The 55,814-nt window shown below is 47.4% G+C and overlaps 3 protein-coding genes across 7 annotated transcripts; 2 read left to right on the top strand and 1 right to left on the bottom strand.

The window, feature by feature from the left end:
* The first annotated feature begins 566 nt into the window (after positions 1-566).
* Positions 567-14,605, top strand: RNF185 (ring finger protein 185). The gene is made up of 7 exons (XM_065646114.1): positions 567-642; positions 5,971-6,202; positions 7,856-7,874; positions 8,532-8,644; positions 9,177-9,231; positions 10,979-11,096; positions 12,100-14,605. The coding sequence occupies exons 2-7, from the start codon at positions 6,021-6,023 to the stop codon at positions 12,195-12,197; spliced, it is 585 nt and encodes a 194-aa protein (XP_065502186.1). The 5' UTR covers positions 567-642; positions 5,971-6,020; the 3' UTR covers positions 12,198-14,605.
* Positions 14,606-15,143: 538 nt separating this feature from the next.
* On the top strand, positions 15,144-46,896 carry LIMK2 (LIM domain kinase 2). Of its 2 annotated transcripts, XM_065646067.1 has the most exons (16): positions 15,144-15,268; positions 17,706-17,805; positions 32,081-32,216; positions 33,446-33,555; positions 33,790-33,978; positions 34,438-34,543; positions 35,630-35,826; positions 36,528-36,714; positions 39,156-39,242; positions 39,954-40,085; positions 40,366-40,422; positions 40,600-40,665; positions 41,503-41,677; positions 43,088-43,143; positions 45,001-45,158; positions 45,616-46,896. In XM_065646067.1, exons 1-16 carry the CDS (start codon positions 15,253-15,255, stop codon positions 45,770-45,772), a joined length of 1,929 nt encoding a protein of 642 aa, XP_065502139.1. In that variant the 5' UTR covers positions 15,144-15,252; the 3' UTR covers positions 45,773-46,896. The 2 variants fall into 2 exon arrangements, with proteins under 2 accessions (XP_065502139.1, XP_065502142.1); XM_065646070.1 differs by lacking the exons at positions 15,144-15,268; positions 17,706-17,805 and adding an exon at positions 26,455-26,525.
* Positions 46,897-46,931: 35 nt separating this feature from the next.
* Positions 46,932-55,236, bottom strand: PIK3IP1 (phosphoinositide-3-kinase interacting protein 1). Of its 4 annotated transcripts, XM_065646072.1 has the most exons (8): positions 55,069-55,236; positions 54,774-54,890; positions 54,542-54,658; positions 52,327-52,512; positions 52,120-52,198; positions 48,328-50,072; positions 47,824-47,975; positions 46,932-47,005 (listed from the first exon to the last, which is right to left on the bottom strand). In XM_065646072.1, exons 1-6 carry the CDS (start codon positions 55,154-55,156, stop codon positions 49,865-49,867), a joined length of 795 nt encoding a protein of 264 aa, XP_065502144.1. In that variant the 5' UTR covers positions 55,157-55,236; the 3' UTR covers positions 46,932-47,005; positions 47,824-47,975; positions 48,328-49,864. The 4 variants fall into 4 exon arrangements, with proteins under 4 accessions (XP_065502144.1, XP_065502143.1, XP_065502145.1 ...); XM_065646071.1 differs by having other exon boundaries at positions 47,824-50,072; XM_065646073.1 differs by having other exon boundaries at positions 46,932-47,002; positions 47,824-50,072.
* Between the last annotated feature and the right edge of the window lie 578 nt (positions 55,237-55,814).

The following is a 55,814-nucleotide window of genomic DNA, read 5'->3' as shown; positions in this document are numbered from 1 at the left end:
GGTTTCTCACAGCTGTGTAAATACTTCTGTTCCCATCCTGGAGATGCTCTTCTGACCAGATCCTAGTGCTCTGCACGCACACTTGAACAATTTATTTCCCTCAAAGCTGCCGCCTTCCTTCCCTGCTTGGGCCCAGCATTTGCTGCCGTTGACAATATGTAGTTTTTGCTTTTTTCAGAGGCAGGCGTTGGGACACGGACCCCCAACACCTCACCGTGAGCAGGCAGCAAAAACGCAACAGAAACAGCGCTAAAAACCCCAAGGAACGCGCAGTCGGGGTTGCGGTGCTGGTGACTGAGCCGGGGCCGAACGCACCGCCAGCCCGGGCGGGTCGCACCGAACCGGTTCCCTCGCTGCGGTAACAACCGGCCGGGGGTTCTGGTTCGGGGGCCCGGCGGAAGGACGGGCAGCGCCCGGGGAGCCCCGCCGCCCCACACAGGGCTCCCGTTTCCAAGCAGCCGCCCCGCGGGGCAGCCCCGGGCGCGGGGAGCGCCGAGCGGGCGGAACGCGGCCCCGCGGCCCGGCGCGGCGGCGGGGGGCCGGTCCCTTCCGTCAGCAGCGCGCTTCCGGGCGGTCAGGTGACGGCGGCCGCTGCCAGGGGAGCGGCTCGGGGCGGCTGCGGGGGAGCGGCGAGACCCGCCGGTGAGCCGAGCGCGGCGGATCCCGGCTGCTGCCGGAGGGCGGGGGGAGCCGAAGGCGGCGGCTTTGGGAAGCGAAAGGAGCGGCCGGGGCCGCGGGAAGGCCGGAGCCGCCTGCGCCCGTGTGAAGCCGGAGAGGCGGGGGCGGGCGGGGCGGGGGAGCCACGGGAGCACCGGCCTCGGCCAGCGGGCTCCGGCCCCAGGGCCCCGGCGGGTGCCGCCCTCGCTGCCGGAGCTCCGGGCCGGGGTCGCCGCGGCGCGCAGGGCCCGCTGCCCCCGCCGGGGTTCTCCCGAACCCCCGTGTTCAGCGGGGCCCGGGGCCCGGACCCTCCGCGGGGCAGCGCCGGGCCCGCCCTGGAGCAGGTCGGGCTCTGGGGACGGTCGCAAAGCGTTAGCAAAGCGTTGGCTGCTGCTGCGGGCCTTTTTTTTTATCCTTGTTGGGAATTGCTTATTACTTCTTAAACCACATCGTAGATATTTTATTTTATTTTTACACTTCGGTGCTAACCCGGTTAGCCCACTGGGAGGGCATTTCCAAACCAGGAAAACGCTCAGGCAGTATTACAGTATTACCCAACTGGTTCTATCAGTTTTTTTTTTTTTTTCCCTTTGGACTTTATGAGGCAAGAGGATAAAATCTTTGTCTAAAGATTTGTGCAACATTTTCTTAGAGCCTATATTATACTTTTATGGAATGGTTAAAAAAATAATTACTTTAATCACTCAGTATTTGATAGTTTGTAACAACGTCTTGCATTTTTGAGTATCTGGAATCCTTAGAGTTGCCGAAACAGCCTTTCAGCAGAGCTCTTACCCTGGAAGCAGCCACTGTAACGCAGGCAGACTTGCAGAATCCCAATTAATGAAATTAGGCCAAACGAGGGCACGTTGGGCTGTGCAGTCAGTGGCGGATTTTGCAAGGCTGAGTGGTCAGGCGGACTCGTTTGTTGGGACCACTTCGTGGTCCTACCAAAGAGCAGGTGCACGGCACTGAACAGGTTACAGGAAGTGAAAAGATGAACCCAGAAAATGTTTCTGAGGTGTTAAAATGTAACATGTTTTCAGGATAGAATGGAGTTAAAAGGTAGTGACAGATAAATGTGTAGTTAATGATTAACAGTAGGACTTGAGTCAAGCTAAGAATATCTAAAAATGACTGTCATGAAATAAATGTACTTTCTTCTAAGCACTGTCAACAATTATCAGCTGAGGTTATCTGTTAGTTTTACTTCAAGTCCAGGCAATTGCAATATGTTAAGAATCAGATTTTTGTTAAACTTGTGAGTGGGTGTATTGATATAAACTCTGAGTAATGTTTTCAGATTTAGATAAAATTTCTAATGTTTATAAATTTGTCATTTGTGTCTGAAGATGACATTGTCACTGTAGCGATAAGAAAAAGAACCTGACAAGTTTTCATTTTGATTTAAACAGCAAGAAGTTCAGAAATTAAGTTAGAACTTCTTTCAGAAGCAAACTAGATTTGGATTGTTTCAATTTCAGTAATCCTAGATAAAATAAAATTCATTAGGAAAGAAATATGGTAGAGTGTTTTTCTAGTAGAATTTTACATCCAGCAATGCTCTTCTTTTTATTTCCTTGTTATATATTAGATATCTTAAATAATAATAAACTTTGAGTTTTATTAATAAACTAGCCAGAGTCCTGTATCCTCACCAGAAATTTTTTTCATTGCTCATGAAAGAAGATGAAGAAGTAAATACTTCAAACATGCTAATGTTGTAGTGTTGTGAACGTGTGTTCTATAACTGTTCCATACAGGTGACATTAGTTTCTAATATTCCCTCTCTGTCTTTCTCAGGTTGAATTATTATTCACCTACTATGTTTCCAATGGATTTTTTTGTATGGTTTAACTTATGGTGGAAGCTCTCCCAGTCTGCCTCAAAGTGTTTTTCTTGTATTTTTAGAGTTAGGTCTTTGGCAAATGCAGTCGGTTTTCATTTGCTGAGTTCAGAAATGTGATCTTTTACAGTGGCCATTGGGCTTGCATTTTCCTGCTGTGCAGTTTCTCCCACTAGATTTACAGATTTAGTTTCTAAAGTATTTGAGTAAAATTTCTTTCTTATTGCCTGTTAGTGAGATTTGTACACAGTACATAGACCTTACCAGTTTCCTGTTCTTCTTTCACGGACCTCCCATGCTCTCAGTTGTCATGAAACTTTCCGGTCCTGGTGCGTTCCTCCAAGGTCCAGTTTCACCAGCTCTTTCAGCCATCCTGATTCTATAAGCAGCCCCGTGGGATTTGTGCTGGGTCCCTACACATGTATCTTCACTTTCATGTCTTCTTCACGCTCCACCAAACTTTTTTTATTAATTTAGGCAGACTATTTGAAAATGGGTTCTTTGTTTCTTAACCATTCATCTGTTGCCACTCTTGATTCCTCAATGTAGTAAATGTCAGTGATTCAGTCAGTTTCAGAACAACCTGTTGGGATACCATAAGGATCATGAGTTAAAGGAAATAAACAGCTAATGTAGATGACTTTCAAGGAATAAAGATACTGTTTTCCTGTAAATATCTAGATAGCAAAGAAGCAAGAAAGAAAAAAAGAGAAATCTTTGAATGCTTGCAGTTAGATCACAGCTTTTATATCCTTTCACTTGTTTTGTTTGCTACTCGTCATGTGTCTACGGTTGATCTGGAGACCTGATCTAAAGGACAAGGGTTTAGCAAACCTGGATGGCATCTCTAAATTCTGTTTACTTAACCCCAAAAGTCGCGTTATATCCCAGTGTACTCACAGTCTTCCTTCTGAACTCTAAATCAAAATGAAAATGGGGTTGGTTTGCACTGTTGTGTTGGTTGGGGTTTTTTTGTAGTCTGTAGTTTGCTTGTGGTTTGGTTTTATTATCCCCCTAAAAAGTTTTTCCTCAGAGTTTAAGTAGTTCAAGTGACATTTCAACAATTTTCAGCTTGTTCTACACTCAGAACAAGTTGAATTTGCAGTTGAACTTTAGGATTCACAGACTACGCTGACAAGTGACACAATATGTCATTATCAAATGTAAGTTTAGTCACTGGATGCTGTTTCACGTTTGCTTCTTTGCATGTGTGCAGCGTGACTTGCAGATGAACAGACCCCAACAGCACTTGTTACAGACCTGGTTATGTTAAACATTATTCCACCGACAAGAGCAAATGTTTGAGAAGCCTTTTCAGAATAAGATTGATTCTTTTTATTGTTGTAGTTTGATATATTTCTGGTATTTTCAATTGGTTGTATCCTAATGGGTCATCAGGCCCAATCAGCCTGTGGAGAAATAATGAGGAGAGGATCCCAGCACAGACTAAGGAATGACCTTCTTCTAGGAGAGGAGATTCAGTGCCTGTGGCATTATATCATTTTTGATCTTCTGTCTCAGCTGTCTTTATTCCATTATATTACTGATATTCCTATGGATTTCTCTATCATCCGTCTTCATAACTTAAAGGTTTGTTTTTTGTAGTTACTAAAAGCTAAGGGTTTTTTAAGTAGGTGTTTGTGAAGATGTTTCCACGTTGGTTTTAGGGACACTGAAATTCATTTGTTTGTCTCTTCTACATGTTTTCCTTGGGTTATATGCCAAGCTACAAAAGCCAGACATTTCTTGTGCCCGTTTCATAAAATGCTGGTGTTTTTTACAATGTGTTGAACTCCTTAGTTTCAAGGAGGTTTTCTTGGTGTTGATATTAATCTCCAGCAAATATATATAGGTCCAAGTTGGTAAGTTTTCAAGTTTTAAACTACTGAGCAAGATAGGCTGAAGATTCTGGTAGTAAGGATGTGTGAAAAATCCAAGCGTATAGTTTGTGGGCTGGCAGCATTTCCATCTGCCTTGAACTAACATAAATTTTAATTTTGTACAATGAACTGTGTCGCTGCTGAATGTAAATGAAGTCATGGTGTGAAATGCTGCGAGTCAGCAGCGCTGAGCACAGTGTATGTTAGAGTACAGCATCTGTGAATACAAAGCTGCCCTTCTGGGACACTGTGCAAAATGATGTAACCGAGTGAAAAAGCTCTGCAAAAATATATTTCATTTGCTGTAACTGAGTGTCTTCATTGCAATACCTTCATGAGGCTGGAGTATGGTACTTCTTGACTGTGCAGTGGGATTATATTATATGAAAAAAGCTGTTGACAATAAGAGCTAGAGATACTGAGTTTTATTTTGCTGCTCTACACCTGTGCTTCAGCACTGCTACAAAGCAGGGACACTAAGGAAAGCCTTTGATGCTTGTCGGGTAAGTTTGCAAAGAAATTTGCTTCTGAAAAATTCAGGTTGTCCTTTTAAAATGCTTTACTGTTTGTACACTTGCAAAAAGTTCAGATAATCACCTGTTTCTTTCTCACAACCTTATCTAAGTATTTATATCCCTGCAGCAGCAACATGATGTCAGAGTTTCATGAAAAGCACAGTGGAATATTTAAAACATTTTTGTTTTGGTGAATTAATTTCTGTAACTGCTGAAAATCTCTTAGTTCTCGGATTAAAAATCTTGTGCTGGTAAAAGCATTTGTTTCTCAACATGTAAATGCCTTGCGCTGAGTCACAAAGTTTAGGTATTGTGGAATTTGCATATCAAGGAATTAGACTGTAGATGCTGTTATTACAGAAATAAAATAAATGGTGTTCTTTGATAAATATGATGATGTTAATGAGAGGCGAAAGCATGTAAGAAAGATTAAAGCATGTTCAAGTAAAATTTTTAGCACTTTTGCTTTATTACTAGATTAGAAATGTTTGATAGTTTGAAAGTACTAGAAATGTTTGATAGCCACATCAGCACACTGCTGTGGGAGCAGCAATAGACTGCTGATGACACAAATCAAGTATTAACCCACCTTTGTTTGCCGTTATGATCATTAATATTCCAAACTAATGAACACTGAATCTAAAACTATGCATTAAGTCAGTCTGTGCAAACTATGAATTCCTTCATGATTAAATCCTATTTCAGACTGCACTCACAGTTATAACTTACACTGCAGTTTTGGAAGAGCATGTGTGACTAGGTGAGCTCATTCTTCTCACAGCAGATGTCATTTATTAGAAAATATGACAGGTTTGGCATGCCTGTAGATCTCAGTTGCTTATCAGTTACTTTAAAATACAGGTCACATATCAGCCAGGTCATACTACAGGAGTTTAAAGTAGCTTAGTTTCTAAAAAAAGATCTCTCTTGGCTGTGTTAAACTAAAACCATCAACAATAGGATTCAAGTGCTTCTTATGTAAATCAATACCAGTTTGGAACAGGACAAGAATGCAGTGTTATAATGCCAATAAGTTATTTCTATTTTTTTTCTTTCCCTTTCTCACTGCTAGGATTCCAACAGGAAGATCTCTGTGACCTTGTGTCTGGGTAGCTCTTGAGGATGGCAAGCAAAGGACCCACGACTTCTGCGTCAACAAAGAACTCCAGTACTGGAGGGACCAGCGGCAGCAGTAGCAGTAATGGTGCTGGGGATAATACTAATCAGGACAACACTTTCGAATGTAACATCTGTTTAGACACTGCCAAGGATGCAGTTATCAGCTTGTGTGGACATCTCTTTTGGTAAGTACTCGAGCCCCCGCAGATAAACTGGATATCTCTGGTTTATCGCAGGTAAACTGTGTATCTCTGATCTCATAAAAGCCTATGATTTTTATAGTTCTAGATGTCAAATAAAATGTCTTGTATACAATGAGTAAGGACCATGGTTTTGGTTTAGGAGCAGTTTGCTTTTATTCCTTGACTGTTTTTCTTTGCTCATGTTCCAAGGAGTGGGTTTCTTGGTTGTAAACTTCCTGTACTCTTGGATTATTTTGTAAAAGCAAACAAACAAGCAACCCCACATGGACAGATTGGTATCCATTGATACTGCTTGCTTACATGTGCTGGTTTATTTGTGCTGTCTGGTCTAGCACAGGTATCTTGTTCAGACTTAAATTCCTGTCTAACCTGTGCATACCTAAACCTGCATCTGAAACTAGGTTCTGGAGGCCAAATTGTAGTTTTCATACATACTACAAGCTTGCTCTTTTTTTCCTTTGAAACCATTAAAAAATAGATAACAAGCTTTTACATGTGAGCTATTTCTCTTTTGCCATGGTATTGCAGTTGTAATAGTAACTTTTCAGTTCTTTGATCTGACTTGGGAATGTATCGCACAAATACAATAAGCATGCAGCATTTCTTATTTGGGTGACTTGGTCTAGACTATACTAATTCTTGAATGTTAAGAAGTTATTAAGGGTTCACATGGCCAAGTGTGCTGGGGTTTTTTTGTTTATTTTGCACGATAGGCTAAATTATGCTCTTTAATAAAAAGAGGCCTAAAAGAGCATTTCTTTTTTGTGTAAATGTGTGTCGCATCTGAAAATCCAGGTTTTTATTCTAGGTGGAGATGGAAAATCTCTTGCTGATGGCATGTTAAGATAAAATTAGATTAAACTATTGCACAAAAGATTTCGAAGAATGGAACCTTAAAAAGTAGCACATATCTTTTCTGAATAATTTTGTCAAGACCACTTTGAAAGCAGATGGCAACTTAGCAGTTCTGTATCGTAGCTTGCTTGTTTGTCTTTGACCTTTTTTAAGTTGCCATATTAATTTACTCTTAAGACTAGTTCAGTATAATGGGAATTTCTCTGCCCTGAGCAACTGGTTCTGATCTCAGAAGATGACCCTGCACTGAGCATTAGGTTGGACTAGAGGCCACCTGAGGTACCATCCAGCTTGAATTGTTCCATGATTCTGTGAATGTGGCCAATGTTTTAGCTAAATGTCCTGTGTGTGGCTTATTTTAAGATGTCGAAGCCTCATTACTGACATCTTCCTCATGTGCATCTTAGCTCAAGGGTATCTTTGCATGGTATCAGAAGAAAAAAATACGTACAGTAAACATGAAGATTAGTTAAGCCTCTGTATGGGCCTTTAGCATGGATGAGGACCCAAAACTCCAAAGCGATATGCAGAGAATCACAGTAGCAACTTAGATTGCATAACCTGAAAAGACCAGTGGAGATTTGTCTTGCGCTGTGCTTTCAAAAATATTTTAATGGGAGCTTATGGAACTGGCCAAGCCGGATTCCAGGATTCTGTTGACTCCAAACTGTGCTATCCATGGTACGCTTTGTATATTTGTTGGATTGAGTTGTCAGTAACTAATTCTATTTTCCCCTCTTTTTCTGCTCTGTGAACAAATTGTCCTGGGAATGCTCACAGTTGGCCTTGTTTACACCAGGTAAGACAGGTTTCCTTTTACTTTGTCTTTCGTCAGCTTATATTACTCAATAAAGCCCTTGGTTCTCTGGGGTATCCCCCTCCTTTCGAATGTGCTCCTTTCTCTCCAGGGCAATCGCAACCCACTAATACAACTTCATGTGCAACACCTTGCAATCTGCTCTTTCAGCAAAAGGAAAACGTAGATTCTGTTCCACTTGCCTCCTGCTTTTTAGTTTCTTAAGCACTGAGTATTCCTAGAATTGGTAGGAGAATCACTGTAGGCGGTTTACAGGGGTTTAGTTTGCAGGCTTAAGTGCTGAGTGTACCTCTCTTTCCATATGTGGTATTTTACATTCTGATACCATTATAGAAAAGATAGGTGAAAGAAGGGTATCTACACTAGCCCTTGGCCTATGCAGGGGTCTTGGTACTGTTTATTTCTTCACGTTTTACTCCAGTGCAGTTCTGAAAGTGTACACGTGGGCGAATGGATCGTACCGGAACAACAGGCAGAACGCCAACTCCACTTTGGAGAATACTCGGCGCTTATTAAAATGTTTTGCTCCATGGCTTTCTGAGAAATTGCTAAAGTCTCTCTGCCTGGCTGCAAATGAGGTTTGCATGGTGGTGGTTTCATGATCTTTTACTAGTTTTCTTACAATTTCCTTTCTTTTAGTGGCTAGAAACCAGGCCAAACAGACAAGTGTGTCCTGTCTGCAAAGCAGGAATCAGCCGAGATAAAGTTATTCCTCTGTATGGAAGAGGTAGCACTGGGCAACAGGACCCCAGGTAAGAAACCTAAATACAGGTATTTTTCTGTGAAAACTAAAGATGAAACTTTAGTTTAAGGTCTTAAGATGAAACCATCAAAGTGCTGAATTTACAACTTGAAATACTTTGTCAAAAGACAGAACTGATGTTTTTGCAGAATATTTCTGTCTTTGTCAGTGCCTGGGTTTGCACACCTTATTTCTTGTTCAGCGGGCAATGTATTTCAATTTGAATTGGGTGTTAATTACCAGTTACAAGTGGCAGGTTGCAATGAATGTTATCTGACTGGAGAAGCTTATATGAAATGTTCATGTCTTCAGTTTCTAGCCTTTTCAATGGGACTTAGTTACTCAAAAGTATAGTATCTTAATTCAGGGATGTGATGCTGAAGGCTCATAAGCTGGGTGGTCTGCTTGCTCACGCAGAACCTCTGCTGCAGCATGACCCTGTGAGAGTGTGCTCTGTGTTGGTTCTGTCACGTTAGCTGGGCTATTGCAGATACTACTGGGATGTATCCTTGCACTGGAGCTAATTTCACAACTTCCTGCAGAGAGAAGACTCCGCCACGACCCCAAGGACAGAGACCTGAACCAGAGAATAGAGGGGTAAGTGAAAAAAACAAGCTTGAGCAGATCCGTTGTTTTTATCAATGGTGGTATTTTTCATTCTGGAGGACATAATGTGTGCATGAGATCCTGTGTGAGGACCCTATAGCTTACATTTCTTGTTCATCCCCAGTCGTTTATTCATGAATAACTGACAGCTGCGGTGTGGCAGAAAACTCCATTCCTAGAGTCCTCTTTAGCATCCCAGAGAATGGGCTAACTTGAGTCGTGCCTCATGAAAACAGCCCTGCATGGCATCACTGGAAATGCTCTTCATACTTGGTTTTCTCCACAGATAAATACAAACAACAAAATTTCTTTGTGGAAGTCTGTTTCCATCAAACCGTACCTGTCATGGAAATAAATAATCCATGTGTGAACTTCTTGTCAGTGACACCAGTCAGACCACAGTGTTCTTTAGCATGATGGCAGCGAGCATGACCTGATGAAACAATTGCACATTTCCATGTAACTCAGCCGAGGGTCCTCAGAGAGCGTTTGTATACCTCACGCTTCAGGCAACCAACTCTGCTGGGTGTGATTAAGGAACATTTCTGTATTGAATGTATTGGGAGCTCAGTTGTTCTCTCTCGCTGGGGAGTTGCCTTCTTATTAAATCAGCTGCTATGCCTTGTTTGAACCTTTTGGTTGGCGCTGCCATCAGTCAGAGGAATCTGGTGCGAAGATGCAGCAGTAGTGATGCTGCCCCCCGCTCCCTACGGGTGCAGGACGTGCCGTGCAGAGTGCTTTGCTAGCCTTGATAGCTAACGGCAAAATGCTTGAGAAGAGTCACAGTCAAAAGGCTAACTCCTCAAATCAAGGATCAACCCAGAAATGTCTGGCTTTTATTATCAGAGTGAAATCATCTTTGTCCTCCCACTGTTTGGAGGTGACAGACCAGAGGGTTTTTCAGAATGGGTGTCACTGTTTTCATTCTGAGAGGGCAGTTTGCTGGATTACAGAACGTGGCGACTGTGAGCTCTCCACAGTTTTTAAACATGATGCAATACTTAGATCCTTATACAGTTGGTTCTCCAGGAGTACACTGCTTTTATAGAGTAGGATCCATCTAGATTCAGAAGACTGACCTTTTAACTTGATGTGATGTTTTAGTCTGGATCCCACAGGGGTCAATGTTGTTGCATTCCTGCCCCAGATGACTTTACCACCTTAATTAGAGTCCCCCTGGTAATTTTTTTTTTTTTGGTACTGTTCTTCTCTATAATGCTCTATGCATCCCACTGGCACTTTATCACTTTACTGAATATTTAAATGATGCTCATGTATCATGAAAATCTATGCAGATTTTTTTTTTTACAATGCCTTTCTTATATGGCTAATAGCTATTAATGCAGAATTATAAATACATTGTTAAGACATTCTAAATAGAATTGGTAATGTTGATTTTGATGTATTTTCAGATATATACTATTTTAAGTTGAGAAATGTTACAAAACCACTTTTTGTTAATCTGTGACCTTCAAGCAAGAACTGCAGTTCTCAGTTTTCGTTTTCTCAAACTTTTGGGTTGCTCTGGCAAGTTTGCTACTGTGTGAAACATTTTAAAACCAGGAGAACTAACGAGGTCTCAACAATAGTGTTGTAGACAAAGCTGCCAGACAGCATGATACTCCTTCAGCTGTAGGGAAGCCGGTGAGAGGTAATGCCTGTACTTCTACAAAATACTCTGAAATAGGCTTTAAATGATTGGTACCTTTTTTCTCTTCCGTTGCTTTGCTCCCTGCAGGGATTCCAGGGCTTTGGGTTTGGCGATGGTGGCTTCCAGATGTCATTTGGAATTGGAGCGTTTCCCTTTGGTATATTTGCAACAGCATTCAACATAAACGACGGGCGACCTCCTCCAGGTACCACAGGTCCTGTCTTCTCTGAGAGTCCTGCCACAAACAGATGTTTTACAAACTCCCCTGTAATTTTTAAACAAATAGCCTGCTAAATGGCAAAACTTTCGGTTGTACATAGGAACAGAAAGTTAGGGAAAACACCTGGTAGAGAATGCAGTCTATGGGTCACGTGTTTTGTACAAGTGCTTTTATAAGAAGCAAGTTTGTCACTTTCATACGCTTTGTTGAGGGCCCTCCTGAGAGGACAGTAGAACTGGAGAAGGACAGTGGCACTGGAGACTTTAATTCAAATGTCTCCTCTGGCACTCCAGTGGACAAAAAATTAACTTGCCTATTATCTCTACTTTAGTGTCTGCTGAAAATTTGTGTGGAGGAGTGACTGAGCTAAGGAGTATGTAAATATATGCTGTTGCAACAGCCATAATTTGACCAACTCCTTTATCTGCTTTTCATCTGTGGATTCAGCACAGCAGTTCCAGAAAGGCACGTCTTGAGCTTTACAGCTCGTGTGCTTCTCATTAGTTCTTTCAGTCAAAGCTACACAAGCAGCTTTGACTGTTTTACCATTTCCTTATTCAGAGATGTTTCACCTTGATGGAGAGGAGCACTCGGGTAAAGGTGGTGAAGTGCCTTAGGACGGAAACAGTGAACTCAGCAGGTGACAGTGACCTAAGCAGCGTACTTGGCTCAGCACTGTCCCCAGAGTCCTCCGGGCAGACCTGCCTGTGCTCCAGCACCTGGAGCTATTAGTCATGAGCAGGTTTACCACGAGTCCTGCTGCAGGGAGCTGGTGCTTGTCTTCCTGCTGATCTCCCAGTGCGGCTGGCCAGGCTGAGGGTAGGAAATAGTGACGGTGTCTCACCAAGTAGATTCCTTGCTTCTCTTTCAATTTATGAATGTACTATGTTCAGAATATGCACAATGCTGGAGAAGAGGAAGGAGCTGAACTGTCATATTTTGTGTTTTATTTTTTTAATTTATTTTTTTTAAACTTCCTGTTTTCCAGCTGCTCCAGGGACTCCTCAATATGTGGATGAGCAGTTCCTATCCCGCCTCTTCCTGTTTGTGGCTCTGGTGATAATGTTCTGGCTGTTGATTGCATAAATCTTTTCCATTATTCTGTATATTCATGGCCAACAAGGCCACAGAAACAGTTACAAACTGCATCCCTATCCCATTTTAAGCCTCTTGGTGTCTGGTTCCGTAGCTAACTATGGGCTTCAGGAATTGGTGGTACCACAGCACAATGATGAATCTTGCATTTTGCACCAGAGTTGGAAATTAAACATTGGTTAAAAAGCCCAGCTGTCTTGTACAGCAGGTTCCTGCCACAAAGCATGAGCCTGCCTCTGAGCTCTGCTCCTAAAAGGAGCGCTGCTTCGAAATTCTGTGCCAATCGGTGATACTGGGTTTATGTGCGAGACAGTTGCCCCAAGGTAGAGTGGGCAGGTAAGGAAACTTCTGCGGTGTGATCAGTATCTCGTGCTCAGCAACCACGACAGACCTGCCAGAGCTGCACATGTTATTTAACGTCTTCACATCGACATCCAGCCTTCTTCAGGAGATTGTCTGCAGCACTGCGGAGACTTTTCGGGCACAGCACGTGATGCAAATGGAACCAGGTTTGGAAACTGGTTTCTTTTCTTGCTGTTATTTCCCGGCATGATGGAAAACTCCTCCTGAAGCGGCTCTAGTGGCTGCTAGAAGAACGGATACAAATTTATGCTGCAGTTTTTTAGAGCCTGAATTTGCTGGAGCCAGACACTGGAAGATTCTCCCATTGTGGAGCCAGGTGGGGTTGCCGAACAGTCGGACGCAGCTGTCTGCCTCACCCAGCCCCGTTCCTCACTGACAAAACAGTGTTGTCTTCTGTGGTTCTGCGCAGCAGCCTGGGGCTGCACTCTTGGATAATCCCCTCACAACCTTGTTGCTGCATTTACTCTTCCCAAGGCTTTGAGACTTTCTGTGCGAGGTCATGTACTCCAAATAAAATCCTATTACAGATCTGAGATCAGCTTGTTCGGGGAGAGGAAAAAAAGGCATCTTTACATGAGTTTTGAGGTTAAACTTGTCATACTGTAAAATTATACAGGAGGAAAGATGAGATCCTGCCATTGCTGGCACATGTCACATGTTTGGAATGTTTGGAAGAGCCGCTCTCTCCACGTGCATCCGGCTACTCCGTAGAACGGAGCAGAACGGCCACGGTGCAAGAGTCTCTGCAGTATCTACCAAAGATATTAATTTGAAGTGCTGGAGGAGACCACAACCATTTATGTGCTATGGGGAAAGTATTTCAGAAGGTGAGCACTCTAGCTGTTTTGGAATCCTGTTGAGTATACAGCTTTAAAGAGTACTCCTGACGTGTTTGTCTAGATTCCTTCAGAACAGCAGATAACAAGAGATGCCCTAGCAAGGTCAACAGGTTTCATATTTCTCTGACTAGGTAATTCCATTTTTTTTCTCTTATTGTTTTTAGATTATTTTGGTTCAGATCGCTGATAGTCATAATGATTTCCTGCAAGATGAATATTGTGACTTCCTTGGCAATAGACAGACAACTGACAAAATAAATCAACTCATAGAAACTTTGTTTCAAAAGCTGGGGTTTTTCTATTGTATGGATGAGGTTCCTGGGCAGGACACTTTAATTAGTTGTAATTATACATTTTTAATGTAACAATAAACTTCACTTTTAGTATCAAGACAGAGGATGACTGAAGTTTAACTTGCCTACCTCCGAAATTCCATCTGGCAAGTAGAATGTTGCAAAGCTTCTGCAGTGTTTTGCCACATCTGGTCAAATTATAACTGACTCGATGATAATCTGGCGGAATATATTGCTCAACTACAAATAGTTGAAGTGGTGCTTCAACTTTTGCTGTGTGGCACTTTTGAGAAGTTTAACTCCTTCTGCTTATGGTTCTTCTCAAGTGCATAACTTGGTGACTCGGACCCTTTGTAGGAGAAAGGCTGTTTATCGCACTCTGCTGAGCAAAGGGCTGCACTACAATGTTGCAGCTTTGACTTCCTTTCATGAGCAGGCAGCACCACCTGCTGATGAGAAGGGAAAGTTCATGTGATGCTAAAAGGGATGGTTTCCTTCTCTTGTGTGTATTGATAAACTCGATGCTAAGAGCGGAGGTCACCCAGGGAGGAGCAGGGTATCCCTTCAAAGCCTTTTTCCGAGAAAGAGGAGAGAAAAGTGACTGTAATAGGTTCAAGAGGTATTGAAACTGATTAACATTTATGTTATAAAATACAGAATTCTAATGGCTTGGGGTTTTGTTTTCAATCTATTGGTGAGAGACATAATGGATTTAGACAGAGGTGGCTGCAGAAACATGACAGAGCGCCCTTATTTTCTGGCAGTCCAAGAATGAAATAGTCTAAAAGTGTTAACGCTTCTGTTCCTACCCTTTTCTCGGTGTGCTTTTTGTATCGTATCACTTCCCTCCTTGTACTCAGACTGCACACAGCCCATAATGGCTTGTTTAGTGCATTACCGTTACCGTTCACTAATTTTCACTGTTGTGAAAGTGATTTAGAATTAAAAAGAAATGGTTTTACATTGACCGCAGTGCGCCGCCATTGCTTTGTGCTCCGCGGTGAGGCGCCGGCCCGAGCCCTACCTGCGGGACGGGGAGCGGAGGAGCCCGGTGCTGGTCCGTGCCTCGGGAAGCGGGAGGGGCGGGGGCTCCCTTCGCCCTCCCTGGGGCAGCGGGGGCGTTCCGGAGCTGCAGCGGGACCGGGGAGGCCGCGAGTAGCTGCCGGTGTGGCGGGCACAGGCCCGAGCCCCGCGGGGAGGCCCAGGCAGGGGAGCGGGTGCGCCCGCCGCCCGCCACGCACGTGTGGGAGGGGCCGGGGGCGTGGCCGCGCTATCATTGGTCCTCGCCGCGGAAGGGACGGGACGGTCACGGCGGAGTAACGCGGCGATTGGCCTGTGGCCGTGAGGGGGGCGGAGTGCCGATTGGCCTGCGGCGAGGAAAAGGGCGGGGCGACAGGCTGCCCTCGGGGCGGGGGACGGCGCCGAGACAGCCGCGAGGGGAACAGGGGCGGGGGGCGCGCTCCCGGGCGCGCTCCCGGGCCAGGTGCGGGGTGACCCACCGCGCGTTCCGCGGGTGGCGCCAGGCGGGCCGGCCCCGGGCAGCGGCGCGGGATGGAGGCGCCGCCAGGTGAGGCCGGGCCGGGGCAGCTGCCGCGCGCCGGGACTGCGGGGCGGGAGCGCGCACGCGAGGCCGCGGCTCTCCTGCGGCCGTTGCGCGCCCGCGGATCCGTGCGCGGGGCGGCAGGTGCGGGGCTCGGGGGGGCCTCACCCGCGGGGCCGCCGCACCGCTGGCTCCGGAACCTGCGCCCGGGGCTGAGCGTGAGCCCGTGTCCCCGGGAACGGCTGGGGACCGGGAGCGCGGCCTCCGCCGGGTTGCGGGCACGCGCGCGGCTCGGGGTCCTGCCCGGGGAAGGTGCGGGGACGGCGGCGGCCGCCCGGGGGCTGCGGGGTCCGCCGGGGCCGGCGCTCCGGTGCCCGCAGCCGCCCTGTCCCTGTCGTTGTCCCGCCCGGGCGCGGGGCCGGGGCCGCTCCCCGCCGGGGCTGCCGCAGCCGCGTTCCGTAACATGTCCCGGGGGACCTGGCTGACCTGTTCTATTGATTATGTCCGTTTGCTTTTCCTCCACACCATTTCCTGCTCTGTTTTTTTTTCATTTCCGTCGCCTCTCCTGGATACTTCAGCAATTTCGGTTGAATGCGGGACTGTCGATTCCCGTTTGGAGGCCGATCAGCCTTTCTGTGCACACTTACACAGACGTAACGCGGCAGCCCAAAGTGAGGTGACGGCTGCCCGGGGTTCAGAAGCTAACGGGCAAATCCGTGTGATCGTTCCGGAGGAACAGCTGTTCTTTTAGTCAGGTGTGGTGTCGTCCTTCATCTTTAAATTCCTTTAAATAGGATCGGCCGCCTGTATTCACGTTTGCAGCCTGTGCTCGTGGTGCTGAGCGGGAGCGGAGGGGGCTGCAGGGTGTCCGCTCTGCGGGCTGCTCTGGGCTGTAGAGCGGCAGCGACTCCAGAAGTTCCGACTCCTGCGGCTTGTGCTGCTTGGCCAGGAGAGCGTCGGCTGCCCGTGTGCTGTGACTCGGGCGCACGAGGCTTTGCCTTTTATTTCCAAGCCTGATTGGCAAGCTGGAAAGCGATTTGCTGTATGGAACAACATAAGCAGTGCGAGCTTTTTTTCCAAGTTTCTCCTAACGCTGTGTTGTGCAGATCTGAGGTCAGGTGCAGGCTTCGGTGTTCCGGGCAGCAGGAGGGCGCAGACGCACTCCCGGGTGTGGAGCTGATGCTTCGTCAGGAGCTGAAGTAGCAGCTCTTGGCAAATGTCACATTTGAATGAACCCTCTCTAGCACTGTGTCTGCGTGGAGCCCCTTATGGGTGCTCCCCATCTGCTGCTCAGGGTGGTGCTTTCTTGTGGTCGAGCAACAAGTGTTTTCTCTGAAATAGCTATTTGTGTAAAATGTACAAGGATATGTTCACCTTGGTTATTTTCAAACATTGTCTTTGACCTACACAGTGGAGTAGAAGTGCATAGAAGGCTGATGGCTTCTGTTTTGTGTACCTTCAAGGAACGTGACCTGGGTATCAACTTGCCCAAGTGACTACGGAGTTTTAATGTTCATTGGAAAGTGGAAGCCCGTGGTTAGTGGTTTTCCTTCTCTAAACACACTTCTTTCCTTATGCAGCCTTACTGCAAGTAGGCTTTTGGTAGCAGGAAGGAAAAGGTTTGAGATCTGCCCAGCTAAGTGACATGTTCCTTGTGCCATCCTGTGCCCATCCAGACCCTTGACTCTTGCTTTTAATACACTTGCACAGCTGTCTGGATTTTGGAGAACATTTATCTGTGTGCCAGCAGTTCTTTGTGCACAAGTTTTCGTGCTGGTTTTCCTGGCTTGGATGCATCTAAATAAGTAGCTCTCTCTGGGGCTTTATGGCAGTTCTAGCAGAAGCTATTTTAACTATTTTATAGCTATTATAATTATTTTCTGAAAGGGCAATAGGCCGGTAGCATCAACCCCTCTTCCCCAGTCCGACAGCAGTCTGGTGCTGGCTGTACCGTCTCTACAGGAATATTCATTCAAGTGTGTAATTCCTTCCTGGTAGTCAAGTCATTCTCTACTGAATAAAGTTCGCCTTTCTTTTCTTTCAGTTCTGGGAAATCCAGTTAATTATACAAATGAGTGCAAATGTTCTGTGCTGAGTCAGGGGGAAACAGTAGCGTGGCTTCCTGGCCTAGCATGGCTCTGTGTGGGAATTGTTACACCGGACCGATGTGCCTGCCTGGAATCTCTGCTCTGAAGAGCGATGTAGCTGTAACGGAGCTGCTTTCCATTAAAAGTCACATTGCTTTCTTCTGCAGAATGTGAAGGAGCGGATGGAGATGTTATGTCTGGAGGAAAAAAAAATGACTGTATAAGATGTCAGAGTTCAGTTTGTTGCCTTAACTCTCTCTGTGTGAAGCCTTTCCTGTCTGTTATGTGATTAAAGGTTGTTCCCTATCAGGGTGCAGCAATCCTTGTTCTCTCTGATGCAAAACGGTTGCTGTATGTCACCTTGTTCCTGCACACAGGTGAAGAAGTCTGGAGGTGTCTGGGATGCGGGGACAGCATCGCTGCTGGTCAGCGCCTCTACAAGACTGTAAATGAAGCTTGGCACATCACCTGTTTCCGGTAGGTAAAATTTTAGCCTGTTAAACTCTTCTTGTGTTGTTCAGCTGACTCAGAACCTGGTGGATAATACCAATATTAACAGGGAGCTCTTGCTGTCATCTCTGTGCCTGAGCTGTTCCGAGGCTCTTGTAGAACGATTGCGTCCTCTCGGTTGCTGCTGCACGTCAGTGGTTCCAGTAGCACATTGGAACTGGTTTTCAGTCCCAATAGCGTCTGATGCTGCCTGGCAAGGTGTTGCCACGCTGACGCAAACGCATACGGGAATGCAGATAAAGGACAAACGAAAGCTCTGATTTACTGGTGGCAGCAGAAGCCATGGGTTGGATATTTGTCTTCAGCTGCATTCCCAAGCAGTGCCCAGGCAATTTGGATTGCCTGTGGCTTTTTCCATATGTGGTAGGTACAACGGAGGTATTGGGGTGTTGGGGAAAACTGCTGATATGGGGAGAGAGGTTCTTGCCTTTTACTTCCTCGCCTTTTCAGACTATTAAGACATACAAACTGATGAAATTTCTTGGATAATGTTGCTATCGGCAAGCACAAAAAGGGATCTCTGACGTGCTTTTCTTCGTGATGGTGGGAGTAATGCCTCTTGTTGGTGTTTCATAGATATGTAGTCCAGTTTTCGTGCTCCAGAATCGCATTTCTGAAGGGGCCTGTATTTTCAGGAGGGGTTGAGCAGCTTCTACTGGCTTCTGTGTTGGAGCAGCTGTTGTCTTGAATCTGGAGAGGCTGATGTTTTGGACACTGTCAAAGCAAAGGAGGGGAGAAGAAGCCAAAGTGTGGCTTTGGAGGAATGTTTGCTGTGCCAAGAGAGGCATCTACTGTCCGGTTTTAAAACAAACAACATAAAATACCCCAACTTTGAAATGAGGATTATGGTTATTGGTATATTGAAAATTTAAAAAAAAAATCATGCTACTGAAGCAATGCTAGCTCTGTTGACTTGGAAAATCTGTAAGTTAGAATGACTTGTTGCTAATCACAATTATAGCTTTATATCGCTGCAAATCGCAGTCTTTTGGGTTTCTGTTGATTTGCGTATTCACGTTTGGCTATGTTGAGTGAGCTTCTCTGAACCCCACTCTTCTCCCTGAAGAACTAGTGTACTGTTCTTGAGCTTCCTTAGATTGCACCCGTAGCCAAACCCCAAGCTATGTGTGTTCATAAGTCTTTCTTTCCTGCCTTTGAATGTATTTCTGTTGAGAGTTTTGGTTTGCAAATGTCTGGTGCTGCTTGCTGTTGGGGCTGTGAGGTGGATAATAGCTGAGCCGGAGGCAAATCCTGCCCTTATCACACTTCACAGATAATTTGATATCATAGTTTATATTGTAAAATAGAATTTGAGTGGACTTGGTGGGGTTTTTTTTTGGTTTGTTTTACACAAGTGAAGACACCAACTTTTCTCCCGAGATGTGTGGCAACTTTCTGCATTTGGGACGCGCTTCTCTCGCGCTCTGAGCTTTCAGCCAGCTCGAGCACCCAGCGAAGCCGCCGCGCTGGACGAACAATTGGAAGCTGCAGCGAAGGAAGCTGCCATTCCCCTTTTCCTAGTTCCAGGGTAGGACTGTACATGCAAACAAATTCCCAGTTTGCACCCTGTTCCTCCTTCTCTTCTGTTCTCCCTAAACTGTGCTGAGCGCTGGTCTTGTGCTTCATATCCCAAAGCCAAACTTTAAAAAGCCTCCAAGGGTAGGAGCCTTTGGCAGCTGGGAGCTGTGAGTTCCGGCAGCTCTTGTGTTTTTTCCAGTCTTGCTGTGGCTTAGCTGACTCCCCTGGCACAGAATTTCTCTAATGCTGATTGGCGCCGCTCCAGGCTCGTTAGCTCTGTTTATTCTTGGTCAGGCCGGGCTGCTGATCATGCCTGGCGCTGGCAGGAGCTGACGTACATGCGTGTCTCTCAGGATTTAAGTTTTTTGTCACTTCCCTCCTTCCTCAAACTGCGTGTACAGGAGCTTTGTCTCTGAAACCTCTGTTTTCTCTGGTGTGGCTGGAGGGACATGCAAATCCGTTTGTGGATCTTGGATATTTTAAACTGTTCTTTGGCCGCCTGGGTCCTTAGGCTTGAATCCGACGGGTTGGACCTGGATGAGGAGGTTTCTTAGACGTTTCTGTCACAACGTCTGTTGTGAATTAACTCTGATGTATTTTTGTGCCTCTGAATTCTGCTGAGGTAGCGGACGCTGTCAAAGGTCGTTGCTTTTCACCGATACACAGTTCCACTGCGTTTGGAACTTGTATTGCACAGAACTTCAAACACTCCACCAAGAAAGGAAAGGAGAAGTGGCAAGGTGTCTTTTTCCTAGGTCTGGATCACTTTTACCCAAGGGGATTATTGGAAGAGCTTTTTTGACCTAGAACATGCTGTTCTTATTGCTTTCAGTCCAACTTTTTTCCACGTTACAAAATAGAAGATTCTGCCTTGAATTCTACTTTTGAATAAAATATCGATACTTAATATTTTGATGTCCTTTTTTTGGTGTTTTGTGTTTGGTTGGTTTTGTTTTGTTTTTTTAACCACAGATAAAGACACATGAAATTAAAGACAATTCTCTCTTTCTGTAAAGATATTGCATATTTGGAGTAGGGTGGAGTGAGGAGACCCAGCAGCATGGTTTAATCTTAAGGACACAGTATTTATTAAAAATCCAGTTTTGGTTATTTGAAAACCATCAATTCAGATCAAGCCTGTTGAATACATCCAGATGGTAAATGCTTTTAGATTGATATGAAGAAAAATTATTGGAAATGGTGGTAGGAATTCCTCCTGTAGCAGGGTGCCTAAGATGTGTTTAGGAAGGAAGACAGCTGAGGTTCAGTTCCTTCCTAACCATCAAATAACAGAGGATGTATATTGCTGTGGTCTATAAAATAAATCTAATTTAAGTAGCCAAGCAACACAGGCTTGCTGCACAAATCTCAAACAAGGGCCAAACCCTCCACATCAGAGGAAAACTGTTCACGGTATTCAACAAAAGGTATTGTAGGTGATGGATTACTGAGGATTTTACAGTTTCAATTTAAAAATATACTGCTTAGTTTATACCAAATCCAGTTAATTAAAAGCTGAAAAATCATCAGAGGTTTGAAGAGTGGAAAAGCTCGTCTTCCTTTTTCTGGAAGAAGAAAGGAAAGCAAGGAAATCTTGTATGAATCTAAAAGTTTTCATTAGTAGGTCTAAAGCGCTGAAGATGATGGTGACCAGAACATATTAAGTCAATTTGGACAAATATTTCCTTTTTGCTTAAAACATCAGAATTTTTATGCATACGCAATGCAGCTTGACCTCTGGAAAAAATCTTATGGCTTTCTGTATTTTTTAAAATTATATTATGAAATAGTTTGATGCTAAGTTAATAATATAAACAACTGTGTGACTAAAAAGTGCAAGCTTTTGATATCTGACTAAATAGGTATGAAATTTTTTTATACTGATTAGGGATTACATTATTATATTTAAGTAATTGTAAGCAGTAAGTTGACTTTCCAGTAAAAGATATAGGCTAAAATTGAATACAGTCTTTTTAAGAAACTGCTTACACTTGTAAAAAAAACCTAAAGTAATAACACAAAATATATTTGTTTAAATCACAATAAAAATTGCCTAGTAATTAGAGTTAAATCAGTTCACCTGACAGATTGTTTAGGGTTCATGTGTTACTGCATTTCAGTTTCTGTTAACGTGTACTGGAGGTAGAAACTAAAACACAAGGGGTGCTGTAACCACCACAAGGCTGTTTTCTCTAGATGAATACTTAGAAAAAACGGATCGCTTTTGGCAGAGTGCAGAAGAACTCCTGGCTCTGTCTCCTACTGGTGTTCTGAAGTGAATTTGAAACAAATTCTTCTGACTGTTTCTCAGTAGTGGAACAAGGTTAAAAGCAGATTCTTCCCGGAATCCCGTTGTGGCCCCTCTGCAGCGCGCCCATTGTCCGTGGGCAGAGAACAGACCCGGATTAGCTGTCGGTGCATTCAGGGGGTGCCCTGAGCTCCGGGCTGCTGAGCAGGAAGAGAACCACTATTAATTTGCAAACTCTAGTAACTGTTTTTTCTTACAAAGATGTGATTTCTTTTTTTTCTATACTGAATGACATCTTTTGTGTGCTGCAGAAATATTTTTTGCTCTGCAAAACTTAGTGAATCACCTTGATTCTTTTTAGACTTGGGGGCAGAGGAAGGCAAGCCAGACGAACTTGTATTAAGAATGTATAACGTAAATTAAACCTGTTTTGAGGGTTGCAGAATAAACTAAATGACTTCTGAAGGTATTTTCCAAGTCTGTTTTCAGACTTCATACTTCAGCTCATGTTTGGAAGCAAGTAATTTCGATGGCTTTGGAATGATCAAGACATTAGTCGCCGAACGCTCTCCCATCATTGCAGGTTTTCGGTCTCCCAGACTATGTCTACTAGCACGTAATTATCCTTAGAGTTAGAAATTTCTGTCACTATCTTCAGAAATCGCCCTTGTTGCAATTTAAATCCATTTCTTCTAGTCGTGTTTGCGGTGGACAAGCTGAAAACAAGGTTTTTCTCCCCCTTCTGTTATTCACGGAACCTTTTCCTCTTCGAAAGTAGCAATCATGTCTCGCATCAGTCTGTCCCAGACTGAAGAAATCCAGGATCTAGCTTTTTCTCACAGACTGTGTTTTTTACACTTTGGATCAGTTCTGTTGGTTCAGATTGCTTGGCACAGGACAAAGAGATCTAGAGTGGCAGGATATGAAGCTCAAATGTACAAATGCTGACAAATAAAGATGTGAGCAAAGGTGCGTATTAAGATGAATTTGAAATGTGGGGATGTTTGATGCTTTGAATCTTCCTTTAGCTTTCCAGCTGTGAACACAGCCAGGTTTGTACACCCAGCAGCTGAAGTCAAGAGCAGGGGAAAGATCAGCAAGAAAAGGCAGCCGAATTATGGTAGAAGCAGGAAGACAAGAATCTCCTCGTCTTCCTGGTCTTCTCCAGTTCCTGGCGGTCACAGAAAGCCGATGACGGGGCCTCAGAGGTGAGAGCTCTTCTGCATTCACCCTGCAGACTCTGGGAATGTCTCTCTGATGGTGTCTCTATCAGCTTTGCAATTCACCAGCTCACTATCAGATTTAGGGAGGAATAGCTGCTAAGTGCTTGCTTGTACATGGATCACCATGACTGTTCAGGAGTTTAAAAATCCAGAGGAACAATGAAGCACTTTGCAGGTGGCAGTGGCTGCATTCCTTGGAGGAATCTATCAGCTACAGGACACCATGACCCTTTCTGTTTAAGGAGGAGCTGGGCATTCCAGTCCGAACTGTTGACTTGCACAGCTTGTCCTTTAGGGCATTGTTATATCAAGGTAATTAGAATTACTCACACAGTGCAGAATGTATTAGACTTTCCACGTGAACGAGACAGGATCCTTCCTGGAGGAGTTCAGCTGTCTGCAGAGACAGAAGCAGCAAGATAGGAGGTGAGCGAAGGTGCGGTGGTGTAAGCACTGGTCTTATTGCCGTCTGTGCTGGATTTACAGATCAGCAGTCACTGCTTCTAAAACCATGTACAATCTACGAAGTTTCAATAGGTTGAATTTCTTTGATTTGCTTCTCAGCCTACACATATTCATGACATCTGTGTCCATTAGGCAAGTATGGTGGAGATAGAATTTTTATCTCCACGCTAATGTAGTGCCTAGTGATGTTTGGTACCACGAAGACATCGCTCTGTCAGTCTGCAGTTCTGCTGCTGCTTAGAATTGAGATTCAGTAATGGAAACGAGCTTCACTTCACTGTTTGTTTTAGTTTACTGAAGAGCTGTGTGCGAGAGCTTTCACTCGCAGGTACGTGCATATCGGAACGGTATCAGTTTCAGGAACTGACTGTGTCTTTCAACAGCAGCAAAGCACGTGTTATGTGTAAGTGCCTTGGAAATACAATGAGGTGTTGGGATTGTACTGAAGTATTTGGAATGTCTCCAAACTGCGCCCATGCCGAAACAAAGACTCGCTGCAGACTCTTCAGGCATCAAGCAGATGCCTTTTCCCCGGCTTATTCCAGTCCCACACATACCGAAGTGCCTGTCTGTGCAGGATAAATGTATCTTAGGGCTGGTAGATACGCTGAGCAATGCATCTGTCTGTGGACATGCTATTGCACGGCACGGAGTGTGTGGTAACGAGGGCGTCTGGATGTGCAGCCCAGTCCTGGCAGCTTTAAGATATTAATCACTTGACTATCACAATAGCTATGTGATGCATTTCTGTGGGGACAAAGCTGTAACAGCTGCGACTCAGTTTGCTATAAATTTCATGTTAAGTCGTTGTTGAAGTTTTTCATTTGTTCCTTTTTATTGGCTGGTTATATTTTTCAGACTTCTTTCTGGCCAAAATTATTGTACAATTATAAACCGTAGTAAGGAAGGCAATTCCCTGTGATGGCAACATGTTTGTGGTGGAAATGCTGTCAGCATTTGCAAGAGAGCAGATGCCGATGCCTGACTTCAGCTGGTGAAGAAGAAATTTGCTTGGGTGCATTTTGGCCCTCAGAGATGGTATCAGTAAAATTACATAGAAAAGGGTCCCCCCCAACACAGCTGCTTATCAGCATTTTTGAAGTACAGTCATTGTGGCAGGAATTCAGGTCTAGAATGTATGAACACATTAACACCTTTTCCAGAGCCCTTTTATCAGAGCGATTGTGTTCTCAAATAGGTCACAGAGACAATAAAAAAGACAAGAAGTAACAAGAGAATTCTGTGTAGGAATAAGTAACGTACGGGCTGCTGCTGGGTCTTGCTGCACAAGTAAAATCATTTTGATAAGATGTTTCCTGTTTAAATAGACATTTGATTATGTGTCCTTTGGCTTTAAGGAAGTCTCAAACAAAATCCCTTCCTCGTTCCGTAGCTGTCTGGGTGGTTTTTATTACTTTGAAGTTGGGCTTTATCTGCTGGTTTCATTCACAGACTAGCTGGCTGCTTATCACATCTGTGGATCAAATCTTCAAAGGTTTTGTCTGAAGAGCTGGGATTTATGAGGTCACGTGGAATCCCCCTTGGAGGGAGTTCAGCCCATGGCAGCAGAATTGTGGGGAAAAGCTTTTGTGTGTAGGTGATACTGGGCAGGGCAGGGGCTCTGCGATGCACCGAGGTGTGTGTGTGTCGTGGGAAGTGTTGGATTGTGAGCGCTGGCCCGTTTTCAGCACGCAACATATAGAGAATGTGGGAGACCAGAGTGCATTCCTAGACACAGACTCACCGTGTTGCTGCTTCCAGTAGAGCTGTGTGAAATGTCAGAAGGAATTAGACCCGTGCTGGAGTTGACAACCCCATTGGGCTCCGCAGCACTAGGCTTCGCTGCACTTTTACAGCCGGGCTTAGAGACTGCACTGCATGGATGAAAATGATGATTTCTTTTTGCCAGAGAGGTGGCTGCTTATTAAAGTTGGGGGAAAAAAGGAAAAAAAAAAAAAAGAAAAAAAAACCAACCCAAAAGGCTTCCTGTCTTTCTGCTTACTTCAACAGTGAGCAGCAGCTGTCAAATCTGCAGCCAAGACTGCCTTGTCCCAGCCCCGAGCGTCCCTTGAACAACGTGCCAGCTGAGACGAGCATCTCCAGTCAAAGCACATTTGAGCACTGTTGCCTCTGGAACATGCAGCATGATTTTCAGGCTGTGTTCAGGCTTGCCAGGCTTTGCTGACTGTACAGAAATGGGAGGGCTCGGGGCAGCAGCTTGTGTTTATTGCATTTCTGAGTGTCTCGCAAACAGCTTTAGCTGATTAGGCCACTAGAGATCACGCTTGGCTTCAGAGCAAGCAAAAGGATATAACTACAAGTGCTGCAAGCAGGAGAGAGTACTCTGTGCTGACTTATACCTCAGCTTCCATTCAGGAGATGAAGATTAGGTTAAATGATTGCAATGATCTCTGTTAAAACAGTCTTGGAAAGAAAGTTATTTTTCCTTGGATGGAGCACACTGTGAGTTACCCCTTGCAAGAGGACGAACAGATTGCAGGTGCTGTGGAGCTGGTGTGACCTCGCTCGCTGAGGGGTGTAGGAAGGGATCTAGTACACGTCGATTTGATGTGTTTGGAGACGCGACCGGCTGTCTTTGTCACTCTGCCTTCCTTGACTTCTCCATCAGAACGTACCGCCGCTGCAGAGAGGAGTCTGGCGTCCGTGCGCTTGGCTCTTTCTTTGGCACAAGCTGCTATCTTTCAGCACTTATTAACGCAGCCCGGCTTTGGCCCAAAGCTCCACCTCTCACCAAGAAGTGGAGCTTATTCAGGCTCCGCAGCCACACGCTGTCCTCTGCAATGGCTCCTCCTCCCCTCCCACCCTTGGGTGGAACCAGAGAAGGGAAAACTTGACAATAGTTAGCAAGCAGCAGAGCTCGCAAGAACTGCTGCAGAAGCATGTCCAGCTAGCCTGGGTAGCAGTTATCCTGTCCTTCCCGAGGGAGCCGCTGCTGCCGAGAGCAGGAGGAGGTTGTTACAGCCATGGGAGCCGGGAAACATCTGGAAAGGAATGAGCAGCTGAGAGACCTGGCATTCCTTGGGCAGCTTCAAAGAGAGGTGAAGTATCTGAATCAGCGCAAGATTAAATGAGCTCTGGCTGCTGCCATGTTGGCAGAACAGACCTGTTCAGAGGCAGTTGGACGAGTTTGTGGCTGAGCCGGTTTATCCAGCGCGGAAGATGGGAAGTTACTTGTCTGCCCCAGCTTACTTCGCTCCCAAGGATCCCTTTCGGTGAGTCTTGCGCAGGATCAGCAGTGGATCTTCAAAGAGTCGTTTCCCCCGTAACGCTATCCCAAGCAGTTACCGTGCGAGGCGTGAAGAGTGAGGTCCAGTGCTTGTGCGCAGGGAGCAGCCGGCCTCACTGGGACCCGTCTTGCTCTCAGGAGCAGACAGGGAAGATTCCGATTACCAGCCTCTTGGCAGATGTGTGGAACGAGGGAATGGCACCTGTGCTGTGGGCAGTGTCTGCGTAGCCCAGGCAAGCAGGCTGCCTTTCGGGGCAGCACCACGTACGCTGCTTTACCCCGTGGCCCTGTGCTCTGCTCCACTGCCGGAGGAATGAGATTAACTGTGGCTGCTGCCGCCTCTTCCAAAGCTGCTTGTGCTTGGGCAGGGTGAGGTGAGGTGCTGCTGTGGAGAGTTCAGGAAGGTGGTGTAATCTGCAGTGAGGCAGTGCCTAATCTTGTTGGAGAAAAGAAATCAAGTACCTTGCAGGTAACTAGAGACAAGCAGCACGCTTCCCTTACATGGACAGGATTCTTCCCTATGATATTTTTGTTAATATAACAACCATTCTTGGTCCAATTGAACGAATGAGGCTTGAGAAGGGCCGTAGCTACAGAATAAGGCTTTGATTGCATTACATCTCCATAGTGAAAACTCTGAGTGGGGCTCAACGCAGCCAGGGTGGTGACGGACCGATGTGCTGATATGGCGGCTGGATGGGGAAAGGCAGAGCTTGCAGTTTCATTGTCTCCCTCCTGTTCCCCTCCACTCGAATTTGCTCATTACTGATCCTGCTCCTGCAAACACAGTTTGTTGTACTGATTTGGGGGTAAGGAGCCTTTTGTTAAAACAATCTGGGATAGGAGTAAATGCTGCTGTGCAATTGCTAAGCTGCTTTAGGCAACTGTCTGAAACAGCATCTGCTTTCAGAAGAAGGAAAGTGAACAGGCGTTTATTGTTTTTCATATGTGTATGGCATCATGCTGAGCCACAGATACACCTTCTCCTAAGTGTGTGGCAATGGTTTTGCATAGTCAGAGCTTAAACATCCTGTCTTCTAGTACTTAGTCAGTTTTCTACCATCTGTTCTTCCTCATCTAGCGTCTCTTACATAGCTAGTGCACGCACTCCTGCCGTGTCCGGGTGAGAAGCCTTTGGGGTAGCTGCAGGCTGGGGTGATGGTTTATTCCGCAGGTTTCTGTTTGCGTGGCTGTCCTCTCTCCCGCTCTGCCCGCAGAATTGGAACCACAGCTCTTTCGAGCCTGTCTAGCGTTAACTGATCTAGCCTGACAGTGTGTGTGGGAGGTGGATTTTATTAATGAGCCCTTCTCAAAGGGATATCTCTCTTCAGTGCCAGGGTAGTCTTTGCTTCCATGAGGGTATTGGCTTTCATTTAGATGTAAAAGAGATGCCACTCAATTGAATCTCCATCTCGCCGAAAACCAAGCTGGTTACCTGTTGTGACCTGATCCTCCTGCCACCCGTCACAAAGACAAGTGGCCATCAGGCAGCGATTTATGAACTCTTTCTGCACCTGCTGTGCTACAGAGCATCAGGGCTGCACCCAGATGCTGCCCAGGGTTCCTGTAGGATGGCTGTGGGAGGCAGATTATTGTATTTTTTTATTACCAAGGCTGGGAAGTGAAGAATTATAATGTGTGGGACTGTATGATCAGAGCAGGGCTCTGCAGCTCTGAAAATGATGGCTGGGCAGCAAGACTAAACGCGTCCAGTATGGCTGTTACCAGCTCTCCAAGAACCTCGATCACCACGCTTTGTTCCTCTGTAATAAGAACAGCAGATCATCTAGGCGAAGATTAGCGGTTTCTAATCTGTAAAAGACAGAGGAGTAAGAAATCTTCCTGTCCTTTGGTTGTGGTGACTGGCAAAGATTAGCTTGCTTTAATACCTGCAGAAGTAATGATGTGAGCGCTACAAAGCCACGCACGCTCACGAGGAGGGAGAGGTATCTCTTGTATCTTCCGAGATAAAATTCTGACGTATCTCTTCAATGAGAGTCGCACAGAACAATCGTGTCATGCCTTTATCGTTTGGCACTGAAACAGTTGAAACAGTCTTAAAACGATACCTGTGTGCTGTCAGTCCTCCACACCTGACAAAACCAAAGCCCTTTCTACATGACGGAGCGCATGGTGAATACAGAAGGTGCTGCTTGGCCACATCCTCTGGCTGGCAGTGATTAACGAAGCAGCCAGTTAGACCCATTACCAGCATCCAGCCTCTCTGGGGCTGGTCGCTTTGTTCCTGTTGTCTCACTGCCCTGGGTGGGGTTCTGAGCCCTAAGCTGCAAACTCGTCCTGCCCAGATTTGTTTAATTGCATAGCAAAGAACTGACTGGTTGCTGGCTCCACTCCCCTCACCTTCATTTCGCTATGGGTGTGTTGCAAATTAGATACCAGTGCTTATTTCCGGATGGAAGCAAACTAATCAAAGTGCTCTAAGGTTGGAATAAAACCATGAAGAAATAAGGGAAGGATAAAGGGAAGACAAGTAGACTCCAGAAGATCATGTCTATCTAAACAAAATTGCGTTTTGTTGCTCTTGCAGAAATTTTATATTTTCTTAGGGGGGAAAAAGGAGTGATTGAAGGTGAAAATGAAGAAAGGTGAGGAAGGGGTGGTGGTGTGATTAAAACCAAACAACCCTCCTGCTGGGAGTGAACTTACACGGAGAGCCAGGTCCCGAAGCCCTGGCGGAGCAGTCTCCAGCTTTGCTGTGTGCATCCGTCGTGGTTTGATTGCGGGGTGACAACAAAACAGTGGCAGATGTATTGTTAACCTCGTCCCCCCCCTCTTCCCCCTTCAGCCCCTCCCTCTCCCCCCTTCCCACTAAGGACAGGTGATTGGGAGGGAAAGGAGGACAGAGAGAAGAGAGTTGGAAAAATTAAAAATGTTTTACTAATACTACTAATAGAAATAAAGAAAATAATACAAAATACACAAAACCAATCTTCAAAGTCCCGGCAGCTGCTCCGGCAGATGTGGGGCCGGCACCCGAAGTCCCGGACTGGACTCTGCAGCCAACCGGAGCTGGATTCAGTCTGTCACTGGGCCTCGGTTCGCAGGGACAACTCGCAAGGTCCTCTCCCAATGTCGGCCATAAGGAAAAGGGGACGAGATCCTCATGATCTCCCACTTTTATATGAAGTATGACATGAATGGGATGGAATACTTTAGTTGGTCAGTTTTTCAGTTCACCTCCTGCTTGCACAGCTCGCGGGATGCATCATTATCAATGGCCTTGCATTCCATTGCTATGTCTACCAAAATGTGTTCCTAACTTTCAGGAAAACTGCAGTTAGTAAGAAGACTTTAGCTGACAGGGAAAAATTCACTAAAAGAGAGACTTGTTTTTAACAAAACCAGGACAGCATCCCAAGCGCAGGTCTGGTCACAGCTCCCCGTTTGAAGATGTAATCGCTCCCGCAGCACACACTGGTACAGGCATGCACGCAGAAGTCGGATAAGTCTGAGGGATCCCATTTGCCTGTGTCGAGCCAGATGTTCCTGCCACAAGGTGATAGAAATCTTCGCTGTTAGTCTCCACTTGCTCTTTTCTCCCTCCCACTCACCCACTCGATCATTCAGCATGGGGTATTTGCCGCACACGGAAGCCAAAGGCTCGTGGCTGAAGGCAGAACGCGTTGCGATGCTCTCTAGGTCTCTTGCATACCATGAGCAGGGTGTAACCATGACAGCGCCCCAAGGCTGAGACAGTCATAACGCAGGTACCGCAGTGGTGAGTTACTGCTCCCCCTGCCTCAAACAAAACTGGCAGGGCCTGCTGCACGTGCGGGAGTTCTTTCCCATCACTGAGGAGGGGGAGTGGGCAGGGTTTGGAGCTCCTCAGCTGGGAGAACAAACACTATCAATGCCAAATACATTAAAAGGAGCAACTTTCCTGAGGGTAGGGTACGGCACTAAATACCTCATGAGGTGTGTTTTCCCCTAAAACCATGGGCTGCTTACAAGCAGCCTCACCTTGTTGCTTTGCAGTCTCTTGAGATGGAGCAAATAACTCCATGTTGGAGCACAACCAGCTTCGCGTATCGTCACACTCGTTACAAGCTGGTGGAGTTTACAAGGAATGTCTTTGGCACAAATAAGCTTTCAGGAAGCTTGTGAAAGGTGAAGTCGACAGTAGCTCTCCTCTTAGACCTGGGAGCACGTAAAAAGTGCAACTGGTGCTGTGGAGAGAGCTGAACCCCCCGAACCCTCACCCGCTGTAAGGGGTTCCCTCCAGTGCAGTAACTGGGACAGTTGTTGGGGTAAGGGGCAGAAGAAACTCTTCCTTCCACCTTTGGGAAAGCATCGTACTGATGACGACATTGATCCTTGAGGTGTTTCTTTGAACTAGTTATTGGTGAGTAACCTGCCCTGGATTCTGCACTCAGAAACAGCCAATACCAGACTAATTTTCCTTTTAAAGTCTGAGAACGTGCTCCCCAGGGCTAATGGAATAATCTTTAGTGATGCAACTGCTGTCTGTGCCTTATCTCTCCATTAAATCACACCTCGGTGCTGCAGAAGTTAAACTCCCTTGCCCAGTGCACCCTGCTGAGGCACGATTATTTTGTGTTTGGAAGCCTGAAGCTCTGGGTTCTGCTGGTGATTTGCTAAAATACTGTCTGCAGGAGAATTGCTGCCTCTTTTTCCTTTTTCTGGGGGGGGTGCAGGGGAGGAGTTTGTTTCTGGGGTTGGGTGTAGGGAGAGGATTAATGGTTGCTGGTTGAAATGGGAGCTGGCACTGATATGTGTAGCATGTTGAGACTCCATGAAATAAGAGATATAGTTTTGTTTGGGGTTTTTTGGTGTTGTGTTTGGTTGTGGGTTTTTTTTTTCTCATGCGCTGTCATCAGCAGAAGGAAAGGGAGAGCAGTTGGTAGGGAGAGGTGGAGGAGGACTTTCAGCACAGATAATTGGTACGTGCAGCAAATGTGGAGCTCAAAGGACTAATTGCTTTGAAAACTCTCCCTCAAATGGGTAGTGCTGCAGTTGACCTTTTGGGAGAGGTCTCCTTACAAAGAACAGAAAGACTTCCCACGAAGGTTGGTGCAAGCCTGGCTTTGCGTTGTGCAAGGAAGTGGATCCTGCCTCTGTCCTCCTTCCTGGACGGGCTGAGGAGACGAGTGCTCTGGCACAAGGTGCTGTGGGGCTGTAGAAACACCGAGCGGGGACGGAGCAGAGCTGTCCGTGTCCCGGGCAACTCCACAGCCGGAACCTGCATCCGGGAGGAAGCAGAGGAGCACAATTTATAAACCTACTGACATGTTTTAATAAATGAATGGGATTTGTTTTAAACTTTGGAAGCTTGTCTTTTCCTTTGTATTGGTTGATACCACATACCTTGACAAACCCTTGGGTTTGGTGCTAATTTTTGGTAGGAAAAGCATCGGGAATGGGGGGATTTAGTACATCTGTAGCTAGAACAGCTGGTGATGAGCTACTGCGGAATGGCTGTTTTCTCCGTGCAGGAGAGGACTTCTGTCACTGATTGCGACTCGTTGCCAACTGGTACTTTGTTCCTTTGTTTCCTTCAAGGTGCTCTGAGTGTCAGGATCCCCTCACTAACTGGTACTATGAGAAAGACGGGAAGCTGTACTGTCACAAGGACTACTGGGGGAAGTTTGGGGAGTCTTGCCATGGCTGCTCTCTGCTGATGACCGGACCTGTGATGGTAAGGACTCCGGAGGACTCCGGCCTCCAACCACTTGTACTGGGTTGGGAGTTGCCCTAGCTAATCAGATAACCAAATAAACTGAAGGTAATAGTCTCCTCGCTGCTTTAATCTCTAATCGTAGATTAGAAATGAGGCTTGTGTGTGCATCTTCTGGATAAAGATTAATTTTGAACAGGGATAGCCCTTAAAAGAGGGAGTTAGGAGGATCTGAAGCATATGAAAAAATAAAATAAGGTGCTGAAGTGCAGAGGCATGAGAAGTAGAAAGGTGATGAAGGGGCCGTCTGCTCGGTTTCTGTAGCCCAGTGCCTCCCTGTCTGCGTGGGGTGATTTTCCACTGCACTGCGAGTCAAAGCTCGCGGCAGGTTCTGGCTCTGGGAAAGCTGCCGTCCAAGTCTCACCTGGACTGTGGCCAGAATGGTTTTCTGGCTGATGGTGTCTTGACGTAGTGTGAGCCCCAATGGCGCTGAGGCCTTGAACTCTGCCTACACAATACAGGCTCACCTAAATGTTCCCCTCCTTGCCGCAACCTTGCAAATGTTTAACCTTTAAAACTGTCAAGAATTAAAAATTACCATTATTTTTCTAGGGAGAAATAAAAGCAGCATGGCACTGAGTAATATGATTGCTACCTCAAAGGGAAGTACTGAGAAAAGCGCAGACAATTTCTCATTGCCTGCAGAAGTTTTTGCAAAATACTGCCAATAAGGGAAGTTCTCATAAGGAAAATAGAAAACCAGATCAATGAATAAAGATATTCTTTAAAGGTATTTTGTTGTCTCAGTCAGCTCACTCTTTTTTTCCTGTCAGCTGGCTGGTAAAGCGTCTGAATTTGTGCATTGCCTGTCTGCCAAAAAAAAAGCCCTTTCAGCTTTATTAATTCAGGCGTAACGTTAGTTATCTTGCCAAGAGCAACTGAACAGGAAGGTTAAATATCTTGTTTACTAGTGTGCAGCAGACTATTGACTATTTTTAATAGTTGAGCAGATGCCAAATATAGCAGAGGTTCCTGGGGCACAAACTTTGCTTTGCATGTTGATGTTTGTTTCAGAGAAGTTTTGCAAACCAGGTGCCCAGGATGGGGTTCAGGAAAGGTAGAATGGATTAATGTAACTCTTCAGTAAAAAACTGCCGCTTGACTTTGAGATCTGAATCAGAGGAGACAGCAGGAGCTGCATCTGCTGATGGATTTTGGCTCCACTAAGCTACTCCCTTTTCCGTCTGTAGGTGGCTGGCGAATACAAGTATCACCCCGAGTGCTTTGCTTGTATGAGCTGCAAAGTGATCATTGAAGACGGAGACGCTTACGCGCTGGTGCAACATTCCACTCTCTACTGGTAAGACGGAGCGGCTTTGCCGCCGCGTTGCTCCCTGCCGTACATGTAAGCCGCATTTAGCTGGCTCGGTGTGGTTAAGCCACACGTGGCACTAAGGAATGCCAGGAAGCTGCTTTTTGAGGGAGGAAGGGATGGCGTGAGCACTAAATAGCTTATGGTCAATGGGAGAGCTTGGAGTGTGAGTTTGGCAGGGAGGGATAATATGGCCATAATGACTTTCTTCACTTCTTTTAGTGGAAAATGCCATAACCAGATTGTGCTGACACCGATGATAGAAAAACACTCCACCGAGTCTCTGCGTGAGCAGCTGCCTTACACGCTGACCCTCATCTCCATGCCGGCAGCTACCGATGGCAAGAGGGGGTTCTCCGTGTCTGTTGAAGGTGGCTGCTCCAGCTACGCCACTGGTGTCCAGGTGAAAGAGTGAGTATGACCAGGTTGTGTGCAACACTGGTGTCTGTGCGGAGAGAGCTGGTAAAAATTCTGCGGCACTGCCGTCCTGCCGGCTGCTTTAACTGCTGAGGGGATCCATCTCGGCACGACAGGGATGTACGTTGGCCAACAGCCATTTGTGTTTGGTCTCCATTTCGCTCTTGTGATGACCTCAACTGATAACTTTATTCCTCAGCGCTGTCTCCTTTACTGAGCACAAAACACTTGGAGAATTGTAATGGACTAACAATTTCTGCCGCTGGGCAATGAAGAGCTCTCCTCAAACCAGCTCAGACCAAAAGCACTTGGTCTAATGGTAGCTCCCTGTGTTGGTAGATTAGCATTATTTTATTTCAAAATGCCAATATGAAGGGAAGCATCAGAGATCAAATATTTTTGATAATTTTGGCTAAACTGACTTCACACACACACTATAATTCCCATGTTTAGAGTTAACAGGATGCACATCAGTCCAGATGTCCGAAACGCCATCCACCCTGCAGATCGTATCCTGGAGATTAATGGAGCTCCTATTCGTACATTACAGGTGGAGGAGGTGGGTAGAGTTCTGTTCTGAAGCCTCCTTCTCATCTGCATTCCTACAGCTTTTCTGTTTCTCGGCGCTGTTCTCCCGCCCTACGTACGGTGTGTGCACGCCCATAGTACTCATGCTGACAGTAGGAATAAACATGAAGACAAGCTTTGCCACCCCTTCCAGTTGAAGAGAAAAATCTAACAGGTGGAAAGGCAATTGGGATGCAGTTCTGATTTTGTGGCATTCAAACAGGGAGGAAGGTAATAAGAAAAGCATAGGGCTGTGACATCTCAGAGGACAGAGAGGCTGTGAAGACTATTCGTGTCTTGTTAGTGAAATCCACTGTTCTGATCCTTTTAGAGGCAACTGCTTATAGATAAAAGCTCAGCGGATCCTAGGGATGAGTTTCCTATTGCAAAAAAAAAAAAAAACAAAAGTATTTGATGTCTGTATTTACAAGTAAATGCTTTACACAGATCTTAGGTGATGCTGCAAGAGTGCAGTGAGACCACCAGTGCCTTCAAGGAAAGGGCTGTCGGGCATTGGAACAGGCTGCCCAGAGCAGTGGTGGAGTCACCATCCCTGGAGGGCTTGGACAGATGCGTAGATGAGGTTCTTAGGGAAATGGCTTAGAGATGGACTTGACAGGGCTGAGTTAATGGTTGGACTTAATGATCTTAAAAGTCTTTTCCAACCAAAACGATTCTATGAATCTATGATTCGCTACACAGGGATTTTATTTAGCATTGGTGCTGAAGAGAACATTAGGAGCACAACAGCTTTTGCAAAACTGTTTTTTGCAGCACTGTTCAGGATGGCAGCCCGTGTCGTTTTTGAACACTTCTCAGGATTTTAAAAAAAAAAGGTATTTGATCACTTGTAACTGACAGAACAGAAGAGGATTTGGATAGCATAAGTAACTTCTGTGTTGCTAGTTTGATTTGCCCGGTAGACATCTGCGGTGCACACAACTAAACCACAACTATGGAGTGATCTCACTGAACTCTCTACTCCGATTCCTGTGGGGCATTCTGCTGTGTCTCCTCTGTCTGCTGTCATCCGTGTTCCCTCGGTCTGCTGCCATCCTCTCCTTTGGTTTGATTTCAGGTGGAGGACTTGATTCGCAAGACAAGCCAGACGCTTCAGCTGCTGATAGAGCACGACCCCGTCTCACAGCGCTTAGACAGGCTGCGTTTGGACTCCCGTCTTCCCACCCACATGAAGCCGCCCATTTCCCCACGCTCCCTCTCGCCACTGGACATCAAGGAGAATCTGGAAGGAACGCTGCGGCGGCGCTCCCTGAGGTAAAGGCTTGGAAGCGCGGCCTCTGACCTGCCTTGTCTGTGCCCTGTTCTGCCTGGCTGGGCCCTGCGATGGCAAATGACTGCAGAGACAAGGCTTATCTCTGAAACGAGCCTTGGTATAAACCGCTGGTGAAGCAGTGGAGAGCTTCAGATCCTGCTATTGCCACGTGCTCTCTCCATTCCCTTTCAGGACGGCAAGCTTTCCTTAATAAAAATAAGGAGCTCTGCTTCTAACATAGAAACGTTACTAAGTTTTACAGTTAGAAAATGGAAAGGTCAGATTTTTACCAGTCTTAAATGTTTGGGAAGTAACGGAATATAGCTGAGACCTAGGATTTCGGGAAAAAACATGTCTTCCTAGGCCGGGGCACTCAGTTGCTCACTTAGTCATTTGCCAGTATTTTAATCTTTGTTTAGAGACAGCAAGAGCTGTGTCTTTACAGCTTCCTCCTCCTGTTCCCAGAGTTCCACCTCTGACAGACAGTGCAGGAGATGTGGTGGTGTTGGCCAGCTCTGACTTGGAAGCTGCTCTGGGTTTGTGAAGAGCTTCCACAGGGCTGGGAGAGCATCTGGCTTTTGAGATATGAAGAGTGCTGAAGCACATCTAGAAACTAGTGCCTTAGGAGCTAATGATGGGATATGTTGGACCAAAAGTTTCCTAGCAGCTTCCCTGATCTTCCTGTGTCTGCTTTGCTTTCTAGGCGAAGTAACAGCATTTCTAAGTCTCCTGGCCCCAGTTCTCCAAAGGAACCGCTCCTCCTGAGCCGTGACATCAGTCGCTCTGAATCCCTGCGTTCCTCTTCCAGCTGCTCCCAGCAAATTTTCCGGCCCTGTGACCTGATTCACGGCGAAGTTCTAGGAAAAGGATTTTTTGGACAAGCTATCAAGGTTAGGGACGTCCCCAAACATTCATCCTTTACTTTGGTTACAGCAATGTCTGCCTGTCTTGGGATCCTTCACGACTGTCTCGATGGCCTTTGCCCTGCTGATAGTGGTCAGTCTTGCGACTCACCTGGTTTGCTCAGTGAGATCCATTTCTCTAGTTCATTCCCTGGCCGTGAGTGTCTCTGGCTGCATGTGGTTTTGACTTTGTCCCCTTCGAATGTCAATCTCGGCCATGCACACTCACCTCCTGAGTTAGGTTTAGAGCTCCAGCATTCCTGTGTCACAGCAACCACCTGGGCAAGGCGGGGACAATGGGGAATGAGCTCCACTGTCTCTTACAAGCATCTTACTCGTGAAGAGGTGCATTCAACTCCCCAGTTCAGCATTTCTCACCACCCGTGGTGCGGCACGCTTGGGATTTGCCAGGCTGAGATAGCAACCACCTCTGAACCCCCAGCAGAGCCTAAATGGCTTGTCAATGTGGAGGTAGTGGTCAGGTCTTGCATGACTCTCACAATTAAAATCTCCACTAATAGCAGTTCTGGTCTCTTGTATTTAAGCTCTCCAGTCTTGACTGGGGGTGCTTCGGCAGCTCCTATCCTGGCATCCCTGGCAGCATCAGGGGGCAGCTGTCTCTGCCTTACCATGGTGCTGTGAGCTCCTCAGTACTCAGATTGCTGTTCACCACATTGTGGGACTTCTCTCCTTCCACCTGTATAAACTTCACCTGCCCAGCCACCGTATTCATCTCACGCTTCCATGGGAGGTGGTGAGCCAGTACGACAAACCCAATGCTTTTGACCTATACTAATGAGCATATTTCTCTTCTCCTCTGCTCATAGAGAAATAACAGGTCCAGGTAAGCGGAACCTTTCCTCTATCGCATGCTTTTGTCATCTGCGTCCCCACAGTTAATGGCACAAAGGCATTTCTTTTCTGCTCAAACTACCTGATAGCCATCCCGTTCTGGTGCATGCTCTGAGAGTTAAAATTGCCCCCTTGGAGTTTCATGATGACACTTGTTTCAGTTTTGCTGGTATGTCAGCTTAAGAATTCCACTTAGCCTTGTCTTGTCTTTGTCTCTTCACTTCCCTTTATCTTTGGGTATTAGATGTCCCTGGCTTTCATATCCCTGGCTGAAATGTGTAGTGTTCCCTGGCTCGCTATTTATATATGGATGCTTGATTTCAGACAGGAGCAGAAGAATGTTTTACTCTTGCTTCTGTTGTGTTATTCCATGCATTCGTATTCCTCCTATATCAGCCTTGCTACGTCCCGTGGTTCCAAACAGAACTAGTGTGCCTCACTGCGCACCAGAACTCATAAGCTCACAAGCCTCCTAAATAGTATAAGTGGGTCTTGTGTTCTGGGTTGCAGTTCTGGAGGTTTTCTGAAAGACTTTTGATTTTAAAGGCAAAAAAGCGGCAACTTCCTTGAGCTTCAGATTGAATGTTTTTGATGCAACAATACTGTATCTGGTCAGAATAGCTCCCTTCTATTCCTAGAGAGAAGGTGACTGTTTAGTTACCTGGAGATCGTAGGGAGACTGAGCTGTTCAAGTTAAGCAACAGAAGGGGAGAGGATTTCTGGGAAAACCTGATCATCAGAATTTGGCCCCTTTTTACTCATTCACCAACCCCATGCAAGCAAGGCAGAGCTGGTTAAAAGGAACCTCTAGAACACAGCAAAATGCCAGGGACTAGTTGGATGCAGGCAAACGGCTCTTGAGGAACTGGAAATGCTTTCCATACCAAGAGCCAGGAAATTTATTACCTGTTTATAGTGAATTTCTGCATGTTTGCCACCATTCTGGGACATTCCTTGCAGGTAGCACGGTAAAACAACTGCTTCCTGCCTTAACTGAACAGTTTGTACATCCCAGTTCTGCTTGCACATGAGTAAGTTTGATAAGCTCATCAGAAAGCATCAGGCTTCTGAGTCCCTATAAGACCGAGGCATGTGGTAATGCAGATTTGAGTTGTTTGGTTTGGTTTCTGATGCAAATGAGCATTGATCCTTTGCTGATACAGACTGTAGTTGTTAGGGTCTGTGTACAAAGCGTGAGCATCATGCTGCGCAAGTGCCTTCTATAAGGGAACTTGAGGCATTGATGCCTTCAGAGGCTTTGACAGCCGGTATGCACGCTCAGCCCTGCGCTACGTAAATGGAGACTTCAGCTGTGGTTCTTGGGATGCTGTTGATCTCTTGGTATGTTCCTCTGTCAGCTTTAGGTAGTTTCTGTTTCACGCACAGATTCTCTGCTGAATTCTGAAAGGAGAAATTTTATGCAGTTTCCTGCACATCCCTGGGCTCTGAGTTTTCTCCCATCTATATTCCTCTCTGGATGGAGGGCAATGTTACCCTCTCTTTCAGAAGAATTGCAAGAGCGTTGGAGCTATGTATTCTTGAACCTTGCCTGTAGTTGCGGTGTCTGTTTCCACCAGGTGACTCACAAAGCAACAGGAAAGGTGATGGTGATGAAGGAGCTGATTCGCTGTGACGAGGAAACACAGAAGACTTTCTTGACAGAGGTAGGAGCAAGATTTCAAAAAGCTTCTGAGCCAGTAGTGTGGTGGAACTCTCTTCCATCTTCTCCAGAGAGTGATCGTGCCAGCGACCTGGCAGGAATCGAGGCGCTGAGGAGGGAGATACCACATGGGGAAAAGCGAACACGAGCTGAATGTTTGCTGCAGTGAAGTGTGACACACACTGAACAATAGACATGGCTTCAGCTCCCAGTTCATCAATTTTTCAGTGATAAAAAGCAGCCTGAGTCTGAGGCAAATTGAGCTGTGCAATACATAAAGGATTTATCCCTTGAGCCTTGTGCATAAATACAAATGAGGAGGGCCAATATCTGTAAGATATTTAAGACTCCTGCTGTATTTAAGCTAAACTATTTTCTTGGTGGCTGCCTACCATGTTTTTCAAAGTCAGATTTAGCTTAAAGGCAGCTCCCTAAACACCTGACACTGCCATTCTGGCCCTGACACATGCAGTACAGACCAGATAGCTGCCCTGGAGAGCTCCCATCTCTTGAAATTTAGCCCAGCTCAAGGGTGCTCTCCTTAAAGACTAAGATCAGGCTAAATGCACAGCGTGAAAATGAAGAGGCAACCGTTGACTACCTTAAGGTTGGGATTTGAGTGTATTCTCTGATCCCTGGAGTGCTTGTCACCAGAGCAGATCTGTCTGGACTTGTTCCATTCTCTTCTTTGGGATGTGATGTCTTTGCTTCCCAGGTGAAAGTGATGCGCAGCCTGGATCACCCCAACGTGCTGAAGTTCATCGGTGTACTGTACAAGGACAAGAAGCTGAATCTCCTCACTGAGTACATTGAGGGGGGCACCCTGAAGGACTTTCTCCGCAATGCGGTGAGTAGGGAAGCCTGGTAGACCTCTGTACTAGCTGTGGAATGAGGTTGACAGCGTGGCGTTGGTGGTACCAGCCTTATGGTGCTTGTTCTTAGTCTTCTCCTTTGGACCTGTTTGGAAAAGCTGCTTCTGAGCTGTGGGTGGCCTGAGGCAGAAAGCGCCTTCTTCCTGGGGCTGTATCTTCTTTCTCTGACTGCTGCAAGCGTCTCTGTTGCAGAGGAATTGCAGTCACCAGCTGGCTGGTGAGGTAGTCCCTGACCTTTGAGGACTTGTCTTTCAGGACCCGTTTCCCTGGCAGCAGAAGGTCAGCTTTGCCAAAGGAATTGCCTCTGGAATGGTGAGTCAGACTGTCCCTTCGTCAGGGAGCAAAGCTCCAGGGTCAGGGTTAGCTGCTTCAGCAGAGTGGTGCACAAGGGGTCCTGGGTGCTGCCCGACTTCCAGCAACTGGTTGTCGAGCTCTGTAAATGTGAAGGGATGTACTCGCCTAACACCAAGTTTTCTCTCTCTGTTCCAGGCTTACTTGCACTCCATGTGCATCATTCACAGAGACCTGAACTCGCACAATTGCCTGATCAAGTTGGTGAGCTACACCTCTGTTCCCCACAGCATGGTGCTCCCCTCCTTGTCATCATCCTCCCTTGGTGTTCTCCACATGATGTTCTCTCTTTTGTCAGGGAGGAACTGATTTCAGAGATGCTTTTGGTGCCTGAAACAAGGGAGCTTCACGTTCTCATAGGCTTTTCCAGACTGATCTAGCTTTCCCTGTTTCTTCATTCTGTTCTCTTAATCCTTCTCCTGGGGTAGCATCTCCTATTAACAGTCACGTTACGAGAGTTAGTACAGCTCTCTTTCTTATCTCGGCTATGAAACGTTCTCTACAGCTGCCTCTCTTCTTTTGACCACTTGATGACTGTATTGGCACTTGGGATTCACACAAGTGCGTGGATGTGTGCACATGTGTGTATTCTCTCTTTTTGAAATGCTAGGTCACAAGAGTTTTATGTAGCTTCATTCCTTCAAGCCTCACCCTTGTTCTCTTGGCTGGGATATGACATGAGCATGTAGGCTTCAAACAACCCAAGATGAAATTCGATAAGTTAATTCCTGGCCAGATAGAATAGGAAGGTCTGAAAGGAAAGGTCCAGGTTTGCCCTGGCCAGTGTAGCCCAGTTGATGGGCATTATTGTTAGTGACCACACAGGAAATAAGACAATCAAGAGAGGAAATTATGAGTTGGGATTGTGAATTGGGTGTCTTACACCTGTCCAGACAGGTTGCTATGCTCTCCTGGCTGCAGGAAACCCTGATAATTGCTCGTACAGTATAGTTGATAGTGAGCAGGAATTGCAGCCTCTTTGCTCCTGAAGGGAGCCAAGAGGAATCTGTGGCTTCTACTAAATCTAAATCCCTTGTGTAGGATAAGACGGTGGTGGTGGCCGACTTTGGTCTATCTCGGCTGATCGTGGAGGAAAGAAAAAAGCCCACTTTGGAGAAGCCGTCTGCCAAGAAACGAACCCTACGCAAGAGTGACAGGAAGAAGCGCTACACGGTGGTTGGCAACCCATACTGGATGGCCCCGGAGATGCTGAATGGTAAGATAGTGACACCAGGGTGCAGGTAAGGAGACAGCCCGTGACAAGGTGTAGGGATGACAGGATTACTGAAAGCTGCTGAGCCCTAGTAACAATCAAACCTATTAGAGCATGTGGTTTTAGACCTGCTAATACGCAAGCTTATTTATACACACAGGTACCCCAGCTGCACTCCGCTGGCAGTACCTGACCTGATAAGCCTTTGTACCAGCTGGGGTAATGTTTCTGGCATGACAGCAGGATTCTTCAGCAGGATGACAGACCTAAACTTGCTATCATTCACATAACAGGGAAGACAAAAGAGTCCTGAAATAAGACTGAACCTGAGATCAATTTCTGTTATAGCCTTGTGCTTTGGAACTGCCCCTGGAGACAGGGAATCGTTAAACTCCAGGGTGAGGCTTATATGTGCTGTTGCGTAGATCCAGGGAGAACCCATCTGCTGCCAGGTTTGCTGAAGCCTCAGGATTGCGGTGGGAGTTGGCCACATGCAGGGAAATCTGGATTTTGGCATGCAGCCCTCAGTTGCATTAAGGATGAACTATGTCCCTTAAGGGGAAAACTGCCCCTGCAGGAGGTGAGGTGAGAGTGAAATACAACGGATACAGTTTCCTCTTAACGAGCAGGTCTGTCTGACCAGGCTGGGCAGTCTGGCTGGCTATGATGTCAGTATTGTCCAACATAGTCCCCCAGGGAAGGGAGGACTTGTCTCTTCTTCCCCGACTCAGCTCTTCTCCATGTTGCTTTCTCGTGTGCTGTTCTGTTTCCCTTCTTTCAAGGCCCTACTGGAGTCTGAGGCTGCTTCTCAGAGCCTGTCTCAGACCTGGCATTTGTCTAGAGAACAGCAAGCGCGTAGTCTGACATCACCTCTGAAAGCAAGGCTGTTTACCAGATATTGGCTTGCGAGGGGCGTGTCTGTAAGCTGACAATGGCGTGCTGGAGCCAGTCTGCTTTCCCAGATCCAAAGTGCTGCTGGTGTGTAATTTATTACCTCTGCAGTCACTGCAGCAGGGACTGGGCACTCGCTGGCTGCTGGGGAAGCTGAACACTGACTTGGTGCGTTATAGAGGTGCACCAAAACAGCCGTCAGTGGAAATGGGCAGAAGCCATCCATAGTTATCCTTGGTATTTCCTCAGACCTCTGATACACAAGGCTTCCCTGTGTTGTCCTTTAATTCCCCAGGAGAAGAAAGAAGTGGGGTTAAAATATGTGATGGCAGGGTATAGGAAGATGCAGTTGGCATACATTATCTTGGGACAACTGCCCCTACTCAGAGTTAAGCATTGCTTTGTCTCCTGTTTTAGAGCCCTACAGGGAACAGGCTTAGTTAAGCTTTGGACTGGCAGCTCCTGGAATATCTGGATGAGGAACTGTCTTTCTCAGAGCTGAATGTCTTATGTTTCCTGCAGGACAGAGCTACGATGAGACAGTGGACATCTTTTCGTTTGGGATTGTTCTCTGTGAGGTAAGACCAGGACATTACATGGCATCTTCAATGGACTTCTTTCCCATTGCCATCTCCTTACACACGTATCAGCCAGTTCCTGCGTGTGAGTGTGCAGTCTGTGACCTAACAGCACAGTGAATTAGGCTGGGAGTACAAGATTACCCTGTCCCTGTTCCTCAGGCGAGATAACTGTCTTGTAACTTTTTGTCCCAGAGAGAGTTTCTCCCTGGGCTGAAAAAAATACAGAGGTTCCCCCTGGACGGAGAGAAGCTGTAAAAATGTCCATCAAGTTCTGATTGAGCCCTGGTATCCATTTGAAAGTAGGCCTATTCCCTAGAACTGTGATACTTCTTTCTTTTTTTACTGCCTCATTAAATTTGCTGTATAATCTCGGCAAATCCAGGCCTCCACTGTGGATGGCACTTCACTTCAAAGAAGGGGAAACTGAAACTTCTTTGCAGGTTGATTAATGAAGCTCGCACCCTGAAGTCTGTTCGCTTAGTTTACCTCTGAGCCAATGCAGAGTCTTACTGTCACATCAGGCTTTTCTGTCTGCAGAGCAAAGAGCACCACTCCAAAGCTGCAAGGTATTTTCAGTTTAAAAGGTGTGTAAGACAGTGGAAATAGCGATGAGAGGTGAGGTGTTAATGTGTGTGGGTAACACAGCAGTTATGGGAACACCAGGGGAGACCAGCACGGTCTCATCTTCAGTGTTTGGATGAAGGAGAGAAAGAAAATATCTGTGCATAAATCTTCGTGGCCTCATCTGGAGCTCTGTTTACACTGGGCCCTCCTCTCAGAGAATGTTGTGGTTGTGAGTGATAGATTTAGGAACTTGAAAAATCTGTATGCGGGATTAAAACAATTGTTTAATCCAGAAAAAAAGACAAATAAAGAGGTAGTAGGATATGAACATTTTCCTTGTCGCCAAAATAACGATGCTAAAAAAAGAAGTTACACGCTCAAACAGATAACAAAATAACCCTGCCAAAGTACATAATGGGCGTTCCACTGTCTAGTTACAGGATGTGGTTGTCCTGCTGAGTTATTGGCACAGAAAAGGCTGGGTGGTTATAAATAACACCCTTTTTGTGATACCCGATGAGGCTTTAAACCTAATACTCTTCCCCATGTGAGAGTGCGTATTGACATTGACCTTGTCTGAGTCCAGCTCACCCCACAGCTCTCCGCTGTGGGTTTCTTCTCTCTCATTACACTTTGAGTCCCCTGGTGCTGGAGGGGGTGAGTGGTGAGTGCTGGGGCAGGGCTGCTCTCTGTTCCACCCAGCCCTTTCCTCTACCCGCTCTCGCCTGGGCTTTGGTTATGTTGCTCTTCCCTCCACCCTCTGGCTGTGGGTGGGGTTGAATCTGCCAGTAGCAGAGCAACTGAGAATTTGTGGTGCCGTTGCCTTCACAGCATTGTTTAGGACAGAGATTTGCTGGTGGTGTGGTAAGGTTGTGTGAGAGGGAAGACATGATGCAGGTTGTGTTGATTACCTGCGATCAGGAGGGGCAGCAGCATCCCCAGCAGCACACAGCACAGTAGCTGATCCAGCAGCAAGACACTGTTGAGCTGTCTGCGAAGTGCACATCGTCCTGCATCTTCTAGCAGAGAAACCCTGGGGAGAAAGAGAAGGCGTCTGTTGTTCCTTCACAACAGCGGCCACATCGCCAGGTCTTGAAAAAGTTTCATGTGAATTTTGTCTTTATGCAGTGCCTTGCTCATTCCCTTGTGCAATTAGCCCCATTGGAAAGGAGGAACAGGGTTTCTGCTCTTTCCCTTTCATTTTGAAGGAGCATCTGCCCAGTGCTGAAGTTCACTGTTAACATTCTGGAACTGTTGCTGTACTTAAGTGCTCCTCTCATTTTTCTCTAGATCATAGGTCAAGTTTATGCTGACCCGGACTGTCTCCCACGCACACTGGATTTTGGCCTTAATGTCAAGCTGTTCTGGGAGAAGTTTGTTCCTGCTGACTGTCCTCCAGCCTTTTTCCCTCTGGCTGCTATTTGCTGCAGACTGGAACCAGAAAGCAGGTAGGTTTGGGGTCTGGAGGACTTCTCTTTGTAAGCCTGGAGGACGTGTCTGTATCCCCTTAGTGGAAGGACTGCTCTGCACAGGGGGTGGAAGAGGGCTTGTGGGAATGCTCAAAAGTTTCCATGTGAGGAGAGACTAAAGACTCATCAGCTTGGGAGAGAGACCACTCTATATGGTAGAGGTCTCTGAAACAATTTCTGAGACAGAGAGGGTGAAGGAGTGATTGTTCAGGGTTTCTCATGTACAAAAAGCAGGGACAGACCTTGCCAGCAGCTCCAAAATGTGAATAGTTCGTTTGGTTTCAGTTGTGAAACCTGTAGCTTCAGAACAGTGGTGATGCTAAGTGGGTTCCCAAAGAGCTAGACCTCTCTGGTCATCGGCTGTAAAAACAGGTAGCCCAGGCAGGTGGGATCTTCGCAATCTTGAAAGCTCACATTTCCTCACTGCTGCTTCTAGGCCCCCTTTTTCCAAGCTGGAAGATTCCTTTGAAGCCCTCTCTCTCTACCTGGGAGAACTCGCCATCCCCCTTCCATCTGAGCTGGAGGAGCTGGACCACAACGTGAGTGTGCAGTACGGACTGAACCGTGACAAGCTACCTGAGAACACAACCTAGTCAGCTCATCGCACTGCCTGCACCACTTCCGTGGGAGCTGAGATGGGTGATGGGGAGGGAGACGCACTTCAGCCACTTCCAGGGCATTAACGGGGCACCACGCTGTGCGTTTGCTGCGTTGCCTCTCTCTCCCCACCCAGCACCCCTCCTCTCGGACATCCTGATTCACTGTGGATTTCTGGCATGTTTCGGAAGCAAAACGGGCCGTTTCCTGCCAACTGCACCTGGGAAAGCTGCTCAACACTATTTTTCTGGCTTGAGAAATGTTTCTCTGGCCTTTTCAGGCTTCTTTACTGTGGTGCCTTAGAACTTGGCTGCAAGCTGTGAAGCCACCCTGGCTTGTCTGCCAGGGAGGGAATTGCTATAGGAGACTCTCCTAGGCAAGGACCAGCACTTCTGGAACTGCTTCTCCCACTGACTACCCTGCTCAGAAAGCTGGGGGAACTGGACATCCGGCAAAAGGCCCCACCAGGACAGCGTGTGTGTGTGTATGTTTGTGCATCTGTTTTCCAAAACAACCCACTGAGATTTGTGGCCTCCAATGTGCATCAGGGGAGGGAAGGAAAAGCCCCAGGAACTGGGCAGCTCTCTTGAAATACCTTGTCTGTGGGGAAGCGTGTATGAATTTTTGGTTTGGTTTGGTTTTGTGGTTTTTTTCCTCCGTTTCTCAATACCTCCAGCAGCCTGCCTAGAAACACTAAGACAGTTCTGCATTCTCCTCCTGATGGTGAACAAGACAGGCAGCAAATGAGCCACTTGAGCATCTTCAGACCCTGAGCCTGCACGGCGAGTTTGCCTGCCCAAGAACTTTAACCTAGGTGAGAGTATTTGAACCTGAATGGGTAGAACTGCACTAGACACTGGCTGTGGACATCCCTGGAGAACTGAAGCTGCTTGAGCTCTCAGCCTGTGGACATGAGGTGACAGAAAGGGTGGAAGACGGTGCTCTTCAGAAAGCCAAAGGTTTGAAGTGGCTCAGACTTCATACATGGACAATGACAAAGTGGGACATGCCCAAGGTTACTAAAAGGATGGACTTATGAACAGAAAAGTGCTGGAGAACGTCCCATCCTCCCAAGAGTGGCAGCTGCAGAACTAGTAATTCAGTTGCCATTACCTCATCCTTTCCTGCAGGCTTTGCAAGTTGCTCCCTTTGAAGGTCCTTCTTGCAGCTGCTGCTGTAGCACCTGAGCTGATTCTCCAAGCAGAAACTTTCCTCAGGGTCATTCCCTGCTTTTGGGGAGAAAAAGGGCTTGGAGTCACTGGGAGGCAGGTGAGGGTGTATTTTTCTTCCAGCACTTCTCTTCTTCCTCCCTCGGTGGGAGAAGGAAGCAAGCTACTGCTGTAGCTCACGTGGCTGGCAGAACTGAACAAAAAGCTGGCTCAAGTCCTGCTCTGAAGTGTCACAAACATCTTGGTTTAACTGGATTTTTAGTGCGCTCCATTCTCCTCCGCCTCCCTTCCGTATTGAATGGTGGGGAATGGGTGTCAGTCTTTGCTGTTACTTTGATTTCCTCCCTCTACCCATGAGTTTAAAGTATTATGTAAAATAACACGGGACCAGCCATCACCTGACAAAGGTGTGTGTAGGGGGGTGGTTTTAGTCTGTGTAGTGGTGTTTTAGAAACACTGGGGACTTCCTGTGCTGTGAGTCAGTGGAGGAGCCCCTCTAAACTGGGTCCAGTGGATTCAGGATTGTTAATAGGATTTGCCCTTTCTTTCCCCCTCCCAGGCTGGTTTGTGAGGGGACCCCTGAAGGGGAGAGTCCTGGGTGATTTGTAGCTGGGGTTGATGAACTGTGATTTGCACAGCTTCATGTTCTAACTAAATTAAAGAGCAGTAAATGTATGCTAAGAAAACAAGATTTTGCTGTCGCCGTGTTATATAAAGCAGGAAGCGGTAACTTTCTCAGGTTTCTGTTGTCACAAAATGGCAACATCAAAACCGCACAGATGAGGTATCATCTAAAACTCCCTTTCTTGAGCCAAAGGGCTCTGCCACATTTACAGAACTACAGAGACACAGAGCAAGTGCTCTATAGTACTGTTTACCTGGAGTGATGGAAAGGGAAGAAGTTGTCACATTCTGGTGATTGCTGGCTTTTTTAAGAGCAGACAGGAGTCAGCAGAACATGGAACCTCTCTCAATTTTCCTTCTCTGATCCAGGGATAAAAATACAGCCTGTTCTTGGAAACTGCTTATTCTGAAATAGGTAGTTCAAGGGGCACTTGTTAAGGCAACAACTGAACAAAAATGCTATGTCGGTGCCTCCTGTAACCTGCTGTGCTCGTCTCCATCCTGCTTTCCAAAGCAAGGCCCCGAGGGACGGAGCTGCTGCTGAGCGGCACCAAAGCAGAACTGACATGTGTCAGGACACGAGGGGGCTGTAACTGAGAGCATCCTCCCATGGACCAGCCGGCTCGTCAGCACCGCTCACACCGCCCAGCTGCCTTTCAGGGACAGTGTCCCAGTCCCAGACTGCCTGCGGGCAGCATGGAAAGCTCCATGCCCCTTGTCAGTGCTGGTGAGCAGAGGCATGGCTTGTAGGGATTTACCTTCGGGCCTGGCAAACTCAAGTGGCATCTTCCCTTCTCCTCAATTCAAAGTCTGCAACAAGCAAAAGGACGCTGCTCTGGCAGGAGGAATGTACAGATAAGCCACAGTCCACACAGGTCTACAGAGCATTTTTCTTTTAAGCTTTAATGCAAGGTAGCACAATCTGCACCTTCTCATAATGAGGTATTTAAAACATTTTACAAAGAAATGGTATTCAAAGGTATTTAAAAATAAAACATTTCCCTTTTCTGAATCAAACATTAATACTAAAAGCCCTGCTGCCAAGTGCTGCTCCCTGTTAGGCCCACAGCTATAAAGCAGATGGCTAGAAAACTTACTTGAATGGCTTGAATCCCCTGAGGTGGGGATGGATGTTTCCCTGAAGTGGCCTTGCCCTGGTGCCGTTTGGGAGACACTGCAGCAACCATCCCTTCCAAACCCCCTGAAACGCTAATAAAAGTTGTTACAAAACCTCTCTAATAGGGCCGGGCTCTGTAAGCAAGTAGTCTTGCTGCACAAGCTGAGTGTATGTGAAGGAGGCTGGGCCAGGAGCCGGGCCCTAACTTTGGGATCTCGTAAGAGCAGCTGCCCTGTCCTGCCCTTAGAGCAAGAGCTGCTGCATCATGGCCAGGGTGACCTCCACATCTGGCTTGGCCACTCCGTCCAGAGCTGGCTCTGTGGAAAGCCAAGGGAATTCAGAAGAGGATGTTACCAATCCTCAGTGCTCAACCTGCTATAGGTAACCGAAGGGTAGTTTGTTTCCTTCACTCCACAACTGCTGGCCTTTGGTCTCCTGATGGGTGCAAGCGAGCAGGGGGCACTGACCGCCTGGACACCTGCAACCATGGCCGTGCATGCAGCACCACAGAGGAATGGAGATGTGGCCTTAGTCCTGGAAGACCTGGATTTGTCGAGAGCTGCAGAAAAGCTTTTCCAAATTGACCCTGGGGCTAAACATACTGCTCCTGGCCAAAGCCATCCCTCAAATAAACTTCCTTGGAAAAAAAACTAATCCAATAGCAGGATTCTGGACAGCATCTCCAGCTCTCAGCCACTAAAGCAAAAACGCAGGAACTATAATCAGAGTGTAATTATCTAGCTAAGTCTGACGTGAAGCTCCCCTCAGTCCCTGCAGTACTGCTCCCTCCTGGGATTCCAGGCTGAAACGTAAGTAACAGTGCACACCATTAAATAGGAAAGGAACAGAAAAAGAGGAAGCCAAGACCACATTCCAGGCTATGGGATCTGTGGCCAGTTGTGAGCCTGGCCCAACATCTCCCCCAGCTCAGGGGCATGCCACGGAGACAGGTGGGAGGAAGCAGCAGGGTCCACCACACCAGTCCCCAGTTGGTCATGCGCTGAACGGTGCCCTCAAACAGATCGTGATGAATAGCCTGTTGCTCTGTCCTTCTGCATCACCTTCATCTTGGCTTTCATCGAAACCAAAACAAAATAGAAATGAACACACACAACCCCTGCACTCACAGTGGGAAGCTGGAGGCTTTGCTCAGGCTGTATCGCTCCTGCCCGAGCTGCTCAGGCACCAGGAGTGCCCGCCTGCCCCATGAGCGGGCCACTGCCATCGTGCGTGTCCTCCACGGGCGTCTGGTTGGTGTGCACCACGATTGTATTCTCATCTACAAGCTCGCAGGCAGGATTGCTGAACGCCGAGAGTGGCAGTGTGATGCGCTGCATTTCACGCTCATAAACTTTCTGTTCATGCTTTTCCTTCAGGTCTTTCCCCCTAGATTAAAAAAAAAAAAAAAATATATATATATATATATGTATGTATATGCTTAGGATGAATGCCACTGCTTGGAGACAGAGTCTCAGAACAGGTGATATAGTAGAAAAGGAGGGACTTTAAGAAACAGGATTTTTCAGCTACACACAAAGGGCCAGAAACACTCCCTGCTGTAAAGCAGAGGAGCCCATGTGAGCATCTTTAAAAGACAAACAGCCAAGTGATGCCTGTCCCGCCCTCACAAACTGTCTTATTCACTGACATTGCTACAGCTAAATGACGACTGTAAAGCCAGGCTTCTCCAAACCACAGAGCTGACCAATGTTTCCTTGCAGTCGCACGGCACTGCCCGGTGCAGGCCCAGGGGAGCAGGGGGACAGCGCAGAGCCCGCTGGTGGGGGAGAGAGCTTCCTAATGTGCTGCATCTGATAGAAACAAATACCGGAGGTGGTGACCGATTCTGCCTCTTGTCGCAGCAAACCAACCTGTGTAGCAAATTAAGCTGTTCGTGAAAGCATTAAAGCTTGCTCCAGAGCTGGCCCTGCCTTCTGCCACTGCAGCTAACAGGTTAACAGCACAACCAGCTCCTCAAACGTACCTCCCTCTTCAGTTGTTGCTAAGGGAGGCAACGCCTCTGTAATTGGTACTGAAGAGGAACTGCCTTGCTTTAAAAATGGATGGCATTAATAGCGTCTTGTCTCCAGAAAAGCAAAATATACCAAAAGCTATTAAACCCATTAAAGGTTTCTCACCACACCTACCCAAAGCTGCCAGCTTGCACATGCAATTTTAAGAGCAAGGCAAGGAGAGAGGCAGTAAAGCCGCACTGCAGCCCTGCTGTGAGCTCTCTGGGATCGAAGCAGCAAAGCTGCCTTTGGACAAAGCTCAACGCTGGTCTGGTGCTTCTTCCTGCCGACGATGGGGGTGAGGTGGGACGGGCACCACTCGCTGCCCCTGGGGCTCGTGATCCCCGCCAGGCAGAGCTGCTGGGCTTTCCTGTCAGCACAGAAGCATTTTGGCTGCTCTTCAAAGCTGCCTGCAAGCGTGCAGCAGTGGCTGCCGCTCCTGCCAGCACACCAGACAGCATTCTCTGAAGTGACACCTCAAATCACATTCCTCGACAAGCAGCGCTCTGTGTTTTGCCCCTTATGTAACAATTCCTCCCTCTGTTTTGTTTTTTTTTTTTTTTTTTTCTGTCAGCATTTATTATAAACAATTACATAAGGACATGTCCCAGCTTGGGAAAGGGCTCCTTCTGCTTGGTTGTGTCAGACTGCTGTCAAACAGCCAAAATACAGAACAAACCCTCCCAGAGGAGGCAGCCTGGGCCTTCACTTGCTGCAGCGACATTCGCTGCTATTTGTCAGCTAAGCTGCTTGTTATTACCACTAACCTCAAACGCTGCTGAGCTACCGAAACATTTCTGTCGAACACAGTCAAGTGGCTGAACAAATCCTAACTTAAGTGTGAATCAAAACTGACCTTAAAGTGCGCAGGAGCTTTGGTAAAATGAACTTTGACCAAAAAAAGTGCTACTTGATATTCAGCTTCATAAGATGCAATGCACAAGGGGCAAAGAATTTGCCGATTGTTTTTCTGCTACAGCTAGCTAGACTAGAGAAACCGGGGAACAGGTGGCCCGCTAGAAGGATTGCTCTCTTTCTCATCACAAAAGAAACTTCCTGCGAGGGCACCTGGGATCTGCTCCCTCCAGCTCTTTCGTAAAATTCATACATCTGAGAAAGCCACATCAAAGCATGCGTGTGCACACGCACAAAACCAAAAAATAAAGAGGCAGTTTGAGACTTTAAATGGGACGGAATACCACACTGATGGGTGAAATGGAGAAGAATGGGATTAACTCTTAAATAGCTCTTTCCTCAGTGTGACAAGCGAAACTCTTGCACAATGTGCCATACCAAATCACATGCTTCTATCTGCCTTTTCATTAGGATCTGTTGTTTCTGCAGGTGCTCAGACATTCCTGCTCTATATATGTTGATTTATGCCTACACCAGCTTTCAGAAAAAGGAGAATAGTGACTGACCTCTTATAGATGTATCCCAGGACAATGCCAGCTCCGATGGTAATGATTATCACCATCATGATCAGCCCCAGCACGTACCCTGTGAAGAGAGAAAGTAAAAAGACAAAATTAGAGGCAGTAGACCAGCTATAGCATTGCTTTCAGAGCCTCAAAACAAATCCATCCTGCCGGAATTACAGGATCCATCACACAATCCTGGGTTTATACCTAGTGTCCCCAAGTCCTTCTTTTCCTTGGTGTTCATCTGTACTCTCTGACTGATCCCAATGACAGGCTGCACAGCGGCCGCCTCGCTCCGGGAGGGCAAGCTATCAGCCGGTTCAAACACCTGGTCGACCTCCTGAGAAGTATTAACTTCTGCTGTAGGGACTGGGGCTGTGGCAGCTGTGGCATCTGTTGAGAGGAAAAAAGATATAATACAAAGCATTGATGAGTACAGCAAAACAACGCGTGCCTTGTGAGTGGGACAGATCTAGACTGGTATCACTGCACTGCCTTCAAAATACACTGATAAGCACTTGTTCCCTCTTAGGTTGTTGCCAGAGATTCTGCCAAGGCGCACAAGAAATGTGCTCTTCTCCCGACTTTCCTCTGACGTGAGCCTAACTTAAGAGTGCAAGGCACCACCACAGACAGGACAGAAGTCAGTAAAACGAAACCCAGGTTCGAGGCATGAATCCAGGGGATGCGCAATGACTTCATTTAGTGTATAGATTGAAAAACAGGCTGCAGTTTCAATCATGCTGAACAGGCAGGAACAAGATTATGAGAATCTCCATCCCAAATCTCCCAGGAGCCTATTTATCTCTCTTGTGCCTCAATCTTCCTGACATGGGAAGGTCTGATGGCAGGAGACTCCAGCTGGTGTGAAAACAACCCGGGGACATTCTTCTCACCCAGCTCCTTTTTGCAGCCATGTGGCCAAGTCCTTTAGCACGACGGACGGGCTAAGGCAGAGCAGCACTCCGGGCAGCACGGCCACTGACTGTGTAAGTACAGCAAGTTCCTCCTCAGCCGGAGCCCAAACAAAGGTGCATACGGATGGACGCTCGTAGCACAGACTCCTTCCCAGCCCTGTGGATTTTTTTATCAACAGCATTGGAAGATTTTCAAGGTAGCTCCTTCTTTCGTGACACAGTTAAAATGGAAGCCGTAGCACGGTAAAAGCTATGACAGTGGAAAGTAGGTATCTACTACCTGCCCAGAACAAAAAAAATCCTACTTTTTGGCAGTGCTACGGACAGTATGCATCCACACCTGAAAACTCTCTCCACCTCAATCTCACCCCACAGCTGGCAATAACTCCACGTGGATTTTCTATCTGCAGCCATTTTGAGTCCTCAGTGGAATGTGAAATGGAAGCGCAGACGGGGAGGTAGAGATAGGAAATCAAGGTCTCCTGCGCTGCACTGTGACTTTACGTAGGGTCAGCCAGAGAAGCTGAACTAAGGGGAGCTGCAGGACACGACTACAGTCAAAAGTTGCACACTCTGAGACACAAAAATAGCCAAACCCCTTAAACATGCAAATGGTGCATTGGCTGATCGGTCAGGTAACTCTCCTGATCCAAAAGCTGCAGGACTGTTTCAGTTAAAGTGTCTTGACAGCAAAATATTTGTTTTGCTTCATTTTTAGGGAAAAGCAGGCAAAAAAGAAGCAAAGTGAAGAGGCGGGTGTATGCGTGTGGGAAAGCGTTTACATGCGAGGACAGCAATCCCGAGGGACAGCGGAGTGCGTAACTCTTGAGGGGCTCAGAAATAAGTAAACAGCTCAAAAAACCCCAAGTGCTTACTTTGGCCTCAGTCAATACTGACATCTCCTGTCCCTAAAACAGGCTTCGGCTACAGTTGCCTTCACAAACTGCTTCCCACCCTGACTATCCAGGAGCAATCCAGCGTTTGAGGTTTTCCATTTCTTACTGTCCTCCCTTCAGTTCTCATTTTCTCCAAGTTCTTTACCCCCCACCAAATTCACCCTAGTACTCCTTTAGCAGCAGGACACTTGTTTAGACAGCAATAACGTGCCCCACAGGAATGGTCTGCCAACATCTCTGCAGTTCCTAGATGCCCAGACCTCAGCCTTTTGCAACGCTGCTGAAGAGCCCTATAGTGACTAGTGACATGGTGGGGAGGGCAAGGCTTTGCACGGACCTTTTCTGGCACTAATGGAAAAGCTCGCGGGGCGGAGCGAGGCACAGCTGGGAGGCAGATGTGCACCCACAGGCAGGGGTGGAGGGAAGCCCCGGGTACACTGTGTTCCTGGGGGAGGGCTGCGGGTGCTGCCATAGCCCGGGGTTGTTTGTGCGCACGGGGGACCCCACCCTGGTGACAACCGCGGCCCCCAGCGGCAGGAGGCAGGCCGGGGAGAGCGATGCCCCGGGGAGGGCAGGAGGAGAAGCGGGGGCGGCTGGGGCAGCTCCTACCTGAGCACCGGGCGATGTCGCAGGGTCTCCGCTCGGGGTCCCCAGCGGCGCCTCGGATGTAGCACCAGGGAGCGGCGTCACCGTCCGGGTTTCTGCAGCTGTTGTGGTCCTCGGCGACTGGCGGAGGGTACCGGGCCGTCAGCGCGGGGGCCGCCGCGGCCCTAGCGCCCCGCTCAGCCCCGCTGGCCCCCGGACCAGCGCCCCGCTGGCCCCCGCTGCCCCCCGGACCCACCTGCCGGGAGCGCGGCGCCGCGGCCGCTCCGCACCGCCAGCCAGTTGAGGCACGGGGCGCCGCCGGCGGCCACTCGGCGGCTCCCGCGGTAGGACGCGCCGTTGCCGCGGAGGCACTCTGCGGAGAGACGAGGCCAGGCCATGCGGGCGGGCCGGCAGCCCCCGCCGCCCCCCAGCACGCCCCCCCGCGGATGCGGGGCCGGCTCCCCCCGCCCTCCCCAGGGGGGGTCTCCCCCCCGCTTCGGGCCACCCTTTGTCCCCCACCACGGAGCGGGGTTCCCCGGGGCGGCACTCACCCTCGGCGCCGCGGGCAGCCGCCAGCAGCAGCGAGCCCAGCAGCACGGCGCCCAGCGCCGCCGCCCAACGCGGGCCCCCGCGCAGCATCCTCGGCCCGGGGTGCGAGCAGCCACCGCCAGCCCGGCCGCGCAGCTCGGCGCCGGCTGCTCCCTCCCCGGTAAACAACCGCCGGGCTGCGCTTCCCCCCCCCCCACCCCGCCCCGCAGCCGGGTCCTAACGCTGCCGCTGCCCGCCCCCGGGCGGCTCCCGGCCCCGGCGGGGAGCCCCGGGAGGGGAAGGGGCGGCCCCCGCGGGGCAGCTGCTGCTGCTCTGCCGTGTCCGCGGGGGATCCCCCGCCCCAGAGCCCCGGGGCCGGGCGCAGCGATGGGCGTTCGGCACCGCGGGGGCTGTTTGGCTCGGGAGGAACGCAGCTCCGCGTCCCCTGTCCTGTCCCCTACAGCCGCGGGCAGTTCTTGGGCTAGAAGAGGAGAGTCCCGACACGGAACTAGGCTTGAAACGCTGGCTGTGGCAGGGAGAGGGTTTGTCTTCAGAGACCCGAAATTCCAATCTCCTCTAGAGAACGACCACAAAGGACTAAATTCTCCTGCTCTGGTTCTCCCTTTGGGTTCTCATAGCCCTACAGAGAGAGACCATGCACGGGGGGCACACACCACCACCAAAGTTGCGCTCCTCCACATTAAAAGTTTACCTTCTCTCCCCTGCTAATTGGTTGCTTTCCTTTGACTCCACTTACTCTAAGAGCTGT

This window comes from Caloenas nicobarica, chromosome 16 (assembly GCF_036013445.1).
Source record: "Caloenas nicobarica isolate bCalNic1 chromosome 16, bCalNic1.hap1, whole genome shotgun sequence".
NCBI lineage: Eukaryota > Metazoa > Chordata > Aves > Columbiformes > Columbidae > Caloenas > Caloenas nicobarica.
The sequence above is the reverse complement of the archived record's forward strand: the minus strand, read 5'-3'. Positions and strand labels throughout refer to the sequence as shown.

Bases quoted from the DNA above. Each gene is read 5' to 3' on its own strand.
- RNF185 (XM_065646114.1), top strand. From the start codon at position 6,021: ATGGCAAGCAAAGGACCCACGACTTCTGCGTCAACAAAGAACTCCAGT. The intron at 9,232-10,978 runs GTAAGTGAAAAA...TGCTCCCTGCAG, and splicing joins CTGAACCAGAGAATAGAGGG to GGATTCCAGGGCTTTGGGTT. The intron at 11,097-12,099 runs GTACCACAGGTC...CCTGTTTTCCAG, and splicing joins CGACGGGCGACCTCCTCCAG to CTGCTCCAGGGACTCCTCAA.
- LIMK2 (XM_065646067.1), top strand. The intron at 35,827-36,527 runs GTAAAGGCTTGG...TTTGCTTTCTAG, and splicing joins CTGCGGCGGCGCTCCCTGAG to GCGAAGTAACAGCATTTCTA. The intron at 40,666-41,502 runs GTGAGCTACACC...TCCCTTGTGTAG, and splicing joins ACAATTGCCTGATCAAGTTG to GATAAGACGGTGGTGGTGGC.
- PIK3IP1 (XM_065646071.1), bottom strand. From the start codon at position 55,156: ATGCTGCGCGGGGGCCCGCGTTGGGCGGCGGCGCTGGGCGCCGTGCTG. The intron at 54,659-54,773 runs GTGGGTCCGGGG...ACCCTCCGCCAG, and splicing joins CGGCGCCGCGCTCCCGGCAG to TCGCCGAGGACCACAACAGC. The intron at 52,513-54,541 runs GTAGGAGCTGCC...TCCTCTCAACAG, and splicing joins CGACATCGCCCGGTGCTCAG to ATGCCACAGCTGCCACAGCC.